Here is a 72,089-nt window from a genome sequence, read left to right as displayed (position 1 = left end):
GAGTGGGCCTGTAGGCTGTGCCATGCGCTATTTGGACAGTTTATGAGTACTGAGCATGTTTGCACATAACTGTGCTGCATTATTTAGGGGCAGTTTGCAGGTCTGTACTGAAATTATTTCGGAAAATTAGAAGTTGTTTGTGTATCTGCAGACTGTGTATTGCGACCCCAAGCACATCAGGGCGATTGTTTTCTGTCAGTGTGATAAATATACTCCATCCCTAAATAAAATATTCCAAAATAAATAGACTGCACTCCTTCCTTACTCTCCCCAGGAGCCCAGCGCAGCATGAGTCATTTTAGTGCCATTTTCCCCCTACAGACCACCATCTGGGATTAGGTCACAGGAGGGATGACAGTATCCTCTGGTGGCAGTAATGTGTACTAGGTCAGTTGGAGTCTAGATCTCATGGTGGAGAAACGCTTGCAAAATAAAAACTTATGTCCATCATAGGCAGAGTCGTTTTCCCACCATTTCGCCCCACCACCTTGGATTATGTCATGCCCTGTGCACGTTAGTACACTTTAGTACACGTTAGCCCGATAACATGGGCTGGTAAGGGGATGTGGCGGTCGTTTGAGGATCGTGGTGGAGACTTTAACTAATTCCTTCCAAGTCCAGGTGGGCGTGGTATTCGCGAAAACTGATTCCAAGTCCACAGTATCGCACTCTGGTGGTGTCAATATGTACTAGGCCTCGTGGTGAACACATTGTATGCCTCCATCTTGGATAACGGTTCTTGCATTATCACCTGATGTCACAGTAGCACCCTCTGGTGTCGGTACTGTGTACTAAGTCAGTTTGAGTCCAGACCTCATGGCGAACACAGTTTGCCGCCATCTTGGATTACGTCACATATGAGAGTGCCCTCTGGTGGTGGCGATGTGTACTAAGCCAGTTGGAGTCCGGAATTCGTGGTGAACACACCTGCATGAAATTCTTAAATAAAGACTTATACCCAAGTCCTTTTCCCATGAATCCGTAGGAGGAGGTGGCAGTTAGGCGACTGAGGTTACTACAAGTGTCTTTTTCTTTTTTTTTCGAACCATTTCCTTAGCTTAACAGCAAAATCCCAAGTGACCTTCGTTTACTGCCAAAATTCAAACTTGGCGCCAGTTCGTAGGAGGAAGTGGTGGTCGAGTGACTTACATTAGTGGAGGTAGCCCACAGAATCCATTAAAAGACGCATCATTCTGTATAGAGTGCGGTCCAAAACAGATATAACACATAACACAAACATAGAATCTGTTTATGGGGGAGGGGGGCGTGGGACTTTCCCCTCCAAAATTGAAACTTCCCCCCAAAATAAGCCATTTTGAATGACGTTACAGCCGCCATCTTAGCCACATCTGGCAACAATGCTCAGAACACAGGTTGTCTCAGTAGTATTGGTCCCTTGTTCCTCGAACACCAAGTCCACAAGGGGAACAATAAAACAAAAGACACATACAGCACAATACTGAAGGGAACAAAAAAAAGACAACAAACACTAAAAGGAACAAAGGAGGATAAGGAAACAACAGAGAGACCTAAGAAACAGTTAGAAAAGAGTAAAACAAGATTACAGCGGCTGGCTGACCACGAGAATAAAAAAAGAGAAGACAGCCACTCTGCAACACATTAAAACTTCCACCCTAAAAGCACTAGGATGGAGGACACAAAGGGACAAAGGACATGCACTGAAACTCAGATCAAACGATAAAACTCACCCTCACAAATAAAACGTAAAATTGAAGGTGGTGTTGGAGCATTGTCGCCCAACACCACAGGTACAGTGCTGGGAAAATTAAAAGTCCACCGCAGATCGGCTAAAAGTGGGCAGTCCAGCAAGAGGTGGGCGACCGTCATTTAGGAGCCACAGCGACACTGAGGTGGGTCCTCACGACAGAGGAGGTAACCGTGTGTGAGCCACGCATGGCCAATGCGGAGTTGCAAAGGACAACTGATTCCGTGCGAGAAGCCTGCAGGGAAGACTTCCATACATTTGCAGTCTTCATAATGATATGAAGTTTATTGTGTGTACTGTTATGCCACTCCATCTCCCAAAGTCGAAAAACCTTGGGGCATATGACAGAACGCAGTCAGTTTCAGAGAGGGCCATCTCCAGAAGCGGTTTCCACGTAGCCTGTTTGGCCAGCCTGTCAGCAAGTTCAGTGCCTGGGATGCCGACGTGTTCTGGTGTCCAGACAAACACCATGGAATGACTGGACCGTTCCAGGGCATATATGGACTCCTGGGTGGTCGCGACCAATGGATGGAGAGGGTAGCATAGGTCGATAGCTTGTAAGCTGTTCAGGGAGTCAGTACAGAGGAGATACAACTCGCCAGAGCAGCAATGTATGTACTCAAGTGTACGAGATAAGGCTACCACATCTGCAGTGAATAATCTGCAGCCATCAGGTAAGGAATACTGTTAAATACGGCCGACGTGAACGTAGGCGAAGCCAACACTACCATCAGCCATCGAGCCATTGGTGTAAACCACTTCATAGCCCTGGAACACTTCACTTCAAGAATCGAGAGGAATTGACAGAAGAGAGCGGCAGGGTTACCAGAGTCCTTAGGGCCACGTGAAAAGTCCAGGCAGAGCTTCGACCTAGGGCTACACCATGGAGGCGTACGTGAATGGACCTCGAGGAGAGGTGCTAAAGGCAAGGACTCCAGTGCAGACAGGGGCCATTGCACACGAACCACAATCATTATCCCTGACCTGGGCCGCCTATCCGGGAGGTGAACCGCTATGGCTGGGTAGAGAAGATGGTAATTATGATGTTCAGGAGAGCTATGAATGTGTGGAACGTAACTGGCGAGCAGTTGTGCACGTCTGATCTTCAATGGAGGGACTCCAGCCTCAACCAGTACGCTGTTCACCAGACTCGTCCTAAAAGCTCCTGTCACTAGTTGAGCTCCTCAATGGTGCAATGGGTCGAGCAAACGCAACGTTGACGGCGCCGCTGAACCATAAATCACACTCCCATAGTCAAGGCTCTGTAGAGGTGCAGCAGCATGGAGCAATCTGCACCACAGTTGATGTTGCCCAAGCAGCGGAGGGCTTTGAGGTGCTGCCAATACTTCTGTTTAAGCTGACGAAAATGAGGAAGCAAAGTCAAATGAGCGTCGAAAACCAGACCTAAGAATCGATATTTCTCCACTACAGTTAGTGGATAGTCATCAAGGTAAAATGCTGGTTCTGGATGAACGCTATGACGCCGACAGAAATGCATGACACACGTCTTCACCACTGAACACTGGAAGCCAAGGGCCAGAGCCCATGACTGCGCCTTATGGATGGCTCCCTGTACGCGCTGCTCAGCAACACCAGTACTGGTGGAGCAGTATGAAATGCAGAGGTCGTCTGAATACAGAGAAGGTGAGATGGACGGCCCTACAGCTGCTGCTAGCCCATTAATGGCCACTAAAAATATAGATACACTCAATACAGAGCCCTGCGGGACACCATTCTCCTGGACATCGGAGGCACTAACTTCAACACGGAAAGTACGGAGCGACAGAAAATTTTGGATAAAAATCGGGTGTGGGCCTCAAAGCCTCCACTCGTATAATGTGGCAAGGATATGATGTCGCCAGGTGGTGTCATACAGTTTTCGTAAATCAAAAAACACGGCAACCAGGTGTTGGCATCTGGAAAATGCTGTTCGGATGGCAGACTCGAGGGACGCAAGACTATCAGTGGTAGAATGACATTGGCGCAAGTCGCCCTGACATGAAGCCAGTAGGCCACGTGACTCCAGGACCCAACCCAACTGCCAACACACCATACGTTCCAGCAGCTTACAATATTGGTGAGGCTGATGGGCCGATAGCTATCCACATCAAGCGGGTTTTTACCGGGTTTCACACCAGATCTGGTTGAAGATGAGGAGATGTCGCTTTTAGTCAGATGAGAGATGTTTAATTATCTGACTGTGGATCTGATCTGGCCCAGGAGCTGTGTCGGGTTAATGTGTAAGCGCATTGACGAGCTCCCACTCTGTGCATGGGGCGTTATAGCATTCACTGTGGCATGTAGTGAAAAAGACGACTTTCGCTTCCAGGTGGCGTTTAAGAATGCAAAAGTCTTGGGGGCAATTCACCGACACAGAGGCTTGAGCACAGTGGCTAGCAAAGTGCTCGGCAATCACGTTTGTGTCAATAGATAACACACCATTTATGTTGACACCGGGAACACCTGTTGGGGTCAGGTACCTGAAAACATGATTGATCTTTGTCCAGACTTGGGAAGGTGACATAGCACACAATGGTCGAGACATATCTCTCCCAACACTGCTGCTTCCGTCGTTTGATAAGTTGACAAATGCGGGCACGGAGCGGTTTAAAGGCTATTAGGAGCTCCAGGGAAGGGTGCCGCTTATGCCGCTGTAGAGCTCGCCGACGCTACTGAATTGCTTCAGAGACTTCCTGCGATCACTAAAGGACTGTCTTTCGCCAGGGGCATGCTAAAGAGAGAGGGATCGCGCTCTCCACTGCAGTAACGGTTGTTGTAGTCACCTGCTCAACCATTACATCGATGTTACCGTGTGGAAGAGATTCAATGGTGACTGCAGAGGTGAAAGTTTCTCAGTCCACTTTGTTTAACACGCATCTGGGAAGGAGTCCTTGGGACTGACGCCAGGGCAGTGGTGGGAAGATGTGGAAGTGGTCCCTGCCACACGGGTCGTCGTGTGCTCTCCAGTGGACAGATGGGACAAGTCCCAGGCTGCAAAGTGATAAATCAATGGCTGAGTAACTGCAATGAGCCACACTGAAGTGTGTGGCAGCCCCAGTGTTTAGAAGGTAGAGGTCGAACTGAGACAGTAAAGTTTCGACATCTCTGCCTCAGCCAGTAAGAATGGTGCCACCCCACAAGGGATTATGAGTGTTAAAATCACTCAGTGCAGCCAGTGCGTTCAGGGGTACTGCACCATCCGGAGGAAGATATACGTTGCAGACAGTTATTTCTTGTGTTGTCCTTACCCTGACAGCCACAGCTTCAAGAGGGGTTTGAACGGGCACAGTTCCACTACAGACTGAGTTTAGAACATAATCGCTAACTCCACCCGACACTCAATTATAGTCACTACGGTTCCTGTAGTATCCCTTATAGCCGCGTAGGGCAGGGGTCCACAGTGCCAGGAACCAGTTTCTCTGGAGGGCAATGCAGAAAGCAGGTGTAACGCTTAAAAGTTGCCATAACTCAGCCAGGCGGTGCATAAAACCGCCGCAATTCCACTGGAGGATAGCATCATCGTGAGACTGGGAAGACATGGAACATTCAACGAGGGACGTTATGCCTCAGGGTCACCTGCTGCCACCGACTTATTGCCTGAGCAGTCTATATCCATTGTGTCTGAGCGTCTGGTGAGATCTAGGTCCTTAGCGGACGCCAGAATCTCCACCTCATCCTCAGACACAGAGCCTGTAGGTAGCGGTGGTTTGGGTGCCACTGGAGTTTCCTTGGTCTCGCGCTGTTCCTTGGGTTTCTCAAGCTGGGCTTCTTTCATTCAGTATCTAGAACTGAGGAGGACCACGAAGCCCTATGACCAGCTACCTATGGCCGCTTCATCCACTGTTGGGTGTCCACTTTCCCACTGGTAGGAACCGGGGGAGTGACCCAAGGGACCCCTTCCTAGCAAAAGGTGTCAAAGAAGATTTATGCTTCTCTGGCTTAGAAGTGGAGACTGATGGCCCCCAATGGTTGGGGGGGGGGGGGGGGAGGGAGGCTGCTCCCGAAGTAGGTGGCATGGGAGCAACAGGGAGGGAAGTGCCCCCACCATCAAGCGGCAGGTGTAGTCTTACAGCTCTGAGAGCTGACTGGAATTGGTGCAACAGATGGGACTATAACAGTAGTTATAGCGGCAGCATAAGAGATCATGTGCACAGGATGGAGCCTTTCAAATTTTCTTTTAGCCTCAATGTAGGTTAGTCGTTCCAGGATCTTGTATTCCGTTATTTTCCTTTCCTTCTCTAGAATCCTACAGTCCAGCGAGCAAGGTAAATGGTGCTCTCCGCAGTTGACACAGATGGGAAGCGGGGCACATGGAGTATTGGGATGGGATGGATGACCACAGTCTTGACATATGCGGCTGGAAGTACAGAGGGAAGACATGTGGCCAAACTTCCAGCACTTATAGCACCACATCAGGGGAGGGATATATGGTTTGACATCACAGCAGTAGACCATCGCCTTGACATTCTCAGGTAATGTGTCAACCTCGAAGGCCAAGATGAAGGCATCGGTGGCAACCTGATTATCCCTTGGACCGCGGTGGACACGCCAGATGAAATAGACATCTCGTTGCTCTAAGTTGGTATGCAACTAGTCATCGGACTGTAAAGGAAGATCCCTGTAGAAGATAATACCCTGGACCATATTTAAGCTCTTATGGGGCGTGATAGTAACAGCTTGTCACAAGCAAGTAATGCCTGTGACTGGGCAGAGGAAGCCATTTTTATCAAGACTGACTGACCGCATTTTGGATGTGCCTTCTACCTCCCCAAACTTGTACTCCAAATGCTCCACAAAAAACTGAGGCATCGTGGACATGAATGATTCCCCGTCAACTCTTGTACATAAGAGGTACTGGGGTGAATAATCTTCATTGCCATCCTTAGCCTGACGTTCCTCCCGTGGTGTGCCCAGGAAGGGGAATGATTTGAGGTTGTACTTTTGTATGTTGAATTGAGTACATGAATGCTTAGAGACCGCTGGTGTTTGACCACCAGCAAGAGATGTACAACACTTCATTGCATGTCATCCGCGCTGATGCCACCCACTCCGACCAGGGGCCCTTGCCACGGGCGCCACCTCGCAGGATGGTCTTTGCCAGGAGTACCGATGCCCCAGGGTGATGGGAATCTACACCTTGGCATACATGGGGAGTTAATGGTGCAGGCATCAGCAGAGCGATCCCTGTGTCATCACAGGGCTACAACCAACTGTGTACATGGCGGCCCCACCACAATGGGATGGCTACCATGCTGGATATGTGGTGCAAAGAAGTCCATGGTCATCGTCGGCGCAGAAAGCGACATTGCATAGTGCATGATGTAAAACACACACAGGAAGGTGTCCTTGCCCAAGAGATGGAGAATGAGCAGGACTGCAATGCAATGATGAGAAAGTGGGCTAAAGATCTCAATGCGCGAAGGACACAATGCACCATGTAAGGCGCCCTTCCCCAATCAGCTAGCTCTTCGGGAAAATTTTGAAGAGTGGAGGTCAAAACCTACAGGGGGCCATAACAGTGGCCAAAATGTGAGAGACTCCTTTTAGTCGCCTCTTACAACAGGCAGGAATACCTCAGGCCTGTTCTTACCCCTGGACCCATAGAGGAGGGGGGGGGGGGGGGGTCACAAAACGGGGTGTACAGAGCTGTAACAAAATTTTTTATCACTTACCAGTGATATAAAACGTCTGACAGACTGCAAAGTAAAATTTGCTAACAAACTGAGAAAGTTCCTCCTTGATAACTGCTTCTATACCGTAGAAGAATTTTTATTACTGTAAAGTGTAAAATACATGTGCGTGTGTGTTTAAAAACCCTTTAGAAATCTTCAGAATGTAAATCTTACATACAAATTAATTTGTGATGTGAATGTAAAATGACTTGATCCACAACATTATGAGCTATAGTGCAAAATGATCCTTGGAACATGGAGTTTTTGTGGCATACAATGCTCAAATAATTTACAGGAATGTAGCCAGACGACATAGTTGACAACTGCCAATATCCTGTTATTTTTAAGCAACACTACATCTAGAAAGCACTGTGCAAGGGAATTTAAAACCTTTGTTTGCAGATAAAGTAAGCACTGACACCATCACACGACCAAAGATGACCAAATTTAGAAGTCAGCAACATTGTTATCAGGTAGTGAAATTAATAACACATGGGGAAGGTAGCATATAACTCTGTCCCTCAGTTTTTGACAAGGTAGAGAGCAGGATTCCACACAGAATTTACAACAAAAACCTCCATCTTAATTTTTAAGCTTACTTTCCAATTTAATTCCAATTGCTTCCTTGATAACAGTATTTCAATAGCTAAAAGTGCTTCCTAGAAGCTCAGTGTTGTAGAGAAACATTGCAATGTACATCATTTTTGTGGAGTGCCGTGAACAAAATGTTTGTTCCAACATTAGCCAAAGTTGTGCATCATATTAATTCTCCTGCCATCAATTGTACCAAGCAGTGTGCTGGCCTAACACTTGTATGTGCAAGGATCCATTCCACTCATCGAAAATTGGATTTTTTTCCTCCATGGAACCGTTTTGTCTTCATTTAATGATTACTACAAAAATTTGAGCTTTTTCTTTGCTGGATGGTGCTTCATGGTTGCAGCCTGACTGGGAAATACATTCTGTAACTGCCCGACATTTGCCCAAGTTTGAATGTCTCCGTGGCTCGAAGCCTAATATTGTACTTGATATTTTGTGATTTAAATCTCATGGAGAGAGTTTTGATAACAATGGTAAATCCATAACATGGAAAGTTTTAAGTTTTGAACCAATGCCCATGCATCTGTCAATGTTGACGTTAGTTCCGTTGAATAGGCCCTTTTTAAACTACCTCCCGATGTTGCAGAGGAGGTTAGGAGAGAGGCAGGTCGTGTATTGTCTGATGCTTGTCCAGTCAATGATAATATAACAACAGCTGAGAGAGCTGCTTTACATTCACTTAGAGCTGATCTAGATATTGCCATTTTACCTATAGGCAAGGGAAATGCTGCTGTTGTTCTGGACAAGCATAATTACATTCAAAAGATGCAGTGTTTACTGTCCAATTCAGCATGTCACATGATTAGTGCTGACCCCATAAAAAAGTGTGGAGAGAAAGACTAACAGCCTCCCGAAGTAAAGTCCCTTGTCACAAGAGACTGTCAAGAGTCTTAATTCTCATTGTGCTGTTGCCAAAGGTTATATGGCCTTCCAAAGGTCCACAAGAAAGGTTTCATCTTAGGCCAATTGCGAGTAACATTGGTACTCCAACGTATCGTGTAGCAGAACATCTTACTACTCTCGAGCCCACTAGGTCAGTGCGACACATTAAAGAACTCAGCAGATTTCTTACATTGATCAGAGGGAATGCATTTGAATGACTCATTTTTGAGTAAGTCTTGATGAGATGTCTCTTCACTCATTTCTGATTCATTATCATTAATTGAGGGTGGAGTTGGTATTACACAAACGAACCTATTTTGACCTGTGACTTCCACTTTTCTATTCAATGACCAGCACTATGAACAGATAGCTGAAGTTGTTAAGTGAAACCTGTTGTCACCTATGACTGCCAAATTGTTGTTAGAAGACATTGAGAAACATGCCTTAGAGTTAGTGGCTTTGGAACCTACATGTTTTTTCCGATATGTAGATGACATTTTTGTTTCTTAGCCTCATGGCAGTGAGAATTTGAATGACTTTTTTATAACATCTGAATTCAGACATTGAAATATTTGCTTCACGATGCAAATGGAAGTGTTGGTCAAGAGGAAGGTTGATGCAATGTTGGGATATGCCATTTGCAGGAAGCCTACTCACAATGACTGGTTCTATACTTGTCACCATCTGGTTCAGCGTGAAGATGTAATTCTTACCTTGGTTCACAGGGCCCAGCCATCTTGCACCGTGACGGTCTGTCAACTAAGTTACCCCATCTTGAGCTCATCTTTCATCAGAATGGTTATAATGAAAGTCAGATCACATGTGCTTTGCGCTCTCAATCACTGTGCTCGGTGAGTGATGATACTACTCAGGCGGACTTTTTGCCTTCATGCAGGGAGCATTTCCAACAAGATTGGTTTCATTTTTCAGAAAAAGATGTGAAATGTGTTTTTCAATCACCGTCTTAAGATTAGGGTCTCTTCAGGTTCTGTAAAGGGTGATCTCTGTATGTGTACAGCGGGTGTCTACCGTATTTCTTGCAGGTGTGATGTTTCATGTAGTGGTCAGACTATCAGGACTGTGGAAGACTGATGTATTGAGCATAATTGTCACATGCTTACAACAGCCAAACAAATCTGCTATTGCAGAACACCGTCTCAGCACTGGTCATCCCATGGAACATAACAACACAGAGATTCTGGCATGCACTTCCAGCTATTGGGACATTGTTCTTAAAGAAGAAGTTGAAATAAATCACTAAGTTATCTCTTAAATACAATGCAGGTTTCTGCTAAATTCTGTGTGGAATCCTGCACAAGGTGTGCTTGCTTATGTGTATGAATGATGTGTGTTTCTCTTATGCTGATGAAGACTGTGGCTGAAAGCTTTATGCAAGTGTCTTAATTGTGCCTGTCTGCAACTTAACATGTCTTCTTTATGGTAAGTAGCAATTTATCTTTATCTACATTGTTGATATACCTACCTGGAGTTTCGATTGTTTGAAACTGTCTTATGTGCTTAAACTGGATCGGTGGTGTTGGGCTGATGAAGAGAGATGAGGGATAATAAACTGGCTACACAAAAAATGTGGTTAATTTTATTGACACATAATTTCAGAACACTTATCAAAATTAGTCACATACAGGACACAGTGCACGAATTGGTCTAGGTGCATGGTTCAGTTTAATTACCACCATTACCGTCGTCGTCGCCACCGCTGCTGCAAGTCATCGTGCACATGACCCCCAAACCCAAGTGTCTCACTACTAACGGTTACCTGCATCTCTTACAGCCTGCTGAAGAGGTAGACTGGAGAACTCCTTGATTTGATCCATCCAGCTGGTCCCTGCTCTTCTCCTCTGCTTGTGCCGTCAATGTTTCCTTTCATGATTATTTTCTCTAGATTTTCTCCATCTCCTCTCACAATATGGGCAAATAACTGGAGAATATTTTGGACGACACAAGACTAAAGGTGCTTGGAGATATGACACTCAATGGACACATTTGTTGTTCTTTCAGCCCATTTTATATGCAGCATCCCGTGCCAGCACCAAAGCTCAAATGCATCACTACGCTGCTTGTCTCAGTCCTTAAGATTCCGTGTTTTGCAAGTGTAAAAGAAGATGGAAATCAAGAGTGTTTCAACAATCATAGCTACTCAACCTACAGTCACATTATCTCATCTCATCTTTGCAGCTTCCTCCGTTGTAAACGGCTGACCCAAGATGAAAGAATGCACAGTTTCCAGTTTCTTTAATTGACCTGAGAGTTCAACTTGTGCTCCTTTATCAATTATGAGTTTGGACTTGCTGACAGTGATGTCTAATCCATATGGCAGACTAATATCCTTTACTTTTGTTACTATCCCTGTAACTTCATCTTTGCTGCTGGCTGAAAGTTAAAGCGTGGTGCCATCAGGAAATTAGAGGCTGTTAATAGATCTACACCCAATTGAAATGCCTTTAGTCCAACCCTAAAGAGCTTTCCTAATGACATGTTCTGACAGGTGTTGTACATTAGGGTGGGAGGCAGGAGTGGGGAGGGGGAAATATGACAACTCTGCCTGGCACCTTTTGATATGCTGAAGAAATCAGATGTGCCAGCACTTTGTTTCACAGCTGTGAGGTGATTATTGTGGAGACCTGCTGCTATCAAGTGTGAAGGGACACCAAATTCTGCAAGCTCTTGCCACAACTTTTCCGAGAAATCACAGTCAAAGGCCAAGTCAACAAAGCAGTCAATTTAATAACAATCTGAATATCTGATGTAAAAAAAAAAAAAAAAAAAAAAAAAAAAAAAAAAAAAAAAAAAAAAAAACTTTTAATCGTCTGATTGAACACTTTACTTATTCAAAGAAGCAGATTGGGCGTGAAATGTTTACACACTAGAAAGAAAAGGGCAAATAAAACCCACAAAGAAAGGAAAGAACCAAGGCTAGAGTTTAACTTCCTGTTGACAGTGAGGTCAAAAGGTCACAAGCTTGAAAATACGAAAGCATGGGGAATGAAATCAGCCATGTCCCTCTTCAAAGGAACAATCTCAGCATTTGCCTGGCATGATTAAGAGAATTCATGGAAAACCTAAATATGAAACCTAAATATGGATGGCCAGATGGGAATTTGAACAGTGGTCCTCCTGAATGTGAGTCTGGTATGCTAAACGACTGTGCCATCACTCTCTGTAAACATCCAAGGAAGTTTACAAATGATCAATAACCAAGTGACGAACAGTGAGAGCACAAATGCCATAAATTTTAGTTTGAAGAAGAAAAATGACACTGATAATTAAATGTAGGCTATGTGTATAAACTGTGTAACAAACACAATTTTTTTTTTGGAATTAATGTTAATTCTCAGCAAAAAGAATATCAACTGCATGTTATGCCCTTTGACCCCTGTCATCAGTGTGTAATGTCTTTTAGTTACATGCTGTTCACACATTGTATTGTATTGTATGGAACTGGGGACCTAGAAACTACTGAGTGGCTTCGTCCCCGCCATAGCCCTCAGTGATTCACAACCCCACAACAGGCTACAGCAGTCTACTCGCCCCAATGCTGCCCCACTCCAGTCCCAGGGTTTCTGTGCGGTTTGGCCCGCAGTGGACCCCCCGGAAGCATCTTGCACCAGATGAGTGTAACCCTAATGTTTGCGTGGTAGAGTAATTATGTTTTACGCGTATGTGGAGAAAGTGTTTGCACAGCAATTGCCGACATAGTGCAACTGAGGCGGAATAAGGGGAACCAGCCCACATTCGCCAAGGCAGATGGAAAACTGCCTTAAAAACCATCCACAGACTGGCTGGCACACCAAACCTCAACACTAATCCACCGATCCAATTCGTGCCGGGAACCGGCACGCCTTCCCACCCGGAAGGCAGTGCATTACACCGCATTGCTAACCAGGCGGGCCTTTTCATACATACTCTTTATTTTTAGCTATGGAATTATTCTATGATGAAAAAAGGTACAAAATACAAACACAGTGATCCAACTACAGGAAAGGCCATAAGAATAATAATAAAAAATATAACCTGGATCACTATAAAAATCTGTTCAAAATATTGGAGATTTTAACTAAACTAACGTATCAATTATGTACATTTAACAGTGACGTTGATAATTACTGCATGAACAGCTCTATCTACGGCCACAGAAACTGAAGAAAGAATGAACACTTACATAAAACTTCGAAAAGTTTTTTCTACCCACTGAATAAAATTTTATGGTAAGAATCCCAAGGAGATTAAAGAGATTACTAATAAACAAACTTATTTAAAAAGGCAATTACAAGTACCTGTTAAGCAGTATATGCTGTATAGTGAAGGATTACTCAGACAATAAGGGTTTAATCAAAAAATGTTTCCTTCCACCATGGAAAACATTACGCAAAAGCACTGCAAAAGATAACACCAACATCGTATCCTAATTCTGACATTCACATTTCACACATTATGGAGGGACGCTGACTTAGTTTTTCAAGCACAAATGGGTAGTTGCAGTATTCAAAATGTAAATGAAATACCTCTGTCATGTTGCTGCTGTTAGCTAATAGTATGTATAGTGTGTGCAGTGATTCATGCTGAGAAACGAATGAATGGTATAGCACTAACTTTTTATAACATGAAATAACTTCTTTGGAAGAAAGTAAAAAGGAAACATTGTTTTACACTATGGATAGACTGAATCAGATATTTAAGAGGATGGAGGTTCTAATCAGCATCCCACCATTCTGATTTAGATTTTCCATGGTTTCCATAAATAGAACCCAGTACGTTGTCCTCGATGGTGAGTGTTCATCGGAGGTGAGGGTATCATCTGGAGTGCCCCAGGGAAGTGTGGTAGATCCGCTGTTGTTTTCTATCTACATAAATGATCTTTTGGACAGGGTGGATAGCAATGTGCGGCTGTTGGCTGATGATGCTGTGGTGTATGGGAAGGTGTTGTCGTTGAGCGACTGTAGGAGGATACAAGATGACTTGGACAGGATTTGTGATTGGTGTAAAGAATGGCAGCTAACTCTAAATATAGATAAATATATATTAATGCAGATGAATAGGAAAAAGAATCCTGTAATGTTTGAATACTCCATCAGTAGTGTAGCGCTTGACACAGTCACGTCGATTACATATTTGGGCGTAACATTGTAGAGCGATGTGAAGTGGGACAAGCATGTAATAGCAGTTGTGGGAAAGGCGGATGGTCGTCTTTGGTTCATTGGTAGAATTTTGGGAAGCTGTGGTTTATATACAAAGGAGACAGCTTATAAAACACTAATACGACCTATTCTTGAGTACTGCTCGAGTATTTGGGATCCCTATCAGGTCGGATTGAGGGAGGACATAGAAGCAATTCAGAGGCGGGCTGCTAGATTTGTTACTGGTAGGTTTGATCATCATGCGAGTGTTACGGAAATGCTTCAGGAACTCGGGTGGGAGTCTCTACAGGAAAGGAAGCATTCTTTTCGTGAATCGCTACTGGGGAAATTTAGAGAACCAGCATTTGAGGCTGACTGCAGTACAATTTTACTGCCGCCAACTTACATTTCGTGGAAAGACCATAAAGATAAGATAAGAGAGATTAGGGCTCGTACAGAGGCATATAGGCAGTCATTTTTCCCTCGTTCTGTTTGGGAGTGGAACAGGGAGTGAAAAGATGCTAGTTGTGGTACGAGGTACCCTCCGCCACGCACTGTATGGTGGATTGCGGAGTATGTATGTAGATGTAGAATTACTTATTTAAATCTGAAATGGTTCCTAATACAAGCCCACAGTACACTAGCTGTCCCATCCTTGTCCAGAAGAGCTGTAGGTATAAAGTCTATATACTTAAATTATGTTCTTATAAAAGTGATAAATGAGGTAACAAAGCAGCTCTTCCTCCTCCTCCTCTTACTACTACTACGAGTACTCCAATACTGCTTTCCCTCTGGGTGCTCATGACAGCGTCATTGAACAATGTTGAATGCACCTGCTTTCATTATGAACGCTAAAACATGCATCAGTTTTGACTCTGTCAGATGAACCCCATATAATTTCATAGGATTTTGTAGATTAAAATCTATTAACAGATCACCTTTGTACAAGCTTAATTTGCTTGCTCTTCGTAAACATTATAACACTTTATTGTGATAAATTTACAATTTAAATACAATGTGAAAAAGACTGCTAAGATGATAGAAATCAGAATGAAGATTTTTTTGTTTCCAGTGTTGTCTGTCTTTTGTTTAGCAAATATCATTTTAATATATTTCACCAGCACCCAAATATCATAGCAAAACGATTACAATAAGAGGGCAAAGTAAACTGTTTAGCCCACTTGCCAGTTGATTTCATTTGCATAAAACATTCACCTTGCAAAGAAACAAAAGTTGTGGAAGAATAACATGCTACAGAAATACATGATTACCAAACACAATATAAGCATTAGTCCTATTATAATATTTGTCCTCTGTGCAATTTCATTTCATAAAGTGGAATAGAATCAATGTGTGATATATGAAACAACAATAATATAGGCTGACACGTTTCTGCATTTTTGCAAGCAATTGTGAATACCTAAATAAATGAAAAACAAAAAGTCGGTAATGACAAAATACAATATATGCCACAAAAAAGGTATGCAATCAAATCCTATTTGAAAATCTTGTGAAAAATGTAACATGTCTTCATAATAATGTAAATAGATAAGCTAAGCATAATTAATAAAAGAGCTGTGGTAACATATCCAACACCGATATCTTCACAGTATTTTGCTTTTCTTTTCCATGGGATCAGTATAATGTTATGCTGAGTGTGAAATACCCCAGTCTTTTTCAAGTTTAACTCTGTTTAAAGCTGAAAATTACACTGAATCACTAATCCTGTATATGATGGTACTAATAGACACAGATTAAACATTATTATCATACACCGTCTAATATTTTTCAGAAATAAAAAGAAAGGATACTGTTCAAATTTGTAATCTAAGATACGATCCTACCTTAGTGCAAATATTTTGTTGTTGTAAAGAAAACTAACAAATAAAACAATATGCACCAATAAAGTATCTTCTGACAGATTCACAAGTAGCAGAAAAAATTCTAAAATATATTATTTTCACAACACTGATTCTAGTCAACTCATAGGTATTAAACAATACTCCACATTTACAGATTTCACAATTTGGAGTAATACTTATCCAGTCAGGGACATGCTTCATTGTGTAATATGTTCAGTGGCAAAGAAATTACATCCTCTGTCAAGCGTGTTATAAGAGCCTGACGTTGATCATTATCAACTTCTTCTCTCCAAATATTGTGCATCACATTTTCTGCCTGCTCCACCACATTCCTACTGTGCACATTTGGAACACGCAATGTAAAAAGAAATAGGGCCTTTCGAACTACAGGGTTTTCTACATCACATAAGAAATGAAAAGCCATGGCCATTCTGCCAGGAAAACTCTGCAAATTGTTAAATATTACTGAACGGTGTTTCTCAATAAGAGGTTTGTAATGTTCTATAATCCAGCCATAGTCCCTAGACATATTTTCATTCTGCAACAATTCATCCGGTTTCAAAATGAGAGGAAATTCTTCATCTGATTCTAAGTATTTCATTGCAAGATTACCAATAGTATTTGCCAGGCAAAAAGGGCCCTCACCAGTGTTATTGTGGAGGAGAACAAAAATTGAAGGTTTGGTGGGATCACTTTCCACTACGTTACGTATACCGGCAGAAAGCTGAAATTCAACATCCTCTGGAATATTTTCATATCGTAACAATGCATTTTTCACTGCTGCAGCCATATTTTCTATGCCTGTATAACTATTTTCTTCAGAAGAACTTTTTTTGAAAGTTCCGGGGACTAGACAGGAACCTATTACTAACAAAAAAGCTACAGTCAAAGGCATTTTTAGGTTTCTACTGTCTTTACCTTGCACTGACTCTTTTAAGGCATTGTTTTGTTCATATTTAAGTTTCCAATCATTCTGATATTCTGGATCATAAACTTTAGGATGAAATGAGTCATTGCTCTCTCTACAAATCCTGTATTCCTCCGTGACTGCAGCACGCTGATTTATGGGTCTTCTATTCAACACAGGACTTCTCGAGGATTCGCGGTATCGATTTCTGCCACCGACTCTACGAAGTTCATAATCAGCATATGGTTCCTCATCTTCAGCTTCATACTCCTGCTAAAAAAAAAAAAAAAAATAAAGGAAAGACAAAAAATTACACAATACACTACAGAAACAGATCAATACCCAGTGCACGAAGAGTTAAGGAAATAGCATATGCATCTCTGTACCTGGTAAAAAACCTGAACTGATCTTGAAACTTATGGAGTGCCAAAAAGTGAAAGCTCACAAATAAACAGCAAAAGTGGTGGCTGGGATTGTGGAGTTTTAAGTAATGAAAGTATAGTCAAACTTAACTGTGCAGTTTTCCAACTATGCATGCTGCATTATTTCTAAGCTGGTAGAAATCTGAAACATTTTAAGGGCACAGTATATTTGCTTCAACATCTGCTAGCTCACCTTTGTGTTCAAACAATGCTGTAACAAAAAAGCAGCCATAGCTCCTTTGTTGAACAAGAGTGAATCATGTGGAATGCAGTGTTACAGAAGCATGTAATTACAGGCACAACTAACATCAAAAGCTTCTCTGCAGCAGTTATGGAAAAAGAAACAAGAGAGGTAAAAGAGCTGGTATTCCTCTTCTCTTGCTACTTCAGCTGCTCTGCATCTTCAAACTGATTGAAAAACTTCATCAAATCCCACCTCAAAAAGAGGAAGGAGAATGTAATTTTTGTCTCACACCCTATAATAACAATAGTGAAGAACAATACTGATAGATATTAATACAAAAATACAACTTTTCTAAACAGTGAAATAACATATAATATGGTAAGTGTTAACAGTTTTGGAAACTGTGATAAATCTATTACTCCAACATTTCCCCTATTTACACAGTTTATAGTATTTAGTCCTTTTAGTTTTTATTATAGTGTACCATCAGAACACTGTCACATGGCCATTGAGCATGTCATTACATTAGGTGACTAAAACACTGGAAGTCAGAATGTTGACATTTTCAAAAAGTAATCACTGGTGTGATTATTTCCAGCACATTACAAATGTGCAGCATATGTCACATGTCAAGATGATAATATTATGAGAAGGAACGTTGTTACTCACCATATAGCGGAAATGCTGAGTTGCAGATAGGCACAGCAAAAAGGCACAATTAAAGCTTTTGGCCACTGGCCTTCATCAGCAATAGACACACATAACACTTGACCACGCGCACACGCACGCGTGCACACGCGCACACACACCACGACTGTGGTTTCTGTTGCCCGAGACTGCAGTCGTGTGCGAGAGTTGCATTTGCGCGAGTGCATGTGAGCGCAGTTGCGTACGTGTGTCTATTGTTGACGAAGGACAATGGCCGAAAGCTTTAATTGTGTGCCTTTTTGTTGTGCCTCTCTGCAACTCCGCATCTCCACTGTTTGGTGAGTAGCAACTTTCCTTCTCATAACGTTGTTACATTCCATCCTGGAGTCTCCATTGTTTGACATCAAGATAATACTCAGACTTGCTCATAAACTCTTCTCTGTCAATCTGTTAGAGAAGTTAAATACAAAAGATAACACTGTAGCCTCATACTCATGAAGGAATTGTTACCGGCAGTGTATTAAGACAGAACACAAGTTCAAAAGCATTGAAATAAGTGGGTTTTGTAGAGATTAGCACACAGACATGTGCACTTGTGAATTAATGCTGAAAAATATTCCACTTTTAATGGTTACTGTGTATAGATCCCTACTGGGACATTTTTAACTGTTTGTAATGCATGTTGAATCCTTACTGTGTTGTCTCTCAGAGAGCAATAAGCAGTTAACATTATATGGTGATTACAATGTAAATTTTTGAAAGGATTCCGATAGGGAAAATTATCTAAAACCCATATTTGGATCTTATTATTTGATCTCTGTATTAACTTTCCAACACAGGCAGATAAAGACAGTAGAACTCAAATGTTTTATTTGATGAAGCTCAAAGCAAGAAAATAACTGTATACCCAGTAATAAATTCTCTCTGGTCATGATGCACAATTAGTTAGGATAAATAAGACAGTACTTTACAGGACATATTCTCCTCGGTGGAAATCAGACTAGTTAATGATTCCATGACAAATGTCCAAACAGTTTACAGGCTGTGTGTAACCTGCGATGAAATTTATAGTAAACCAAATGCTGATATAAAATTTAAAGTACTCCATAATAAATTCATATCACCATTCGAAAACAGCTTTTCTAATCAGGAATTACATTAAACAACCTTATAAAAAAGCCTTGGATTACTAGAGGAATTAAAATATGTAGTGAAAAGAAAAGAAATATAGCTCTCTTGGCAAGAGCGAGTAAAAATTAAAAAATCAGTAATTCTGACAACAGACTTCAGTCTGTATGGAACGTAGTGAAACAAGAGACAGGGTAACAGGCTAGAGTAATGTAAGTTGTACTGAGAAGAAGTTGATGTTCTGATGACCTCATTTGTCACTGCATTACGCTTGGTGAAATTAACTTACTTCACTGACGAAAATATATTTCACATACATGAATTGGCCCGAGAAAATGAGTTTGCTTTAAGGGCGAGTTTCGGCTAGCTCCTATCTTGTGCCATGAATTCAAAAACAGGGCAGCACCTCTTTCTGTTTTGGACAGCATGAATAGATCATTTTGTAAACTGCACACTACTTCTTGAGGACCACTTAACACACTTCCGAGACTAATTTTCATTGTATTATTAAAGATTGTTCTCTCCCTCTCCTCTCCTCTCCCCCCTCCCCCGCTGGTTGTGCCTTCTTCATTTACCATAAGCCGACTAAAAATAATGACTATGCAACTCATTGGAGACTACTTCAACAACGGAAGTAAGTTTTGAACGTTTTCCGCCACATATTCTTGTTTCAGTTCACAGCAACTCGGGAAATGATTTCCCGTATTTAGTTGTTATATGAACAATATAAGTTTACACAAGAATCCATTAACATCCGTAAACCTATTAGAGATAGCGCATTTCTTCCCTTGCAAATGCAAATTCAATTCATTTAGACGATTTGTAAAGTCTGTTTGAAATTCTCCCTTTTCTTCTTTTTTCTTTTTCTTTAAAAAAAGAAGAGTGAATCCTTCAGTTTACTCCAAAATTCCGCAGTACCCCGTATTACTTGATTATTTCTTTATTTGTAATCTTTAAAAGTTCTTTTTTAAGGTGGGGTGGAGTGGGGATGGTTCCAGATGAATAATGCAAACATCAATACTCCACAAGCCACCTGACAGAGCAGAGGGTACATACCCAATGCACCATCAATACAAACTGCACAATATTCTTTAAAACCACCAATTTTGTCAACACAGTTTGTGAAAATACCCACACCTTTTGTTATGAGCAATGGAATTAAAGCGAGTAACACTTTATGCACAGAAAGTCATTTATTATTATGTGAATAAAATTAGCAGCTGACTAAGATCTGTACGATCAGTACTTCGTCCACACAAAGAATAATACCAACAATTTGCAAATTAAACTGTTCAGTTTCTTTTCTTTTCTTTCTTTTTTTCTTTTTTGGTAGATCCCATTAGACTTGTGTACAAAGCAGCTGTTTTAAAGTGTTCTTCGGCATAGTCTAAACCAAATGCTTTTGCCATTGTTAGCGCACTTTTTTTTTTTATGTGAGTAATGCCTGTGTGTTGCTTCATGAAGAGAAATATCAAGAAAGATTGTTTTGATTTACGGTAAGCATTTTGTACATATAGCCATTGGAGTTTTTCGTCAGAATTATTTACAAACGAGTACTTAATCTCCACCTCGTACTGGAATAATGTTTTTCAGTATTCTTTCTTTTCGCGTTGCCTCACTAGATTGCTGGTGAACAAGTGAATCAAAATATTTGGTCAGGACGTACGACATAGTGTGAGTGGAGTTGGAGGGGAAGTGCTCAGTGGAGGGGAATGCCTCACGGGCCACGCTTTGCAAGCATACTCTATGTTTGCCAAGCGTGAGGTAATAAAGATTACTACATGACTACAGCAGAAACTGAGGGATGGTATCCATACCCATTCGCAGGATATCTTTCTAATAGCGTCTTTATGGATAATAAATATTTGTTATCCAAAGTCCCTTATCCACAGTAAGAGATTGCCTGGTAAAAATGTTAAGAAACTTAAAGTTAATAAACATGGATAACTATTCATTGAAAATGATATATAATTACAATTGTACTGGTACACTATAAAGGCGAATGACACTGATGCTTGTAGTGAGCATGTTACGATGAGTTGGAACTTTAAATATTTGTTGTTTGGTTAGCATTTTGCAGTAGTGACAACATCATTCACCTAATGGGAGGAATCAGTAGTGCAACATATCAGTTTGATGAAGTGATGTGTTGCACAAGCATTTTTCGAACTGACAAATGATGATCGCCAATATGAAAAGTTTAGGATGGATGGCCGGGCGGGATATTGCCTATGACATCACGGGGACAGGAGGAAACTTGCTACATAGTTCACCTTCAAATCAATCCATCCATCCCTCCCTACACATTGGCCCTATCATAATTTTACACCTGTTTCTTTTTTCCTCATGCATGGCAACAGCTTCCGCGCAATCAAATATTCCCACGTCACAGAACTACCCTACGGTCATCACACATTAGCAAAAATTTCTTTCTGCCTTTTCACTCCCCAGAACCACTCCCTGTTATCCATAGTTCCCTTTACAACCATCAAACTTATTCAGTCTTCTGGTCCAGACAGTATACCAATTAGGTTCCTTTCAGAGTATCTTGATGCAATATCTCCATACTTAACAATCATATACTAGCACTTGCTCGATGAAAGATCCATACCCAAAAGCTGGAAAGTTGCACAGGTCGCACCAGTATTCAAGAAAGCTAGTACGAGTAATCCACTAAACTGCAGGCCCATATCATTAACGTTGATATGCAGCAGGATTTTGGAGCATATATTGTGTTCAAACATTAAGAATTACCTCAAAGACAATAGTCTATTGACACAGACACACAGTCAACACCGATTTATAAAACATTGTTCTTGTGTAACACAACTAGCTCTTTACACACACACACACACACACACACACACACACACACACACACAAAGTTTTGAGTGCTATTGACAAGGCATTTCAAATTGATTCTGTGTTTCCAAATTTCCAAAAGGCTTTTCACACTGTACCACACAAGCAGCTTCTAGTGAAATGCATGCTTATGGAATATCGCCTCAGTTATGTGAGTGGATCCATGATTTCTTGTCAGAGGGGCCACAGTTCACAGTAACTGATGGAAAGTCATTGAGTAAAACAGAAGTGATTTCTGGTGTTCCCAATGTAGTGTTATAGGCTGTCTGCTGTTCCTTATAAATGATTTTGGAGACAATCTGAGCACCCATCTTGGGTTGATTGCAGAGGATGTGTTGTTTCGTCTACTGAACTCATCAGAAGATAAAAACATATTGCAAAATGATTTAGAAAAGATACCTGAATGGTGCGAAAATTGGCAACTGACCATGAATAGTGAAACAATAAATAATGAAAAGTGTGAGGTCATCCACATGAGTGCTAAAAGGAATCCATTAAACTTCAGTTACACGATAAATCAGTGTAATCTAAAGACAGTAAATTCAACTAAATAATTAAGAATTACAATCACGAACAATTTAAACTGGAAACAGCACACAGAAAATGTTATGGGGAAGGTAAACCAAAGACTGCATTTTACTAGCAGAACACTTAGAAAATGTGACAGATCTACTAAAAAGACTGGCTACACTACACTTGTCCGTCCTCTTTTGGAGTACTGCTGTGCAGTCTGGTATCTTTAGCAGATAGGATTAATTGAGTACATCGAGAAAGTTCAAAGAAGAGCATCACTTTTGTATTATCACAAAATATGGGAGAGAACGTCACAGACATGATACAGGATTTGGGATACACACCATTAAAACAAAGGCATTTTTCATTGTGACGGAATCTTCTCACGAAATTTCTATCGCCAACTTTCTCCTACGAATGCAAAAATATTTTGTTGATGCTGGCCTACATAGGGAGAAATGATCATCATGATAAAATAAGGGATATCAGATATAGTTGTTCCTTTCTCCATGCACTGATCAAGAGTGGAATAATAGAGAATTATTGTGAAGGTGGTTCGATGAACCCCCTGCCAGGCACTTAAGAATGATTTACAGAGTATCCATGAAGACATAGGTTTCCTGAGCCTACCTCACATTTTCTTATTCAGAAAAGTATCCCCATACCTAGCTAAAACCCAGTCCCACATCCTGTTCTCTAAATGCTGCCCCTGAGCTGGGGAACGGGTCTTCCTGCACCCCCCCCCCCCCCCGCCCTCCCCCTGCCCACCATTCCATTCCATGACCATACAACGAAAATACTCTTTCCCAGATACCACCCCTCCTTTTACAATGATTACTGTACTTCAAAATTCCAGCAATGCCTCTTCCTCTCAAATCCGGTACTACAGAAACAAATCTTCATGACACAGGGATGCTAAAACAATCTCTGCTCCCTCCCCAAGATACTTTTACTGTACACTTCTAACTCCCCACACCACATCTCCCAAAGAGAGATATTTGCCCTCCAACACCTGGAAGAGCACTTCAGGTACCACCTCCATAAATGATAAAACTTACTGACATCCTACTCCTGCCTTGAAGCACCAGTACCTGTCAACACCTATCCTAACCCCACCGAACCCACTTGTCAATCCCTCATAGAACACAGACTCTGTCTTATGGACATTTTCATTTACAACATGCCCCAGAACTATCTTTCAATGTTCTACCTAGCTCAGAACCTATACAATCCCAAAACAAGGCCAGAAATTTATTCACCAAAACCCGTGTCCTACAGAAGTTTCAGTGCTATCCAACGGCCTCACTTTCACTCCCATAACCATGGACCTTGCCGATGGTGGGGAGGCTTGCGTGCCTCAGCGATACAGATGGCCGTACCGTAGGTGCAACCACAACAGAGGGGTATCTGTTGAGAGGCCAGACAAACATGTGGTTCCTGAAGAGGGGCAGCAGCCTTTACAGTAGTTGCAAGGGCAACAGTCTGGATGATTGACTGATCTGGCCTTGTAACATTAACCAAAACGGCCTTGCTGTGCTGGTACTGCGAACGGCTGAAAGCAAGGGGAAACTACAGCCGTAATTTTTCCCGAGGACATGTAGCTTTACTGTATGATTAAATGATGATGGCGTCCTCTTGGGTAAAATATTCCGGAGGTAAAATAGTCCCCCATTCGGATCTCTGGGCGGGAACTACTCAAGAGGACGTCGTTATCAGGAGAAATAACTAGTTTGGACAAGAAGAGAATAGAAGCTTTCGAAATGTGGTGCTACAGAAGAATGCTGAAGATAAGGTGGGTAGATCACGTAACTAATGAGGAGGTATTGAATAGGATTGGGGAGAAGAGAAGTTTGTGGCACAACTTGACTAGAAGAAGGGATCGGTTGGTAGGACATGTTCTGAGGCATCAAGGGATCACCAATTTAGTATTGGAGGGCAGCGTGGAGGGTAAAAATCATAGAGGGAGACCGAGACATGAATACACTAAACAGATTCAGAAGGATGTAGGTTGCAGTAGGTACTGGGAGATGAAGAAGCTTGCACAGGATAGAGTAGCATGGAGAGCTGCATCAAACCAGTCTCCGGACTGAAGACCACAACAACAACAACAACTCAAGTTCATCCTTGTCAATGACATGCTTCTCCTGATCACTACAGTGGAAACTTTTGTTTGCTACCAAGCTCTCTAACCAAAGCAATCTTAATCCCAACATTTAACCTTGTCTTCCCCAGTTCATACGCTCAACCAACTGTTTTGTTTTAGGATGCAACCCCCCCCCCCCCCCCCCCCCCCCCCTCATACCACCTATCTACTCTTTCGCCATCTTCCACAAATTCCTATCTCCACTTGGACTTGTCTTCCTTCCCCAGGTCCATTCCCAAGAACAGAAACCTCTCAGCAGAAGAAATAACAGCCATTCACTGCCTCATGACAGGCCCTGATTTAGTCATCCTCCCTGTAGATAAATGCTGCACCACTCTTGTAACGTGCCACAGTAACTACTTGACAGAAGGCTTCTGCCCACTGTTTGACTCCTTCACATACAAGGTCTGTCACAGCAATCCTATCCCAGAGGCCAACGTAACCCCCTGCTCAAATCCTTAGGCCCATCTCAGAAGCTCTCATTGGAATCCATCTCTCTCCTCACACCAATGATCCCTCATGCACCCAAATTCTGCATGCTTCCAAAAATCCTTAAACCTAACAATCTTGTACACCACTTTCTAGCTGGTTCTGCACTTCACTGAAAGAATCTCCCCTCTCATCGAGCGACACCTCCAACGACACCTCCAACCGATTGCCTGTAGCCTAGCCTCTCACATGAAAGATAGAAACCGCTTCCTTCACTGACTGTCAAACATTCCCACGCCACCTGAGCCCATTGATGCCACTTTCCTATACACAGAGGGTTGTGACTGAAACATAAAAGAATCCTGTTTTTAGTCTAAGTACATTGAAGAGCCAAAGAAACTGGTACACCTGCCTAATATTGTGTAGGGCGGACGCAAGCACATAGAAGTGCAGCAACATGACGTCGCATGGACTTGACTAATGTCTGAAGTAGTGCTGGAGGGAATTGACACCATGAATCCTGCATGGCTGTCCATAACTCTGTAAGACCATGAGGGAGTAAAGATCTCTTCTCAACAGCATGTTGCAATACATTTCAGATATGGTCAATAATGTTCATGTTTGGGGAGTTTGGTGGCCAGTGGAGGAGGTGTTTACACTAAGAGGAATGTTTCTGGAGCCACTCTGTAGCAATTCTGGATATGTGGGGTGAAGCATTGTCCTACCGAAATTGCACAAGTCCCTCGGAACGCACAATGGACATGAATGAATGCAGGTGATCAGACATGATGCTTACATGTGTGTCAGCTGTCAGTGTAGTATCTAGACATATCAAGGGTCCCATATCACTCTAACTACACCTGCCCCGCACCATTACAGAGCCTCCACCAGCTTGAGCAGTACCCTGGTGACATGCAGGGTCCAATGATTCATGATGATGTTTTCATACCCATACGCATCCATCCGCTCGAAACAATTTGAAACGAAATTCGTCTGACCAGGCAACATGTTTCCAGTCAGCAACACTCCAAAGTCAGTGCTGAAGGGCCCAGGTGAGGCATAAAGCTTTGTGTTGTGCAGCCATCAAGGGTACACAGGTGGGTCTTTGGCCCCGAAAGCCCACTGAATGGTTTGCACACTGACATTTGTTGATGGCCCAACATTGAAATCTGCAGCAATTTGCAGAACGGTTGCACTTCTGTCACAGTGAAGAACCCTCTTCAGTTCTTGTTGGTCCCATTCAAGCAGGATCTTTTTCCAGCAGCAGCGATGTTGGAGATTTTATGTTTTACCGGATTCCTGATATTCACGGTACACTCGTGAAATGGTCTTACGGGAAAATCCCACTTCATCGCTCCCTCAGAGATGCTGTGCCTCATCACTCATGCACTGACTATAACATCATGTTCAAACTCACTTAAATCTTGATAACCTGCCATTCTAGCAGCAGTAATTGATCTAACAACTGTGCCAGACACTTTTTGTCTTATATAGGTGTTGCTGACCACAGCACCGTACTCTGCCTGTTTACGTATCTCTGTATTTGAATATGCATGCCTATATCAGTTTCTTTGGCGCTTGAGTGTATACTCCATTGCAATGATTTAGTTAGTTACTTTTTCTTCAAGTTACTTCAAATAAATTTATGCTGATATAGATAACAATATACATTTATCCCATGAATGTATGCAATATGCTGTCTGTGTGGATATCATTGTTACACTCAAAGTAACAACTTCTCTTTGATCTGTACATTATTTTTCAAATATATATTGTTCCTTTGCAATTATCATTGTTGCCTTTTCTACAAGGCCCCTTCAACATCTGTGTGGTATTGGAAACTCCATACTGCATTTGTTGTGGGTAAAGGAATCTGCTGGCAAACTGCAACTGCTCCACGCTAAATAAGGAATACCTCAAACAAATAACAATACAACACAAACAAATTATATATGAATGCTACAATTACTCACTTATATACGACAAAGAGGGTACAGAAAACTTTGTTCCTCTGATTCTGGAGGGAAAAGTCCAGAATTTAATTATGTAAAAACTCTGTACCCTCGAACATGCCACCCCATTAAATTAGGGTTGGGAAAAACTGACCGGTTAAATCCAGTATTGATATTTTAGTTCTGAATATCTGGTATTTTTGGGTATTTCTCTGACCTCACTTATAAGGGGTCTTTTTTTTCATTTTTGCTAATAAACGGGCAAAAATACCAGCCTATCAATTTGCCATAGCACAGTTGCTGAAATTTTTTGGTTTTAAATAAAACTTTTTTTTGAAAATGAGTTATGTTTATTTGTAAAATTTCCATTGCTTTGAAAAGTTTGATTATTAAAGAAATTGGGAAAAGCAATCAGCACTATTTTAATAACTGCTACAGTTAGAAACCAGCAACAAATAAATGACATAAGAACTGGTATAGCATTGCAGAGCTGATGTACCTGCTGACATGTGGCAAGGCCTATTAAATGGTATACATGTATGTGCAGTGTGGTCTATGGCGTAGTTCTTCCACTTTCATTCTCGGACTTCACTTGTATTGCAGGATGGTCCATCCTTAGTTTGGAAGTATTTCATAAAGCACAGAAGCAGTGAAGTACAATACTTCCTTTGCTTTAAAAGATTAAAAAGTGGAGTATGCACAAACTTGCATCATCATATAAGGAGAAAACATCCACTATGGAGAAAACGTCCACAATGTTCCTTGGAAGAGAACATATATTTTACTGCTATATCTGTAATTCTTTTGAAATGCTATGAACTTGAGATAACAACTGATCCTTTAATTTTGTGGTTGCTTCATGGTGGAAAACTGATACCCTCTAAGAGTGATGATGCAGAGAAGTCATCAACTTTAAGACATCTCAGTTTTGCTGTCATTGTGCCCATCTCCTTCATTTCTGCAATCTTTGCTGGAGACAATTAGACCAGCATCAACCACCTATTCATTGTGATCTCCTACCCCTTCCCTCAGCCTTTGTTTGAAGTCCACATTTGTTACTGGAAGCAACAGCAACAAAAAAACTGAAAATCAGTTATTTCAGAAACCGGTTATTTTGAGCAGTTTTAACACTCAGGTTAAAATGGATATAAAAAGATCCGGTGTAACAGAAAACTGTCTGTTTCAGCAATAATCATCATCCCTATTGTAAATGAATAAGTGTGCTACCGTTTCTTAATTAATCTAATTCAAATACTATAATATGAAAATTATTTTCTATATTCATACATATGTACATAATTTATATTTTTATTTCTTCTTCACTAATTAATTATCCTTCTAGTTAATGATTTGCTTCTTATACACACACTGGATGTCCCTCCTGAGAGTCGTCAGGCACATTTTCTCTGATGTTCTGACAGATATTTGCAATTTTGTTTATGCAATGTGTAGCCAGAGACACCTCAAACAAATACTGCTTATTGTGTCTTTTGTGTGATGCCCAGCACTGACAGAAAGCATCATTTCTGTCACAAACAAAATTTTTAAGGTAGCCGTGTGTCACCCATTCATGGCCAATGTGGAGCCGACAAAGAACCACAGAGTCCCTGCGAGAGGCCCGCGGGGAGGTCTCCCACACGTTTGTAGTCTCCCTAATGGCACGCAGTTTGCCGTGCGTACTGAGGTTATGCCATTCCGTCTCCCGAAGCCGCAAAATCTTGACACGTAGTACTGAACGCAGATCAGTTGCAGAGAAGCCGGTCTCCATAAGCAATTTCCGCATAGCCTGTTCGGCCAGCCTGTCGGCAAGTTTGTTGCCTGGGATTCCGATGTGTCCTGAGGTCCAGACAAACACCACTGAATTACTGGACGGTTCCAGGGCATAGATGGACTCCTGGATGGTTGCTACCAAAGGATGACAAGTGTAGCACTGGTCGATAGCTTGTAGGCTGCTCAAGGAGTCAGTACACAGAAGAAACGACTCCCAGGGCATTAACGCATGTGCTCAAGAGCACGAGATATAGCCACCAGCTTGGCAGTGAAAACACTGCAGTCATCGGGCAAGGGATGCTGTTCAATATGTCCTCCACGGACATATGCGAAGCCGACGCGATCATCAGCCATCGAGCCATCGGTGTAAACCACTTCACGGCCTTGGTACATGTCAAGAACCAAGAGGAAGTGGCAGCAGAGAGTAGCAGGGTTATCCGAGTCCTTAGGGCCATGTGAAAAGTCCAAGTGAAGCCGCGGCCTAGGTGTACACCATGGAGGTGTACGTGAATGGACCTCAAGTATAGATGGTAAAGGCAAGGACTCCAGTCTGGAAAGAAGGGATCGGACACAAACTGCAATTGGAAGCCCTGACCTGGGCCACTGATGCAGTAAATGAACTGCTGTGGGTGGGAAAAGGAAACGGTAATTCAGATGCTCAGAACTATGAATGTGTGCAACGTGACTGGTCAGCAGTTGTGCACACTTTACCTGCAATGGAGGGACTCCAGCCTCCACCAGGATGCTGGTCACCAGACTTGTCCTAAAAGCTCCTGTCGCTACGCAAATGCCACAGTGGTGCACTGGGTCGAGTAAATGCAACGTAGAGGGTGCCGCCGAACCATAAACCAGACTCCCATAGTCAAGGCGGGATTGAACAAGTGGTCTGTAGAGCTGCAGCAGAGTAGAGCAATCTGCACCCCAGTTGGTGGTGCTCAGGCAGTGGAGGGCATTGAGGTGCTGCCAGCACTTCTGCTTAAGCTGACAAAGGTGAGGAAGCCAAGTCAATCGGGTGTCAAAACCCAGTGCTAAGAATCGATATGTCTCCACTACAGTGAGTGGATCATCATTAAGGTAAAGTTCTGGTTCCGGATGAACACTACGATTCTGACAAAAGTATATAACACACAACTTTGCAGCCAAAAACTAGAAACCATGGGCTAGAGCCCACGACTGCACTTTGTGGATGGCTCCCTGTAGGCACCGCTCAGCAACACCAGTACTGGTGGAGCAGTACAATATGCAGAAGTCCTCTGCATACAGAGAAGGTGAGATGTACGGTCCTACAGTTGCTGCTAGACCATTAATGGCCACTAAAAATAAAGATACACTCAATACAGAGCCCTGCGGGACCCCATTCTCCTGGATATGGGGGAACTATGGAAGGCAACAACTTTGACATGGAAAGTACGAAGAGTCAGGGAATTTTGGATAAAAATTGGGAGCGGGCCTCTGAGACCCCACTCTTATAATGCGGCAAAGATATGTTGTTGCCAGGTCAGATCATATGCTTTTCATATATTAAAAAAGATAGCAACCAGGTGTTGGCACCTGGAAAAAGCTGTTCAGATGGCAGACTTAAGGGACACAATATTATCAGTGGTAGAGCAACCCTGGCGGAAGCTGCCCTGACGTGGAGCCAGTATGCTACGTGACGCAGGAGGTGGCTACACTGGTAGCAGGGGCTGTCTGGCAGGTACTGTGCAGTTTTTTTAGGTTGGAGGGTTTTGGGAAAACACAAGAAGGGTTTCAGTCACAAAGGGTGCAGGATGAACACAGGAAGAATGTAGATACAGCAACCATTGATATAACAGTTGTAAATTATCGTAGCTGTGTTGGGAAAGTACCAGAGCTCCAAGAGCTAATAGAAAGCAGTGATGCTCAAATTGTTAAAGGCATTGAAAACTGTCTGAAGCCGGAAATAAGCTCAGCCGAAATTTTTGCGAAGAACCTAACGGTGTTCTGAAAGGATAGGCTAAACACGGTTGGCGGTGGCGTGTTTGTTGCTGTTAGAAGTAGTTTAACTTGTCGTGAAATTGAAATAGATACTTCCTGTGAGTTAGCATGGGCACAGGTCATTGTTGGCAACTGGAATAAAATAATAATAGGATCCTTTTACCAACCTCCCAATTCAGATGATACAGTTGCTTAAAGGTTCAAAGAAAACTAGAGTTTGATTTCAAACACGTACCTGACTCATATGACAATAGTTGGTGGTGACTTTAATTTACCCTTCATATGTTGGCGAAAATACATGTTTAATTCTGGAGGTATATATAAAATATCATCCGAAATCATGCTAAACGCATTTTCTGAAAATTATTTTGAGCAGTAAGTTCATGAGCCCACGCAAGTAGTAAACGGTTGTGAAAACACGCTTGACCTCTTTGCAGCAAATAATCCCGAGTTAATAATGAGCATCAAAATGGATACAGGGTTACCATAGCGAAACTGAATACTGTAATCTCCAAATCTTCCAAAAATAAACAAAAAGTAAACCTATTCACAAAAGCAGATAAAAATTCACTTGACACCTTCCTGAGAGAGAATCTCTACTCATTCCAGATTAATAAGTGTAGACCAGATTTGGCTTGAATTCAAAGAAAAAGTATCTGCAGCAATTGAGATATTTATACCAAATAAATTAACAAACAATAGAGCTGATCCTCCTTGGTACACAAAACAGGTTAGAACAGTGCTGCAGAAACAAAGATGCCAAATTTAAACAGGCGCAAAATCCCCAAGATTTGCGATCTTTTACAGAAGCTTGAGTTTTAGCGCAGACTTCAATGTGAGATGCATATAACAGTTTCCACAATGAAATTTTGTCTCGAAACCTGGCAGAAAATCCAAAGAAAATCTGCTCGTATGTGAAGTATGTTAGCGGCAAGAAACAATCAATGCCTTCTTTACGCGATAGCAATGGAGATACTATTGAAGACAGTACTGCCAAAGCAGAGTTACTACACACAGCCTTCTGAAATGCCTTCACAAAAGAAGACGAAGTAAATATTCCAGAATTCGAATCAAGGACAGCTGCCAACATAAGTAATGTAGACGTTAATATACTCGGAGTAGTGAAGCAACTTAAATTACTTAATAAAAGCAAGTCTTCTGGTCCACACTGTATACCAATTAGGTTCCTTTTGGAGTACAGTGATGCATTACCTCCATACTTAACAATCATATACAACCGTTTGCTCGACAAAAGAACCATACCCAAAGACTGGAAAGTAGCACAGGTCACACCAATATTCAAGAAAGGTAGTAGGAGTAGTCCACTAAATTACATTAATGTTGATATGCAGCACGATTTTGGAACATATATTGTGTTCAAACATTATGAATTATCTTGAAGAAAACTGTCTATTGACATACAGTCAACATGGGTTTAGAAAACATCGTTCCTGTGAAACACAACTAGCTGTTTATTCACATGAAGTGTTGAGTGCTACTGACAAGGGATTTCAGACCAATTCCGTATTTTTGGATTTTGGAAGGCTTTTGACACTCTACCACACAAGCAGCTTGTAGGGAAATTGAGTGCTTATGGAACATAGTCTCAGTTATGTGACTGGGTTTGTGATTTCCTGTCGGAGAGGTCACGGTTTGTAGTAATTGACGGAAAGGCATCGAGTAAAACAGAAATGATTTCTGGCATTTCCCAAGGTAGTGTTATAGGCACTTTCCTCTTCCTTATCTATATAAACGATTTGGGAGACAATCTGAGCAGCCATCTTAGGTTGTTTGCAGATGATGCTGTCGTTTATCGACTAATAAAGTCATCAGAAGATCAAAACAAATTGTAACATGATTTCTAAAGATATCTGAATGGTGCGAAAATTGGCAGTTAACCCTAAATGACGAAAAGTGTGAAACCATCCCCACGAGTGCTAAAAGGAATTCGTTAAACTTCAGTTACATGATAAATCAGTCTAATCTAAAAGCCATAAATTCAACTAAATGCCTAGGAATTACAATTACGAACAACTTAAATTGGAAGGAACACACAGAAAACATTGTGGGGAAGGCTAACCAAAGGCTGCGTTTTATTGGCAAGACACTTAGAAAATGTAACAGATCTACTAAGGAGACTGCCTACACTAAGCTTGTCCATCTGCTTTTAGAATACTGCTGCGCGGTGTGGGGCCCTTACCAGATAGAATTGATGGAGTACATCGAAAAAGTTCAAAGAAGGGCAGCACATTTTGTATTATCGGGAAATTTGGGAGAGAGTGTCACAGAAATGATAAAGGATTTGGGCTGGACATCATTAAAAGAAAGGTGTTTTTCGTTGTGACGGAATCTTCTCACGAATTTCCAATCACCAACTTTCTCCTCCCAATGTGAAAATATTTTGTTGACACTGACCTACATAGGGAGAAATGATCACCACGATAAAATAAGGGAAATCAGAGCTCGTATGGAAATATATATGTGTTCCTTCTTTCTGTGCGCTATACGAGATTGGAATAATAGAGAATTGTGAAGGTGGTTCGATGAACCCTCTGCCAGGCACTTAAATGTGATTTGCAGAGTATCCATGTATATTGGTTGGTTGATTGGGGTTGAAGGGACCAAACAGCAAGGTCATCATCAGTCCCTTGTTTCAAATGTGGTCCATTCAGACAGTTTGACATCTCAGAAAAGTCAGAACGATAAAACGGAAAAGGCTAAAAAATGTAAAAGTGCAGTTGTGTCGTCAATGGTAAAAACAAAATGTGGGAAGTCAGCAAGAGAGCAACCCCAAGGCTATTCTAGAGGCAGGAAATATCCCACCTCTGAAGCAGTAGAGGCAAGACCACCTGCTATTTAAAAGCGTTCAACCGCTAGAATGTAGAAGTGCGTATGGGAAAAGGAGACTAACCAATTCTAAAAAGTGATAAAAACAGAGTAAAAGGAAAACAAAAGAGGATCTTGGCCACGGAGGGGAGTAGGGAATCTCCCGACACAGCTTACAATGGGAGACACCCCAACCTTCACCGTGTTGCCCCAACACCAGAGTGAGATTAAAGACCTTAAAACTGAGAATAAAAACCACTTTCACATAGGAAACTGAGAACCAGTTCGACCATCCGGGAATCGTCAGCCAACATTAAAGGTAAAGTGCAGGGAAGTCTGTACTTAGTACGCAGAGCCAAAAGAAGGGGGGCATTCCACCAAAATGTGGGCTACTGACTGGAAGGCTCCACAACCACAAAGTGGGGGTGGCTCATTGCGCAAAAGAAAACCATGGGTCAGCCTGGTATGGCCAATGCGGGGACGACACAGTGTGGTCGAGTCCTTTCGGGAGAGGCGGAAGGAAGAACGCCATGGGACTGGTGTCACCTTAATTTCACGAAGTTTATTAAACAGGGAGGTAGCCTCCCAAGAGATGGCCTATGATTGTGCGAAGTGGGATTTGATGTGAAGCTGTAAATCCACTGCAGGAGGGGTTACACAGAAAGGGGGGGTAAGAGACTGCTCCCTCACCCAAACGATCAGCAAGCTCATTACCTGGGATACCCACATGGCCAGGGACCTAAAGGAAGCCAATGGAACAAGCAGCATGGTGAAGATCAGCGAGATGGTTATGGATGGCCGAGACCAAGGGATGGCGAGTAAAACACCAGTCAAAGGTCAGAAGGCCCCTCATTGAGTCCATACAAAACAAAACGCAGTTGACTTGCGACTGTTGAATAAAGGTATGAGCCTGGGAAATTGCCATTAATTCCGCAGTAAACACCCCACATGTAGGAGGCAAGAGATGATTTTCCGTGCCAACAGAGGACGCGAAGTTATATCCCATATGATCAGTAGATTTAGAGCCATCAGTATAAAAAACAACAACATCCCGAAACTCCCATAAAATCTGACGAAAAAAACAAATGGAACACCATCGGGGGAATGGAATCTTTCGGACCTCGGCAGAGATCCATCAGAATTCGGGGCCGAGGGGAAAAAAAAGAGGGGGGGGGGGGGGGGGGGGGAGTGGGTGTTGGGGAGGGAGCATCGGTGACAGGACAAAGAAGGAAGCTGAAAATCACAGCGAAGAGACGCAAGGCGGAGCCCAACCGGTAAAGCCACCTGAGGGCGGGAAACAGGTGGGTGACGTCCATGGTATGGGAACAGGATAGAATAGGAAGGATGAGTGGGGGAGGAATGGACAGCGATTGCATAGGACACCAGAAGCTGGGACTGCCAAACAGAAAGGGGGGGGGGGGGGGGGGGATCCCAGCTTCAAACAGGAGACTATCAACAGGGCTAGAGGGTAAGGCACCGGTGGCCAAACTAATACCACAATGGTGGACCGGATCCAGCAGGTGCAGTGTGGAAGGAGCAGCCGAACCATAAACTTGACAACCATAGTCCAAGCAAGGCAGCACTAAAGCCCGATAAAGGCGGAGAAGGATGGAGTGGTCTGCACCCCAAGAGGTGCGGGCAAGGAAGCTGGTTGGTTTGGAGGGAGTAAAGGGACCAGACTGCTATGGTCATCGGTCCCTTGTTCCAAATACAAAGAACACCCACAGAGAATAACAAAGAGGAACAGAAGAGATCACAGACGATACAGGACAAGAGAAACTGAGACAAGGACAAGACAAAACGAACTAAAACCACACAGAGTGTGACGGTGGTTGGCCGACCATATAAATAAATAAGGAAAAGCCAACCACTGAGAAACACATTAAAAAAAATCAGTGTAAAATCATGGGCCAAAGGCCAGAATCAACACAAAACGATAAAATAAAACAGAAACACTCGGAGTAAATGATAAAATCCCCCTGCCCGAATAAAACGTAAAACTAAGTCAGCCATAGTGGAGTCGTCTGTTAAAAGGGCAGGGAGCGTAGCAGGCAGCGCAAATGTCTGCCTGACCACAGCTAAAAGGGGGCAGGCCAGCAAAATGTGGGCCACTGTCAAAGCTGCCCCACAGCGACATAGAGGAGGGTCCTCCCGGCGCAGTAAATAACCGTGTGTCAGCCGGGAGTGGCCAATGCGGAGCCGGCAAAGAACTACTGAGTCCCTGCGAGGGGCCCGCAGGGACAACCGCCACACAGCCGTCGTCTCCTTGACAGCACGGAGTTTATTGCGCATTGGCAGTTCGCGCCATTCATCGTCCCATAGCGCCAAGATTTTGCGGCGGAAGACTGCCCGCAAATCAGGCTCTGGGAGGCCAACGTCCAGAGATGGCTTACTGGTGGCCTCTTTCGCCAGGCGGTCAACATGTTCGTTACCCGGGATACCGACATGACCGGGGGTCCACACAAAGACCACAGAGCGGCCGCAACAGGCGAGAGTATGCAGAGACTCGTGGATAGCCATCACCAAACGAGAACGACGGAAACACTGGTCGAGAGCTCGTAAACCGCTCAGGGAATCGCTACAGATAACGAAGGACTCACCTGAGCAGGAGCGGATATACTCTAGGGCACGAAAGATGGCGACCAGTTCAGCAGTGTAAACGCTGCAGCCATCCGGCAAGGAACGTTGTTCGGAAAGGTCCCCTAGAGTGAGCGCATATCCGACACGACCAGCAACCATCGAACCGTCAGTGTAAACAACACCAGAGCCCTGATACGTGGCCAGGATGGAATAAAAGCGGCGGCGGAAGGCCTCTGGAGGGACTGAGTCCTTAGGGCCCTGTGCCAAGTCGAGCCGAAGGCTAGGGCGACGAACACACCATGGGGGTGTATGCAAAGTAGCCCAGAAAGGAGGTGGAACAGTGAAACCCTGGAGCCCAGAGAGAAGCTCTTTGACGCGGACCGCTATTGTACAACCAGACCGGGGCCGACGTTCTGGCATACGGACGACCGACCGCGGGAACAGGAGGCGATAGTTTGGATGCCCGGGCGAGCTTAGAACATGGGCAGCATAAGTGGCCAGCAAACGTTGGCGTCAGAACCGCAGTGGAGGTACACCTGCCTCCACTAGTACGCTGTCCACAGGGCTGGTGCGGAAAGCACCAGTGGCAAGGCGTATCCCGCTGTGGAGAATCGGGTCCAGCACCCGTAACGCAGATGGGGATGCTGAGCCATAAGCCAGGCTCCCATAATCCAGACGGGACTGGATTAACGCCTGGTAGAGCCGCAACAGTGTAGAGCGGTCGGCGCCCCAGCGGGTATTGCTCAAGCATCTCAGAGCGTTTAGATGCCGCCAACACGTCTGTTTCAGCTGCCGGATATGAGGCAGCCAAGTCAACCGGGCATCGAAAACCACCCCCAAAAACCTGTGGGTCTCCACCACAGCAAGGAGTTCGTCGGCAAGATAAAGCCGCGGCTCAGGATGGACTGTTCGGCGCCGGCAGAAATGCATAACGCAGGTCTTGGCTGCCGAAAACTGAAATCCATGCGCTACAGCCCAAGACTGTGCCTTACGGATAGCGCCCTGTAGCTGACGTTCAACAGCTGCAATGCCAGTAGAGCTGTAATAAAGGCAGAAGTCGTCAGCATACAGGGAAGCGGAGACAGAATTTCCCACGGCTGCAGCAAGCCCGTTAATGGCTATTAAAAACAGACACACACTTAAAACAGAGCCCTGTGGCACACCGTTCTCCTGGACGTCGGAGGAACTATACGAGGCCGCGACTTGCACGCGGAAGGTACGACACGACAGAAAATTGCGGATAAAAATCGGCAGAGGACCCTGAAGACCCCATCCATGGAGCGTAGAAAGAATGTGATGACGCCACGTCGTATCGTACGCCTTCCGCATGTCGAAAAAGACAGCGACCAGGTGCTGACGGCGGGAAAAGGCAGTACGGATGGCCGACTCCAGGCTCACCAGATTGTCGGCGGCGGAGCGGCCTTTACGGAACCCACCCTGAGATGGAGCCAGAAGGCCCCGAGACTCCAGTACCCAATGCAAGCGCCGGCTCACCATCCGTTCAAGCAACTTGCAAAGAACGTTGGTGAGGCTAATGGGACGGTAGCTGTCCACCTCCAGAGGGTTCTTTCCAGGTTTCAAAACGGGGATGACAATGCCTGCCCGCCATTGCGACGGAAACTCCCCCTCGACCCAAAGACGGTTGTAAAGATCGAGAAGGCGCCGCTGGCAGTCCACTGAAAGGTGTTTCAGCATCTGACAGTGGATGCCATCTGGCCCAGGAGCGGTATCAGGGCAAGCAGCGAGGGCACTGCGAAATTCCCACTCACTAAATGGAGCATTGTAAGATTCTGGGTGGTTGGTGCGAAACGAAAGGCTCCGACGTTCCATCCGCTCTTTAATGGAGCGGAAGGCCTGGGGGTAATTCGCAGAAGCGGAACTCATAGCAAAATGCTCTGCTAAGCGATTGGCAATGACGTCGGAGGCAGTACAAACTGCTCCATTCAGTGAGAGCGCAGGGACGCTGGCAGGTGGCCGATAGCCGTAGACGCGTCGAATCTTGCCCCAGACCTGCGAGGGAGTGACATGGAGGCCAATGGTGGACACATACCGCTCCCAGCACTCCTTCTTGCCTTGGCGGATAAGGAGGCGGGCCCGCGCACGCAGCCGTTTGAAGGCGATAAGGTGGTCGAGGGAGGGGTGTCGCTTGTGACGCTGGAGCGCCCGCCGGCGATCTTTACTCGCTTCAGCGATCTCAGGCGACCACCAAGGCACAGCCTTCCGCCGAGGGGACCCACAGGAATGGGGAATGGCAGATTCGGCGGCAGTAACGATGCCGGTGGTGACCGATTGAACCACCGCATCAATGTCATCGGTAGAGAGAGGCTCAAAAGCGGCAGTGGAGGAGAACAAGTCCCAGTCAGCCTTATTCATAGCCCATCTGCTAGGGCGCCCAGAAGAGTGGCGCTGTGGTAGTGACAAAAAGATCGGAAAATGGTCACTACCACACAGGTCGTCATGCACACTCCATTGGACAGACGGTAAGAGGCTATGGCTACAGATTGAAAGGTCAATGGCGGAGTAGGTGCCATGCGCCACACTGAAGTGTGTGAAGGCACCATCATTTAACAGCGAGAGATCGAGCTGCGACAATAAATGCTCAACGATGGCGCCTCGACCTGTTGCCACTGACCCACCCCACAGAGGGTTATGAGCGTTGAAGTCGCCCAATAGCAAGAAAGGTGGCGGCAATTGGGCGACCAGTGCAGCCAGGACATGCTGCGAGACATCACCATCCGGTGGAATGTAAAGACTGCAGACGGTAACAGCCTGTGGTGTCCACACGCGTACAGCGACAGCCTCTAAAGGCGTCTGGAGAGGGACAGACTCGCTGTGCAGAGTGTGAAGGACATATATGCAGACGCCACCAGACACCCTTTCATAAGCTGCTCAGTTCTTGTAATAACCCCGATAGCCACGGAGGGCGGGGGTTCGCATCGCTGGAAACCAAGTTTCCTGGAGAGCAATGCAGAAGAAAGGGCGAAGGCTGAGAAGTTGGTGGAGCTCAGCTAAATGGTGGAAAAAACCGCCGCAGTTCCACTGGAGGATGGTATTGTCCATGGCTGAGAAAGGCGTGAAAGGACTGGGAAGGCAATTTACGCCGCTTGTTCACTCACTGCCACCGATTCAGTACCCGGACGAGAGGCATCCATGGCGTCTGAGGGACCAGCGAGATCAAGGTCCTCAGCGGACGCTAGAATCTCGACTTCATCCTCAGACGCAGAGCGCGAAAGGTGCGGTGGGGTTGGTGCCACCGCAAGTTCTTTAGCCTTAGAGGTCTTTCTCTTGGACTTCTCTCGCTGAACCTTGGGTTTCACCGGCTGGGAAGGCTTCACCGATTCAGTCTCCGGGACAGAGGAGGATCGTGAAGCCCTACGCCCGGCTGCTGGTGAGGACTTATGCCACTGGTGGCCGTCATCCTTCCCGCTGGGGGAACCCTGGGAAGGGAGGGTCCCAAGGGAACTCTTACGGGCGAGAGTAGCCGAAGAAGTTAGGCGCTTCTCCGGCTGAGAAGCGGGGACGGACGTCCCCGACGGGTGGGAGGAGGTTGCTCCTGAGGTAGGTGGTGCAGGAGCAACCAGTTGGGGAGAGCCCCCCACGGGCAAGGGGGCAGAAGGAGTCGTACTGCTTATCGAGCTGGCTGGAAGTCTCGAAACTGATGGAGCTAGCACAGTTGTTGTAGCAGCTGCATACGAAGATGTCATTCTCACAGGATGGAGTCTGTCATATTTCCGTTTGGCCTCAGTATAGGTCAGCCGGTCCAGGGTCTTATATTCCATGATTTTGCGCTCTTTCTGAAAGACTTTGCAGTCAGGCGAGCAAGGTGAATGGTGCTCCCCGCAGTTGACGCAGATGGGAGGCGGGGCACATGGAGTATCGGGATGAGACGGGCGTCCGCAATCTCGACATGTGAGGCTGGAAGTGCAGCGGGAAGACAGATGGCCGAACTTCCAGCACTTGAAGCACCGCATCGGGGGAGGGATATAGGGCTTGACGTCACATCGGTAGACCATCACCTTGACCTTTTCCGGTAACGTATCACCCTCGAAGGCCAAGATGAAGGCACCGGTAGCAACCTGATTGTCCTTCGGACCCCGATGAACGCGCCGGATGAAATGAACACCTCTACGTTCTAAGTTGGCGCGCAGCTCGTCATCAGACTGCAAAAGGAGATCCCTATGGAAAATAACACCCTGGACCATATTAAACTCTTATGTGGTGTAATAGAAACGTTAACATCCCCCAACTTGTCACAAGCAAGTAACCTGCGGGACTGGGCGGAGGATGCCGTTTGTATCAGTACTGACCCAGAGCGCATTTTAGACAAGCCCTCCACCTCCCCAAACTTGTCCTCTAAATGCTCGACGAAGAACTGAGGCTTTGTGGAGAGAAAAGACTCCCCATCAGCTCGCGTGCAAACTAAGAATCGGGGCGAATAACTGTTAACTCCATCCTGCGACTTACGCTCTTCCCACGGCGTGGCCAGGGAAGGGAACGTTTTCGGATCGTACTTCTGAGCATTAAATTGAGCCCGAGAACGCTTAGAGACTGCTGGCGGCTGGCCGCCAGCGAGAGATGATGTACCACGCTTCATTGCGGGTCATCCGCCCTGATGCCACCTACGCCGACCAAGGGCCCTCCCCACGGGCGCCACCCAGCCACAGCAATAGCCACCTGGCAGGATGGCCATTGCCGGGAGTCCTGATGCCCCAGGGAGATGGGCATCTACTCCTTGGCATACGTGGGGAGTGAACGGCGCAGGCATCAGTAGAGCGATCCCTGTGTTGTCAGGGGGCTACAACCAAGAGGGTACATGGCGGCCCCACCACAACGGACTGGCTACCGTGCTGGATGTTAGGTGACATGTGGTCCATGGGCGTCGTCAGTGCAGAAAATGGCCCTGCACAGTGCTTGGCAGAAAGTGCACGCAGGGGCGCATCGATGCCCAAGAGATGGAGAGCGGGCAAGACTGCAATGCAACGACGAATAAGATGGCGAAAGTTCTCAACACAACACGGACACAATGCACCAAGTAAGGCGCCCTTCCCCAATCGGCTCGCTCTTCGGAAAAATTTTGAGATATGGAGGTCAAACCCGACAGGGGACCATCACATAAGGCCGAAACGTTTGAGACTCCTTTTAGTCGCCTCTTACGACAGGCAGGAATACCGCGGGCCTATTCTTACCCCCGAACCCGCAGGGGGGCGGGCAAGGAAGCAAAGGACATCGAGTTTACGGAAACATCCTACCTTCAGAAGTCTGGTATGAGGCAGCCAAGTGAACTTGTTGTCGAAAAGAAGACCCAGGAAACGAAACTGTGGGACCACAGGTAATCGTTGTGCATCGAGATAGAGCTCCGGATCGGGGTGGATCGTAGTACGGCGACCAAAGTAGCAACCCATGGTTTTAAAGGAGAGAATTGAAACCCGTGTAATAGGGTCCATGCAGAGGCACACTGTATAGCTCCCTGAAGCTGCCACTCTGCAGAGGCCATAGAAGAGGAACTAACCCAAATGCAGAAAACATCCAAATACGGAGCAGGAGCGACCAAAGGACCCACAGAGGCCACAAGTCCATTGATAGCAATGAGGAAAATAAGTACACTCAATACCGAACCCTGTGGGATGCCACTCTCCTGGGTCCATGGAGAACTAAAAACAGTACCAACCTGAACCCTGAATGACCGATTGAACAGGAACTGGCGGATAAAAATCGGGAGTGGGCCCCGAAGACCCCACTGATGAAGTGTAAGTAAGATGTGATGGCGCCAAGCCGTCATAGGCCCTGCAAAGATAAAAAATACTGCAACCAAATGGCAGCACTGGGAAAAAGCCTGCCAAACTGCGGATTCGAAGCTAAGTAAATGATCGATTGGAGATCGTCCCTCTTGGAAGCCACACTGGTAAGGGGACAATAGATCCCGAGATTTGAGGACCCAATTAAGCCGATGGGCTACCATCTGTTCAAGTAACTTGCAAACAACATTTGTCAGACTAATTGGGCAACAACTTTCAACAAACAGGGGGTTCTTACCAGGCTTAAAGACAGGAACGACGATGCTATCCCTCCACTGAGAAGGGAAGTCACCCTGGAGCCAAACACGGTTAAACTCTTGGAGAAGATGTTGCCATTGTGGAGCACTGAGATGTTGAAGCAGTTGGTTATGAATGGAGTCTGGGCCAGGGGCCGTATCATGAGAAAGAAGAAAGTGTGGAAAGAAATTCCCATTCAGTAAAAGGTTCGTTGTAAGATTCTGACTGACAAGGGGTAAAACGTAAGGCGTAAGCTTTGCCCTGCTGTTTCTGGTGAAGGAAAGCAGCCGGATAGGAGGCTGATGCTGTTGCAAAATGGGTCACAAGATGTTCTGCAAGAATCAACGGGTCCGTGCAAAGGACATCCGGGAGGTGAAGGCCTGGGAGGGTGGACTGCCGATGGCAACCTTGGAGAGAGCGAAGTGTAGCCCATACCTGTGACATAGGGACAGTAGAACCGAGGGAAGAAACAAAGCGTTCCCAACACATCCGTTTGCTCTGTTTGATTAAGTAATGGGCTTTAGCGCGAAGGCGTTTAAAGGTAATAAGGTTGGCAACAGATGGGTGCCTCTTAAGGTGTTGCAAAGCTCGACGGCAATCACAGATGGCAATGGAAATGGCTGTACTCCACCACGAGACTTGCCGGCGGCGAAATGGTCCAGATGAACGTGGTACAGCAAGGCTAGCAGCGCGAACAATTGCGTCAGACACTTCACGTAGGACGTCATCAATACAACCGGACAAAGAGGGAGAAAACACAACCTGTGCAGTATATAGAGGCCAATAGGCGCATTGGAAAGACCAACGAGGTAACCTGTCCATCGGGGAGTGGGAAGGGAGCCAGAGAATCAACGGGAAATGGTCACTATCATAAAGGTCGTCGTGTGGTAACCAGTGTAATGAAGGGACAAGGGAGGGAAAAGAAAGAGAAAGATCAAGGCAGAAAAGGTACCATGACCAGCACTAAAAAGAGTAGGGGAGCCATCATTAAGAAGGCACAAGTAGTGGTCTGCAAGAAGCTGGTGTATGAGAAGACCTCGTCTAGATGGAAATGCACTGCCCCACAAGGGATGATGAGCATTAAAATCCCCGAGAAGAAGCAACGGAGGAGGAAGTTGATGAAGAAGGGCAGTTAAGGCAGCAGGTGTCAGAGTCCTGTCAGGAGGAAGATAAAGATTGCAAACCGTGACCTCAGAGTCCAAGTGGACCCTAACAGCAACCACTTCCAATGTAGTTTGAAGAGGAATCTACACGCTAGCAACGTCTGTACAGACCAACGTACAAATGCCACCAGAGGCCAGCAGGGAGGCAACCTGATTTCGACAGAAAACACGGAACACACAGAGGGTCGGTGAATGATCATCAGTAAAATGAGATTCCTGTATAACCACACAAGCTGCAGAGTAAGACGAAATAAGGGATTTCAACTCCAGAAGATGATGGTAATATCCATTGCAATTCCATTGGACAACCACAGAACAATGATTCAAATGGGGGTTGAACAGGCTAAAGCCAGTCATGCTGCCGTGTCACCACCCGTCACCGACAAGGAGGGGGCGACATCCATCGATAACAGGTCAGAATCAGGTTGCGAAGCCGGGGATGAGACCTATGGTGACACCAGTGGCTCCTTGTCCCAGGACTTATGTTTCTTCTTCTTTTCTGTTTAAGATTGAGGATGGCTGTGTGGCATAAAGGAGCCAGCTGCAGCAAGATAGGGAACAGAAAAAGATTGGGCGACCTGGGGGCCCTTAGACCGTGATTCTCGCGGTCATTGCGTGGCAGCAGACCTTTGGCCTGGAAGGTGCATCCCGGGAGGGGCGCCCTTGACCGACGGATGCCGAAGAAGTGGGACACTTCTCCAGCTGGGGAGGGGGAGTGGCGGCCGGAGGAACGGGTGTGGGAGCCGCAGGGGAGGGAAGGAGGAGAGGGGTTTGGGACTGGGGTAAGGAAGGGGGAGGAAGGGGTGAAGATGAAACTAAAGCATAACTAGACGTCATGGACACAGGGTGAAGATGTGCATACTTCTTACGAGCCTCAGTGTAGGTTAAATGATCAAGGGACTTCTACTCCTGTATCTTCTTTTCCTTCTTATATACTGGGCCATCTGATGAATGTGGAGAATCATTGCCACAATAATTAACACACACAGGAGGGGGAACACAGGAACTCCCCTCATGGAGTGGACTTCCAGTCACCACAGAGTGGGGCCTGTGAACAGCGAGAAGACGTGTCCAAAACGCAAGCCCTTACAACGCCTCATAGAGGTGGGATGTACGGCTTCACGTCTCATCGATAAACCATAATCTTTACTTTCTCAGGGAGGGTAACCCCTTCAAAGGCCAGGATAAAGGCACCAGTATCAATGCGATTGTCCTTCGGACCCTTCTGAACACACCGAACAAAGTGAACACCCCGCCGTCTGAGATTGTCCCGAAGTTCCTCATCAGTTTAAAGGATGGGGTCCCTGTGAAAAATCACACCTAGATTGTCCCGAAGTTCCTCATCAGTTTAAAGGATGAGGTCCCTGTGAAAAATCACACCTAGAACCATATTTAGAGACTGGTGGGGGGTAAAGGACACAGGAATTGTGCAAAGATGGTTACAGGCACGAAGGGCTGCAGACTGGGTAGCTGAAGCAGTTTTTATCAACAATGAACCCGACCGCATCTTGCTCAGAGAGTCCACTTCGCCAAACTTGTCTTCAATGTGTTCCCAAAAAATAAAGGTTTGGTATTGGTGAAAGTATCCCCATCAGACCTGGTGCAAACCAGATAGTGGGGGAAAGGTTTCGCCCCTAGCTGACAGGCCTGATCCTCCTCCCAGGGGTAGCCATGGAAGGGAAGGCCGAAGGGGCACAAGAAGCAGCACTAAAAGAATCATTTCCACACGGAGAGACGCCCGCAGAAGAACAGCCAGAGTTCTGGACCTGTATGCATTTCATTTGCATAGCATCCGCCCTGATACCACCCACTGCGATCAGGGGCTCTCCCCACGCGCGTCACCCAGCCACAGTAAGGGCCGTCTGGCACGGCGGCCATTGCCAGGAGTTCCGATGCTCCAGGATGACAAGCAACCACTCCTAGGCTCACATGAGGTGGTCACAGCTCAGGTATCAGAAGTATGATCCCTGCGAGTTCAGGGGGCTAAACCAAAAGGGTACATAGCGATCCCACCACATGGGATGGTTACCATGCTGTCTATGCACCTTAGCATCAGACAACGACGTGAAAGAAAAGGTGGAATGAACTAGGAGGGCACATGTCGGAGACACTAGGTAAGGTGCTCTTTCCCAAATGGCTCAAACTACGGAATAGAAATTTAGTAAAGGAGGTCAAAACCCCAGAGGGGGGCCAGAGAATGCCAAAAGGATGAGGTGATTACACAACAAAACCAAACTGCAAAACCAACATAACGAGGAGGATAGCCGGGACAACATAAACAAGGACACCAAGAAAGGGAGAGGAGAGGGTGAAGGGGAAGGAGCAAGGAGAGGGAAGGAGGGGAAGGCCAAGGAAATGCAGCCCTGGAAAGGAAGGAAGGTTGCAATAGCCCGTGCTCACCATGCACCTACTCATGAAAGAACCGTGAGCCCCCTGGGGGGTATCCATGTAGATGCAGATGTAGATGTAGACTCCAGGATCCAACCCAACCGCCAACACACCATACATGCCAGCAGCTTACAAGGAACATTGGTGAGGCCGATGGGCTGATAGCTATCCACATAAAACGGATTTTTACCGGGTTTGAGCACCAGAATGATGGTATGCTCCTGCCATTGCGATGGCTGAAGATTACGAGGAGATGTCACTTGTAGTCAGATGAGAGATGTTTAATCATCTGACCATGGATTCGATCTGGTCCAGGAGCAGTGTCAGGGCAATGTGCAAGGGCACTGAGGAGCTCCCACTCTGTAAATGAGGTGTTATAGGATTCACTGTGGTATGTAGTGAAAGAGACGACTTCCCCTTACAGCCACCATTTGAGAGTGAGAAAGGCTGGGGGGTAATTCTCCGATGCAGAGGCTCGAGCTTAGTGCTCGGCAATCGCGAGTGTGTCGGTAGATAACACACCATTTATGTTAACACCGGAAACACCTGTTGGGGTCTGGTACCCAAAAACACATTTGATCCTTGCCCAGACTGGAGAAGGTAACGTATGGCACCCAATGGTCGAGACTTATCTCTCCCAACACTCCTGCTTCCTATGTTTAATAAGCTGGCAAATATGGACAATGAGCCGTTTAAAGACTACGAGATGCTGCTGTATATCATGGCGACACTCCTTAATTGCTTCAGCAACTTCCGACGACCACCAAGGGTCTGTCTTTCGCCGGGGGCACTCTAAAGAGCGAGGGATCATGTTTTCTGCCACAGAAACAATTGTTGTAATCACCTGCTCAACCATCACATCGATGTTCCTGTACGGGAGAGATTCAATGGTGACAGCAGAGGTGAAAGTTTCACAGTCCACCTTGTTTAAAGCCCATCTGGGCAGGCATCCATGGGCCTGATACCAGGGCAGTGACAGGAAGATAGGGAAGTGGTCACTACTACACAGGTCATCATGTGATCTCTAGTGGATAGATGGGAGAAGTCGTGGGTTGCAAATTGATAAATCAATGGCCGAGTTACTACCATGAGCCACACTGAAATGGGTGGTGACCACAGTATTTAAGAGACAGAGGTCGAACTGAGACAGTAAAGTTTCAACATCTCTGCCTCGGCCAATAAGCATGGTGCCGTCCCACAAGGGGTTATGGGCATTAAAATCTCCCAAAAGTAGGAAAGGTTTACAGAGTTGATCAATCAGTGCAAGCTAATACATTCAGGGGTACTGCACCATCTGGATAAAGATATACATTGCAGACAATTATTTCCTGTGTCATCCTTATTCTGGCAGCCACAGATTCAAGAGGCGTTTGAAGGGGCACAGTTCCACTACAGACTGAGTTTAAGACATAAACGCTAACTCCACCTGACACTCAATTATAGTTGCTACAGTTTCTGTAATATCTCTTATAGTCACGGAGGGCAGGGGTCCGCATTGCCGGGAACCAGGTTTCCTGGAGGGCAATGCAGAAAGCAGGTGTAAAGCTTAACAGTAGAAGTAGCTCAGCCAGGTGGTGGAAAAAACTGCCGCATTTCCACTAGAGGATGATGTCATCTTGAGACTGGGAAGGCATGGAACATTCAATGAGGCAGTTTATGCCTCACGGTCACCTGCTGCTACTGACTTATTGCCTGAGCAGTCTATATCCATTGTGTCTGAGGGTCCGGCAAGATATAGGGACTCAGCGGATGCCAGAATCTCTACCTCATCTGCAAATGCAGAGCTTGTAGGTAGCGGTGGTGTGGATGCCACTGCAATTCCCTAGGTCTTGGGGATCTTTTTGTATTGCTCTCTCTGCTCCTCGGCTTTTCCCTTGCTGGGAGGACTTCACTGATTCAGTCTCCGGGACCAAGGATGAGCGTGAAGCCGTACGACCAGCTGCTTGGGCTCTTCAGCCACTGGCAGGTGCCATCTTTCCTACTAGCAGAAACCTGGGAAGGAAGTGACCAAAGATACCCCTTCCTAGAGAGAGGAGCCGAAGAAGACTTATGCTTCTCCAGCGCAGAAGTAGGGACTGATATCCCCGATGGTTGGGGAGATTTTGCTCCTGAAGTAGGTGGTGCAGGAGCAACAGGGAGGAAGTGCCCCCCGCCATCAAGGGGGCAGATGTAGTCTTCCGGCTCTGAGAGGTGACTGGGGTTGGCAGAGCTGATGGGGCTAGAACTGCTGTAGCAGCGGCACTAGACGATGTAAGTGTTCAAATTTTCTCTTAGCCTCAGTGTAGGTCAGTTGGTCCAGGGTTTTGTACTCCATGATTTTCCCTTCTTTTGGCATGATCCTGCAGTCAGACGAGCAAGGCAAATGGTGCTCTCCACAGTTGACACAGATGGGAGGTGGGGCACATGGAGTATTGGGGTGTGATGGGCGTCCGCAATCTCGACATGTGACGCTGGAAGTACAGCAGGAAGACATATGGTCAAACTTCCAGCATTTAAAGCATCACATTTGGGGAAGGATATAGGGCTTTACAGTGATGTAAAGTGGTAGACCATCACCTTGACCTTCTTGGGTAATGTATTAACCTCAAAGGCCAAGATGAAGGCAACAGTGGCAACCTTATTATCAGACCCCGGTGAACATGCCAAACGAAATGTACACCTCGCTGCTCTAAATTGGCGTGTGCTCATCGTCAGACTGCAAAAGAAGGTCCCTGTGAAATATGGGCCCCTGGACCATATTTAAACTCTTATGGGGTGCGATGGTTACAGCTTGTCACAAGCGAGTAACGCCCGTGACTGGGCAGAGGATGCTGTTTTGATCAAGACTGACCCAGATCTCATTTTGGACAAGCCCTCCCCACCTCCCCAAACTTGTCTCTAAATGCTCTATAAAAATCTGAGGCTTCATCATCATGAAAGATTCCCCATCATCTCTCGAACACACAAGGCACCGGGGCGAATAAGAGCTGCTGCCGTCCTTAGCCTGACGTTCCTCTCACGGTGTGGCGAGGAAGGGGACCATGAAAGCCTCAGTCATGGAGGGTAACTACAATGTGATGGCGCCAAGCCACGTCATACACCTTATGAAGGTCAAAGGAGACCGCAACAAGATGCTGGCAGTGAGTAAAAGCCTGTCAGATGGCTGATTCCAATAGGAGTAAATGGCCATTTGGAGATTGCCCAGCCTGGAAGGCACACTGATACGGGGACGAAAGGCAGTGAGAATTGAGTACCCAACATAATCTTAAGCTGACCATCTTTCAAGCAGTTTACAAAGTACATTCATCAGGCTAATTGGGTGGTAGCTGTTGAAAGACATTGGGTTTTTCCCAGGCTTAAGGATGGGAGTAACTATACTGTTTTGCCACTGTGACAGAAAAGCACCCATGAGCCAAATGAGGTTGAAGACCCTGTGGAGCCGTTGCCTCTGGGGATTGTCCAAGTGTTGGATCATCTGGTTGTAGATGGATCCCAGACCTGGGGCAGTGTGTCATGAAGAGACAAGAGCCTGCACCAGTTCCTATTCAATGAAGGGTGTATTATAGGGCTCAACATGGTGTGGGATGAAACAGAGGGGGGTCTGTACAACTTTGCATTCCTGCTGGAGAAAGGCAGCAGGGTAGGAAGAGGACGATGATGCCATCGCAAAGTGTGTCACGAGGTGTTCTGCGAGGACCAATGGATCAGTGCACAGAGCACCTTGGAGATTCAGACAGTGGACAGTTGACTGTCGCTAGTGGCCCAGAATGCTACGGAGCTTTGACCAAACTTGTTATGAAGAGACATACGTCCCCAGGGAGGAAACACAGTGCTCCCAGCATTCCTTTTTAGTCTCCTTAATAAGGTAATAAGCCTTAGCACAGAGACACTTAAAAGTGAGGAGGTTGGTCTGTGAAAGGTGTCGCTTAAATCACTGCAGCGATCGTTGGCAGTCCTAAATAGTGACTGCGACATCCTTGGTCCACCACGGTACCAGTCAACGACAAGGGGCACCTGTGGATAGATGGATAGCAGTACCAGCAGCATGAAGAATAGTGGCAGAGATGCCTTGCATGACTACATCAATGGAATTTGAGAGGGAGGTGTCAAAGTGCACAGCAGATGTATATAAAGGCCATTTGGCCCTGCCAAATGCCCAATGCTTGGCAACAGCAGGGGAATGATAGAATTTCTGGAAAGTGGTCACTGTCACAAAGGTCATCATGGGATGACCAACGTAGGGCAGCCACAAGGGCAGGGGAGGAGATTGTGAGATCAATAGCAGAGAAGGTGCCATGAATGGCACTGAAGTGCATAGGGAAACCATAATTGAGGAGACACAAATCAAGGTCCATAATTGAGGAGACACAAATCGAGGTCCATGATAAGTTGGTCAATTAGGATACCCCTACCCACTGAAGTGACACTCCCCCATGGTGGATGCTGGGCACTGAAGTCCCCAAGGAGAAGAAAGAGGGGGGGGGGGGGGGGGGGGGAGTGGCTGGATTAACATAGACAGTGCAACGTAAGGAAGTGACCTGCCTACCTGGAGGGAGGTAGACATTGCAAATGGTGATTATCGGAGTCATTTGCACTTGAACCACTATCACTTCCTAGTTGGTACATAGGGGGATCCAGTCACTAATGACATCGGAGCGAACGAAAGTACAGGCACCACCAGATGCTACCCCAGGGCCAGTACGGTTCTGACAGAATGCCCAATAACCATGAAAAGTTGGAGAGTGGTCATCATGGAAATGCATTTCTTGAAGAACAAGACAGAATGCAGAATAGGAGGAGATGAGACATTGCATTTCCGGTAGGTGACAACAGTATCCATTGCAATTCCACTGGATGATTGTGTGGTGAAAGCCCAAGATAGACAAGAAGAAGCTGAGGAGGAGGTCAGGTCACTCGGTCAGCAGTCGTCACCAACAAGGATGGGGTGATATCCATAAATAAGATGTCAGACTCAGGTTGTGATAGGGAGATGGCACCTTCAGGGGCACCTTGTCTTGGGATTTATGTTTCTTCTCCTTCTCCTTCTTTTTCTCCTCCTCCTCCTCCTCCTCTTTCTCTTTCTGAGGTGGAGCAAGTCAGGGCAAAGGGGGAGTACAGGCTTCTGCAAGATCTGTAACTGAAAGAGAACGGGCAAAATTGTGGCGCACAGATGGTGCACCTTGTGGCCGAGTGGCAGTACGAGTCTTCAGGCCTGAGAGACACCGGGGAGAGGGGTCCCGGGAGGGGGCACTTCTTTGGCCGGGGAGGGGAAACGGCTCCCTGATGGCAGGTTGTAGGAACTGTTGGGGAGGCGGAGGGGAGAGAGGGACGGGACTGGGGTAAGGACGAGGGGGAGGGGGAAATGAAGTAACAGTGGCAAAAGTTGAAGATAGTGGCACTGGATGGAGTCTCTCATACTTTTGGTGAGCCTCAGCATAGGACAGGTCATCCAGGGACTTGTATTCATGGATCTTCATTTCTCTCTTGCAAGCTGGGCAAGCTGGTGAGTGAGGGGACTGGTGGTCAGCACAATTGACACACACAGGTGGCGGAACACCGGGGCTTCCCTCATGGAGTGGGTTGCCACAGTCACCACACAAAGGATCCACCATACAGCGAAAAAACATATGTCCAAAATGCAAGCACCAAAAGTACCGCATAGGTGGAGGAAAGTACGGCTTCACATTACATCCGTAGCACATAACCTTAACTTTCTCTGGAAGAGTACCCCCTCAAAAGCCTGAATGAAGGCGCCAGTATCGGTGCAGTTGTCTTTGCAATGCTTCTGCACACATCTAACAAAATGATGCCACACTGCTCCAGGTTAGCCTAGAGTTCCTCATCAGCTTGCAGGATCAGGCCCCTATGAAAAACTACTCCCTGGACCATGCCCAGAGATTCATAAGGAGTGGTAGACATGGGGACATTCCCAAGATGATCACAGGCATGAAGAGTTGGGTGGCAGAAGAAGCTTTAATCAACAGGGAGCCCGACCGCATCTTACTAACTGTAAGAGACTCCACTTCACCAAACTTTTCCTCTATATTTTCCACAAAAAACAATGGCTTTGTGGTGGTGAATGTGTCCCCACCTGTCCTTGTACAAATGAGGTAACAGGGAAATGGTTTCATCCCAAGATGGCGAACCTGGCCCTCCTCCCATTGTGTAGCTATGGAAGGGAAGGTTGCCGGGACATATGAAGCAGCATTCAAGGACCAGTCATGATTCGAAGAGATGGCCATATTTTTGCAGTTCGATTCACTTCATGCACCAAGCATCTGCCCTGATACCACCCACTCTGACCAGGGGCTCTCCCCATGTGCACCACCCGGGCACAGCAAGAGCCGACTGGCATGGCAGCTGTTACCAAGAGTTTTGATGCTCCAAGAAGATAAGCAACTACTCCTTGGCATACATAGAGAGAGAACAGCTCAAGGATCAGTAGTGTGATCCCTGTGTTGTCATGGGGCTTAGCCATATGGGTACGTAACAGCCCCATCACAAGGACTGGCTACACGTGCTGGTGACCTAGCAGGGTTGAAGGGGGCTACAGTGGGTAAGGGAGAGGGGAAGGAGGGGGGAGAGGAATCCACACCACGGATGCTATGGAGAAAATTCTTTCCCATATGGCTCACACTAAAAACAGGAAATTTTGAAGTGGAGGTCAAACCTCAAGTGGGGACCTAAACACCAAAAAGGATGAAAGAACAGCAAAAGGAACAAAATTGCAACCAATACAAGAAACCAGGCGTATAGCCAGGTCAACATAAATCAGAACACAGAGAGGGGGGAAGGAGGCGGCAACAGGAAGGAGCCAGGATAGGGAGCGAGGGTGAAGGAAATGCAGCCAGGGAATGAAGAATGGGCCGCAACAGCTCAGGGCCCCATGTGTGCCACTCATGAACTCACAAAAGAACTGTGAGCCCTCTGGGGGGACACTAAACAGAATTGCAGACTGAAAGCGAAGTAAATTAATCTATGGTTAGACCAAACACCAGCCATATACCAGGAGGTACAAATACCACAATGAAGACCAATTCAATGGATATGATAAAACAATTATCATTTAAATTGTCATATGAAATGTCAATTATGTGTATGAAATGACCGCTAAACATAATTAAATGTCAGATCAGTTGTCATCTAAATTGTCATCATAATTATCAACTATATGTAATGAAAGTTGTTCTCAAATAACAAGCTTAATGAAAATTGTATCAAAGATAACTTCATAGCAAATGCTATGATGACTGACATAACAAATTCATCATTACAATGCGGCACATTAACTAACGAAATTAGAGCCTTAAAAACTGCCTATCAAGCCACGTGATGTAACAAAACAGTTGTCTGGCGAACAGTCACAGTGTCTGTCCATGAGGGAAACTCATATAAATGAAAGACTGAAGTCACAATTACTGTGTGTTGTTTAGTACGCAGTTACAGATGCATTATCTCAGGGAGGCACTTTGAGAGATGCAATCAACAGGGAGTTAAACCAAATTAAAATGGTGCAAGACAAAGACTTACCACAGTGGTGGGATAGTGTCCTCACAAATCAGTGACATCCAACAGGAAATAACATTGGATAAACAGAAAGTAATTGACTCACCACCCTCCGTTGTTAGAGTAATAGATGAAAATACTAGTCCTACTGTGTATGAGGAAAGGTATGGTAATGATCTAAGTCATGTAGGCACGTCATCTAACCCTGTATTGTATGACATTTAGGCAGAGCCTCAATTGTCACCTGTTCTGCTTGACAAAAGCTTACTAGAACATAGACAATTCCAAATGTTCACTCCAGATATAAAACATATTCACCCCATTGTCTTCATTATGTGCTTTAAAGGTGTATTACTGAGATAGTCAACTGATCAACATAGAATTCAGTTCATCACAGGTTTCATTCAGGGGGCTCCTGGTACTGCACAGAATTGTCAAAATTATGCACAAAGTATTCTTAGCTAAGACTGGTCTAGGGGTGTCCAGAAAAGACTCTTAAAGGAGGTCTTTATCCAGAACCTTTTAACAGTAGACAATGTAGCCTCCACAATTACTTTGTAAAGTACCTAAATAAAACAAGCTACTGGGAGGAGCCCATATGTGACTGAGAAGTTCTAAGGATATAGAAGGCTTTCCGGTTCCCCAATAACACTACACATGACTCTAAAATAAATAAAAAAATAGCAGGTAATAGAGCCATCTTTGGCTAAGAAGAAGTTTTAATACCAATTAGCATTAAAATTCCAATTATTCATGTTTTTCAATGTGCTCCTGCTGTGGTGACTGAAAAATTAATTTTTGGATGATTAGTGTTCAATCATTTTCTTACACATTCATTTTATGAGGGATACATTACACAAGGAATCTACAGTACAAACATTTCTAATTGATTTTTTATTGCAGTTCTTTTCAAGCTGTGTGATGAAAACAGTTACAGATTATCTTTCTAAACCAGTACAGTTTTTAAGGCTGGCAGCCTTGTTCTACGCTACTGCCAGTGAAGTGCCTTAATTATTTGGAATAGATTTTGCTGCAATTGATCTGGGGTTTGCAATCAAGCCAGATCCTAACTCCTTAAAACCTTCAGACTGCAATATGACTTCAAATTTTACCTCATACTGAGTGCAGACAAAACTGTGAAGCACACTGCAACATTTTATGTTGTCTGTAAGCTTAAGTGAGACATTTAATTGTCAATGAAAAATCTGCCACTTGTTGGATAACTTTTCAAATGTACACTCAATAAGACATCTCGGTCTAGTCAGATGGTAATTAAATGTGCAGATTACTGAAGATAAAGTTCTTTCAGCAAAAGACCACATCACATTCTTGGACAATCTGAATCTGCAAATTCCACCGATATGTCTTTATGCTCCCTGACAGCGGAACATCATTTTTAAAAGTTAACACTCACTCTCCTCAATAGATTCCTGTGAGATGTTGGGAATACTCCTGGCATTGGTAGTAGAGCTGCTGGGATTAATGTTTAGTTGACAGCATAATAATGAAATGTGGAAACAGAAACAATATGCTAAAAATTTTGATAACAAAGTAGTTTACTTGTGACTCTACAGAAGGATGGGGACTGTCTTCCACTCCATCAACCTCGTCCTGGTCTCCGTCAGAGCTGTTGTCAGACTGCTCAGACCAGTGTAATGGACTGGCACGCACTCCCTGCAAAGGCCTGGCATGCACCTCCTGCAAAGGCCTGGCATGCACCTCCTGCAAAGGCCTGGCATGCACCTCCTGCAAAGGCCTGGCATGCACCTCCTGCATAGGCCTGGCATGCACCTCCTGCATAGGCCTGGCATGCACCTCCTGCATAGGCCTGGCACGTACTTCCTGCAAAGGCCACAACAGTAACTGGAGTTAGCCATAAATATGGTGTGCTGCATACAAAAAAGTGCTTTCCTTCACATCAGATTCGATAAAAGTAACTCAAATTTAATGCCTATCAAACATAAAATGTCAAACACTGGAAACTCCAGGTAGGAATATCAACAATGAAGGAAAAGGCAGATTGCTTCTTACCATAAAGAAGACACATTAAGTTTCACACAGGCACAATTAAAAGACATTTACACAAACCTTTTGGCCAGTGCTATCATCAGTGACACATACATCAGAAACATTAGCAAAGTCTTAACCATATTGTGGGATACCACACTTACTGTCATTGGATTTTTAAATTTGCACAACCTGTCAGTTAAGTTCTTTTAACAACAGTAGAGTAGAAAAACTGCTACATGAGTGCCGGTACCAATCTAGAGTATCTATGTTATTGGCCCAAATATTGGTACCCAACTATAAAGTTCTTTGTGCCTACATTTTACAATAGCTGAGTCCAATAGCTTGCAATCCCCATTCCTCCTCTCTCATTACAACCACTGTTACTGAGGGTGTAAGACAGAATATTAATAATAAAAAAACTGTTACATTAAAATAGTAAATAATTGCTACGTGTATCACCTGGGGGCGGGGGTGGGTGGGAGAGGAGAGAGAAAGAGAAAGGGGGAAAGGGGCGGAGAGGGAGATAATTCAGCAATTTATAAAAACAAAAAGCTGTAGAATCTCTGATTTACAGATTGTTTTAAAAAAAAATCTGCTTAATCACAAGGGAGACAGACATTCAGTAGAAAGGGTAAGGCTCACAGTGATGCTGGGAAGAAAAACCACATTCATTTTGTCTCTATTGGTGAACTATGATTTTTTACCTCTTTAACACTGTAACTAAACATCCAGCACAGTTATGATCTTAAACATTCGCATACAAAGAGAACGCACAGAGATACTGATTGAGTCAAAGGGTACATTTGGGAGAGGCAGCTATTACACACTGTTCCTCTACACTCCACTTCTCACTGCCAGTAATGATAGTTTTCTTATCTTATGAATCAATGGCAGTAGCACTGCTATAGCTACCGGCTGCAAATCAACAACTTACTCAGTACATGGGAAAGATGCACCTTTCAAAAACTATTTCAGTTGTAATATGCAGCAACACTTTAACTACTGTAGGACACACCATATTTATGTTTGTCAAAATTTACTTATCAAAAAAATTTCTTTCGCTGTTGATAAAATGCCCACACATCCAAACTTCAGGGTCCTCCACACTGCAGATTTCAGTGAGTAAAAAATTTAGAGGTATATGTTTCCCACCATAGCAATTTTCATAGATGCTGTATATAATAAGCAAAAATATATTCACCGGAGATTTATTTACTGCGCAATACCACATTTCTGAATTTACCTTGCAGTTTTAGTGCATTAAATATGGAGTGATCATAAACCCTCATCTTATCATGCCATTCCTTTTAAAGTCCTGTAAAGTTTCTTTGTAGAGAAGATTGCCTGGAATGTATGGAGTGTTGGCATTTGGGTTGGCTCTTGAGTCACGTTGCCTACTGGCTCCATGTGAGGGCGGCTTCTGCCAGGGTTGCTCTACCACTGATGATCTTGTGTCCCTCGAGTCTGCCATCTGAACAGCCTTTTCCAGGCGCCATCACCTGGTTGTCATCTTTTTTTGATATACAAAAAAAGCGTATGATCTGACCTAGCAACAACATATCTTTGCCACATTATACGAGTGAGGTCTCAGAGGCCCGCTTCCAATTTTTATCCAAAATTTCCTGATGCTTCGTACTTTCCGTGTCCAAGATGGTGCCTCCCATAGTTCCCCCCATATCCAGGAGAATGGGGTCTCTCAGGGATCTGTATTGAGTGTATCTCCATTTTTAGTGGCCATTAATGGTGTAGCAGCAACTGCACGGCCGTACGTCTCACCTTCTCTGTATGCAGACGACTTCTGCATTTCGTACTGCTCCACCAGTACTGGTGTTGCTGAGCAGTGCCTACAGGGAGCCATCCACAATGCACAGTTATGGGCTCTAGCCCACAGTTTCCAGTTTTCGGCCGCAAATTCGTGTGTTATGCACTTCTGTCCATGTCACGTTGTTCATCTGGAACCGAAGTTTTACCTTAATGATGATCCATTCACTGTAGTGGAGACATATTGATTCTTAGGACTGATTTTTGACACCCGATTGACTTGGCTTCCTCACCTTTGTCAGCTTAAGCAGAAGTGCTGGCAGCACCTTAATACTGTCCACTGCCTGAGTACCACCAACTGGGGTGCAGATCACTCTATGCTGCTGCAGCTCTACAGAGCCCTTGTTCAATCCTGCTTTGACTAGGGGTGTCTGGTTTATGGTTCGGCAGTGCCCTCAGCATTGCGTTTACTCGACCCAGTGCACCTCTGTGGCCTTTGTCTAGCGACAGGAGCTTTTAGGACGAGTCTGGTGACCAGTATCCTGGTGTCGGCTGGAGTTCCTCCATTGCAGGTTAGGCGTACACAACTGTGGGCCAGTTACGTTGCACACATTTGTAGGTCTCCTGAGAATTTGAATTACGGTCTCCTTTCTCCACTCGCGGCAGTTCATCTCCCACATCAGTGGCCAACGTCAGGACTAACAATTGTGGTTCACGTGCGATACTTTCTGTCTGAACTGGAATCCTTCCCTTTACCACCTCCGTGGTATACACTTAGGACGCAGCTTCGTCTGGACCTTTCCCATGACCCTAAGGACACGGTTACTCCTGCTGCTCTCCACTGTAACTTCCTCTCGATTCTTGACGTTTTCCAGGGCTCTGAAGTGGTTTAAACCAATGGCTCAATGGCTGATGGCCATGTTGGCTTGGCCTACATCCACAGAGGCCATTTTGAACAGCATTCCTTTGCCCGATGGCTGCAGTATATTCACTGCAGAGCTGATGGCCATCTCTCGTGCACTTCAGCATATCCGTTCATGCCCTGGGGAATTGTTTCTTTTGCGTACTGACTCCTTGAGCAGCCTACAAGCTATCAACCAGTGCTACCCTCACCATCCTCATGTAGCGTCCATCCAGGAGTCCATCGATGCCCTGGACCGGTCCCATTGTTCAGTGGTGTTTATGTGGCACCCCAGGACACGTCGGCATCCCCGGCAATGAACAAGCTGACACGCTGACCAAACAGGCTACGCTGAAACCTCTTCTGGAGATGGGCATCTCTGAACCTGACCTGCATTCTGATGCATGCCGTAGGGTTTTTCAGCTTTGGGAGACGGAATGGCATAACAGTACACACAACAAACTGTGTGTCATTAAGGAGACTACAAATGTGTGGAAGACTTCCATGCAGGCCTCTCGCAGTGAATCAGTTGTCCTCTGCTGGCTCCACATTGGCCACACTTGGGCAACCCACAGCTAGCTCCTGCACCGTGCAGACTCGCTGAGTGTCAGTGCAGTGCACGGTTGACAGTGGCCAATATTCTGGTGCACTGTCCCACTTTGACTGCCCAGTGATGAAATCTTGGGTTACCGGACTCATTGCCACTACTTTTATCTGACAACGCCTCATTGGCTGATTTGGTCAGAACTGCAGCTCAAACACAGTTACAGTGCTATCATTAATTATTAAAGATCATCCATTGTTCAAAGTTATTGTCTACAGCAGCTGTCGAAATGTGTATCACTCTTTAATTGAAAGCACACAGAAATGGTGCAAGGTTCCCATTTGTCCTTCTCAATGATTGGGTACAAACAAAGAAAAGGAAGCCTGTCAAATACCTTGAAATGAAGGGAAGATTTTTATACTTTTTCAGAACTTCTCACATGCCCATTACAAGTGAACAAATATGATGAGCATACCAAAAGATTTTTTGGAAAAATGTGAAATGGGCAATCTTCTCTACAAAGAAACTTTACAGGACTTTAAAAGGAATGGCATGATAAGATGAGGGTTTATGATCACTCCATATTTAATGCACTAAAACTGCAAGGTAAATTCAGAAATGTGGTATTGCGCAGTAAATAAATCTCCGGTGAATATATTTTTGCTTATTATATACAGCATCTATGAAAATTGCTATGGTGGGAAACATATACCTCTAAATTTTTTACTCACTGAAATCTGCAGTGTGGAGGACCCTGAAGTTTGGATGTGTGGGCATTTTATCAACAGCGAAAGAAATTTTTTTGATAAGTAAATTTTGACAAACATAAATATGGTGTGTCCTACAGTAGTTAAAGTGTTGCTGCATATTACAACTGAAATAGTTTTTGAAAGGTGCATCTTTCCCATGTACTGAGTAAGTTGTTGATTTGCAGCCGGTAGCTATAGCAGTGCTACTGCCATTGATTCATAAGATAAGAAAACTATCATTACTGGCAGTGAGAAGTGGAGTGTAGAGGAACAGTGTGTAATAGCTGCCTCTCCCAAATGTACCCTTTGACTCAATCAGTATCTCTGTGCGTTCTCTTTGTATGCGAATGTTTAAGATCATAACTGTGCTGGATGTTTAGTTACAGTATTAACACTTTGGGTCCTGAGCCATTGCGTGCGGGTGTCTACCATAAAGACTGGCTGATTTTAACATATTTTAAACTACTAGAACTCATGTAAGGTTTCAGTTATAGCAATAAAATTACTCGTATTGAAAAACCTAGACTTTCTTGTTTAAAACCATATATAATACCTTTCTTTTGAATGAATACATACTTTTGACAAACGTTATTATTATAACATCGTTTCTGAAAAAAGGAAACATTGGTCAAAGGTATAGTCACAGTATTTTCTAGAAGGAAATTTTTTTTACTCTTCACAAAAATTGTAATTATGATGGATACAGTATGTCTTATCTACAGTAACCTCCTGTAACTATTTTAGGATGCAGTTTTGCTCTTTGTGTGGTAAATTTTGGAGCACGGCGTTTTGCACAATGCTATTTTACATTCACTACACTGGTAGCTTGTGTCTTTTCGCCACACTTTTCCAGTCAGTTTTTTTCCTCTCAGAGAACACACTACACACTGTTTTTGTTTCTGTTTCTTACCTACTTCTGTCTCAATCTTTTCCAGGAAATGATTTCCAGCTGACAGTCCAGATGGACCAGGTCGGGGTTCAAGATCTTTGCTTTGTGCAAGATCTGCACAGATAACTGTCATGAAGTGAGATGTTGTGTGGCGTTTTCCAGTAACCTTATTGTATAATATGCAGGAATTTACAATCGCCATTAGTATAACATGGAATGCCAACTTTCTCCACCAGTTCACAGTCTGATGTTCAAATGCGCTGTATGACAATCGCTGATCTAATAAGTCAACACCAAACTTGTTTTTATTGTAGTCCACTACACAGGCTGGCTTTGACTTCTCTCTTCCTCTCTGATCAGTGAAAGTGACCATCTCAGCAGTGTGCCTTGTACTTATCATATGCACATTTCTTTTGTCCTTCCAACAAAGTGCTAACATATTTCCTTTACACCTGAAAATAAGTTCACCTCACTGAAGGTTCGGATCTTTTATGGCACGAGGCAATCCCTGCCGAGATTTTCTTGTTGTTCCCACAAGAGCAGTTTTTGCAGCTTCCAGTTCTGAAGCAAGCATTGGAACTGTGTAGAATCTGTCCGTAAACAAAGTTTAGCCTTTTCCTGACAGATTTGCAAGCAATGTCTTTATCAGAGTCACTGTGTCAGACCTTTCACCCGCGTAAACAGAGAAATTCCAGATGTAACCTGTGTCAGATTCGGATAACATGTACAGTTTCATACTGTATTTATTTGGTTTTTGTGGCATGTACTGTTTGAAATACACACGACCTCAAAATTTACACATGCCTTCATCCGTAATTTTTTTGAGATGGTGTATACACACGCTGGAAATTTACACACACATTATCTAGGAGGGGTCTCACCTTGTGCGGCGGGTCAAGGCCAGTTTCTCCTTTACTCTTAGCTAAGGAATTATCACCAATGTGGAAAGTTTCTCAAAATAGAAAGAAATCTGTCACGGCTCAAGATGTTTGGACAGAAATTACATGACACAACAGGGTTCTTGGACCAGTGCTCTCGTATACGTGGCGTCACACTTACACACACATTTGGACTACAATTGCCAGAAATGTCCTTATTTCCATAAGTGTAACTCCTTTCCACTTTGATAATGAGCAGGTGGGTGAAAGGGAATTTGTGCTTCGTAATTTCCTGATGCATTGTTGAGCATACAGATTAGTTTGTTCCTTTATATGTTTCATCATACTCTCTGTCAGGAAATATGAAAAAAATTCTAGAGGTGCACTGTTCTGGTCTAAACTGACAACATTGCATAATCTGGATTGTACTGAGAATAGATCGATATCTGGTGCACAATCAGTAGTCGTCCAACTTTCCTCAGAATCGGTGTGGCGTGCAGGTCTCTGCTTCCCCTTCGCTGTAAGTCTCGCTCATTTTTCAGGCACAATATCGACGGGATAACTTGCTGCTGAAGTGCTTGGACACCTGTTATCCTCTTCTGAATCTATTAGAAGAGTATTATTTGCAAAAAAAATCATAATTACGTACTGAGAGATTTTTCAGTGAAAATCTGAACAAAAATTATACATGTTTTGTTGTCAGAATTCTTTACCTGAACTGCCAGAAACTTCTTCTTGAACATAGTCCACATCATCAGAGTCATCTACAATATCTTCCTCTGACAAATCAACGTCACTTTCTTCTAATTCACGATATAACTCACGAGCAATTTCTTTGTCCGCCAAGCCACGCTTCGCCATGTCGACGCTACTGAGACCGCGCAGGGGGGGGAATCGCCGCTAACAAAACAAGACAAATAAAAAGGAAAGCACACTCTTCCACAGCATGCCCGCACCATCTAGTGACCAATACTCAAACTACAGTCCATGTAGCGCCTCCCAGACAAGCGGGAGCCATAAGAACGCACAAAGGAAGGAAGGGGAAGAACGAGAACATGCGCCCGTAAAATTACGGGCACCGGACTTTCGGGCAGGCCGCACCCGCCCATATTTTTACGGGCGTCGGCGCCTAAGTGTTAAAGAGGTACAAAATCAGAGTCCACCAATAGAGACAAAATGAGTGTGTTTTTCTTCCCAGCATCACTGTGAGCCTTACCCTTTCTACTGCATGCCTGTCTCCCTTGTGATTAACTAATTTTTTAAAACAATCTGTAAATCAGAGATTCTACAGCTTTTTGTTTTTATAAATTTCTGAATTATATCTCCGTTCTTATGGGTAATGTATGATGGCATGGTCACCATACTGGGTAAGCTTGAAATACGTGTCTCTGCCATCTTGGTGATTTCACAGGTCAAAGTATAGTACCACACATTTTGGTTATTCTGATGAAGGCACCCTTTTAGACAGACAACACGACATATGAAATACATTTACAAGACACCCTACCGCTTCACATTCAGATGAAACATATGCCATATGAACTAGTTGGTAGGCTTAACTCATGAATCTGTTAAATTTTCACCTTATTATGCCATCATCTACCTACTTCCAAAAATAAATAAAGCTGACAATGCACGTTATCCCGTCGCTACTGGCTTTTAATGCTGAAATGAACATATTTCTATGTGGAAAACCCTTTGTTTGAAAATTTCCATCATTTACCCAGGACATTAACCACTTACTTGAACTCTTATTCATACATACTCCTACTGTTGACACATCACAGCATACTAACACTCCACGAGTATAATAAATGACACGAGCAGTGTGAGGGCATGCATTATTCTGTTCCAGGATGATCTTTTCAGGACATCTATTGCTCAACGCACAATGGTGTGTGGATATACCACACAGCATTTGTGGTTTGTCCATGTTCTAGAAAATCGATCAGAATCTGTTGCTGTGTTCAGTGCAGGCAGTTCACGGGTGTCTGCTAAGAGGCTTATCATGGATACCTGTGTTTCCACCTCTGAAATGTTGACCCATGTTAACACCGCTGGCACCCATGTAGATATCTCACTAGGCATGTTGAAGTCTGAAGTGAATTTTAGCAGCACATTTTCCACCTTTAACAAAGAATTCAATGACATTATGCGGTCTTAACGAAATATTGATGCCTGCCATTTCTGAAGTACTGCTAGTGGTCTTTTTATGGACACTGACATCAGAATATGGGGACATGTGGTGTAGAATTTTTAGATTACAATCCTGCAGTCGTATTTTTTATGTTGATGGAATTGGAATTTTAACAATGGGTTCTTGTGAGTTTCAGTTGGTCCTTGTAATTAACAAAGCAATACCATCCTGATGGACTGATAATATAATTAATGTGACGCACACAAGCCTCATGAAACATCCTATGGGTGACATCACTAATCACACAAAAACATTAGGAGAGAAAAAGTAATGGAACTTCCACAGGAATAGAGAGCTTTCACTTGGGATTGTTTGCATTATGAATGTCTTCAATCAAATAGTTGTTAGCACCAGATCACAGTGTGAAAATAGGGATTTTAATCATGGATGAAAATTGAACTGTTGAGTGAGCAATGCATTACCAATTTGGTGGTTTTGCCAACCCACAACAAAATTGTCATCTACCTAATATGGGCGGTCAGTTATTCGACAGCTCAGTCTGTCACCATAACTTCCACAAAATGCGTCTGTATAGTGACGTAACTGGTCAAAGCAGAACAGCTGTATCATGGTCTACAATACACTTATGATCTCAACTAGACCTACACTGATGTAGTAAAGAAAACAAATCAAATTTTCGTTCTTCCTCAATGGACAGCCGTAAGTCTAGAGAACTACACGATCCAAATCAGTGACATTGATTTGCAGTAGGATTTTGGAACCTATACTGTGTTCAAAGATTGTGAATTACCTTGAAGAAAAGATCCATTGTCTGACAGCCAGCATAGGTTCATAAAATATCATTCTTCTGCAACACAACTAGCTCTTTATTCTCGCGAGGTAATGAGTGCTGTCAACAGATGATCTCAAATTGCTCACGTATTTGTAGATTTCCAGAAGACTTTTGATAACATTCCTCACAAGCAGCTTCTAATCAAATTGCATGCCTATGGAGTATTGTCTCAGTTATATGACTGGATTCACGATTTCCTGTCAAAAGGTCACAGTTCATTGTAACTGATGGAAAGTCATTGAGTAAAACAGAAGTAATATCTGGTGTTCCCCAAGGAAGTGTTACAGAAGCTCTGCTGTTCCTAACCTATATAAATAATTTTGAGACAGTCTGAGGAGCCCTCTTACATTGTTTTCAGATGATGGTGTCATTTATGGAGTGGTCAATCCATAAGAAGATCAAAGCCCATTGCAAAATGATTTAGACAAAATATCTGTATGATGCGAAACATGGCAATTGACACTCAATAATGAAAAGTGTGAAGTCATCCACCTGAGTATGAAGAGGAATCCATTAAATTTCAGTTGTGCAATAAATTGCACAAATCCAAAGTCTGTAAATTCAACTAAATACTTAGCGATAACAGTTATGGACAACTTGGACCGGAACGATCTCACGGGTAATGTTGTGGGGAAGGCAACCCAAATGATTGCATTTTATTGGTACAACACTTTAGAAGATGCCACAAGTCCACTAAAGGTATCCCCACACTACACTTGTCATCCTCTGCTACAGTACTGCCGTGTGGGGATTACAGAAGCGTCCGATTCCACCCATCAGCTTTGACCCATGACATCACCAATATGGTGGAAATGACCCTTCTCAACGTCTCCAACATGACGCCTTTAAAGTCATTACATAAATGACAACAAACACGAAAATACATACAAAACCAACCAACACATCTCTCTCCAAAAACATAGTCACACTAACGGGACCAGTGCGGGAAATTGGGGATTTTTGGGTGGGGGACAAACTAAATATAAACACATACAGACGCACACCATGATCCCAAACCACACAAAACGATGACATAAAAACACCACAAAAAATTCCGCTACACTTACAATATCGACAGGAATCGATCACTTCCCTTCACCTACATAGCTCAACCGCAATTGTCAATACCACAAATTATGAGACCAACTACTTCAAAAATTATAATCACACCACAACTGTTGATACAAAAAACCAGCACCTAAACCAACGAAAATTGGAATCTGACACTTCCCTTGACCTATATAGGTCAACAGCAGCTCATGACACCAAAACACACACCGCTACGTCACATTGGAATCAGATACTTTCCTTGATCTATATAGGTCAACAGCAACTCACGATACCAAAACACATAACTATGACACATTGGAATCTAATGCTTCCCTTGAGCTATATAGGTCAACAACAGCTCAATACCAAAACACACATAGATACAATGACAAACTGGAATCAGTCACTTCCCATGAAATATACAGCTCCGATACAACTGACGATATCAAAAAAATTGAAATCGAGTACTTCCCCTAAGATACATACATCAACCACAAGTGCTGATACCAAAACATCAACCACCAATACATGCAGTAAATAACACCGATCCAACAACACATAAAAACCCCACCCAACATCGTAACACGAACAACAGACCCTAAAAAAACTACTACTTACCATAAAAAAGTTCCAGTGCTACACACTAATCCCCAACTCGCATATTCTGCTTGCATACGCTGCATTTCACTATCACCGTCACAAGCCCAAAAAGTTGCAGAAACTTAATGATGGACAACATGTCATCTCCCATTTCAGCCCACAGACGCACTATTATACTAAGAAGTCATATCCATAACTAACAAAATAAGCCACAAATTGAATTAAACGATTTACCACGTGACAAACAGCAAACCAATAACATCAAACGACACCGTAATAACATAAACACAACGGGAACCTAATTCTTAACTCACTGACACTTTCCATTCTTCTATAGCAGTCATGACCGATAAATGCACACTTCAGGCACCGACACCCAAATGAACCCAGTACATGACATAACATGCAGACCATGTACACACCACCATAGGACACCACCGACTGCAACAAGACGACATCTGCAATAACACAACTCACTCAAACTAAAGTCTACACCATCATGACGCCACATACCACAACATCCTTACGCCTCAGACCAAAGCAGACGGGTGGAATTGGACGCCTCCATTGACCCGCTGTGTGCTATGGTATCCTTACTATGTAGGATTCAGGGAGGACATCAAAAAGGTTCAAATAAGTGCAGCTCATTTCTTATTAAGACCAAAAGGGGAAAGAGCGTCACGGACATGACATGTGAGTTGGATTGGTTATCACTAAAACAAAGGTGTTTTTTGCTGCAACAAGACCTTTTCATGTAATTTCAATCTCCAAATTTCTCCTCTGAATGGGAAAATATTTTGTTCATGTTCACTTACAGAGGTGCAGGTAATCATTGTCATAAAATATAAGACATCCGTCATTGCATGGAAAGAGTTAAGTGTTCATTTTTCTCATGTGTTGTTTGAGAGTGGAACAGTAGAGAAATAGTGTGAAAATGGTTTAATGAACCCTCTGGGGTACAAAAGTGTGAACTGCAGACTAAATGTAGATCATGCTGCCACACAGACATCTAGATTGGCCAACCTCTGCTCCCTTCACCACCCCCCTCCCCTCCCCCACAAACACCCTAAAAAAATAAAACAAGCAAAATCTTCCACAACCTGTACAAATAACTGTAGGTACTTGATCATAGACAATATTTCTTGCCATTTCAACAAGAAATGTCCTACTCATATTAATCTCCAACCATAACAAGCAAACGGCACTAATAATTCCAAACACAACAGAGAATCCATCAGCTCCAGTACACAAAATCAAAGTAACTAACTAGCAATTTGGACCAAACGCTTCCAATAACATCTGACACACACAACTCACAATGTCAAATGACTCGCTAACATAAAAAACAACTTATAAACATATACATCCAACACAAAGAGTACCACCCAAAACTGCCACCTAGAAATATGACCTGACTCAAATTGCGATGAACGTGTACGATTATCTGTGATGTTTCTTCAAACTGATTTCGAGGAATACACGTATGCAATGAATCCTCGATGTCTCACTAGGAAATGACAGTCGATGGACAGTTCTGTACAGAAACAAGCCTTGACTTGGCAGGTCCCAAATCAGATTGATAGCAACATTTATTTGGGGTCCACAAAGGGCAGGGGTCGCTTACATAAACAAATACCGTTACCAAAGAATGTTATTGTCTACTATTGCACAAGCTGCAGCATATCCTAAACCCAGTAATGTAACACAATATACAGTGGTTTAGAGCATTGGTCAATTGGGGTAGAGAGTGGTGCCACAACTCCTATACAACACTGGTCCAGCATATGGTCAATCATGGATGCTCTGCATCACAATCACCTCTGAAATGACAACAAGCTCAATATGTTCAAAAAAGTATTGTAGTGACTAACCTCAAAGGCTTTACGAATGTCTTCTCATGCAACAGACACAAATATGGCTGCAGCAGAGTGGATGAAACTAATCTTAAATTGAGTTGCATTCCCATGGCATAAATGGGTCAATGTTTTTAACTAAGAAATTTAATTCCCCTAAACCACACTGAGTTACACACAATTATGGGTTACTTTCTAACTTGCAACCGTATTTGTACAGCACTCTGAAAGGTTCATGCAGTATAGTTACCATATCTGAGTTCCATCAATTATGTAAATTATATCACACATCATTTTGTAATAATACATGAACATACCACCCCATAACAGTTAGATATGTGGTAATCCACTGAGACATTCAAACCTATCACCACAGTTGACTGGAATAAAAGTGTATACTGCAAGAAGTTTATGAAGAGAATGAATTACTACTCAATCAATATAATACGTGAGGAACTGGACAGACAGCAGATTTTTTTTTTAAAAAACAGGCCTACTTATCTACAGAAGAACCGACCCAATGCATTTCATCCACATAAATTTACATTACGAACGTACTTATCTCCATTACAATTCCAAAGTGGGTTTCCTATTATCATATTCATGTTACAGACTTATCGGCTACCTAGTAACGTTATAATAGTGTCCGTGAATAAATCCAAACCAGCAAATCAGCTGTCAAATGAAATAAACTGTTATTATAAGAATATATCAGAGAATGAAAACTCTTGCAGTTTCGTCACGCATCAACTGAAATAATCACTGGCATTTATTAGACAACCCAGTTTCAAAATAAAATGCATTTTCTTTTGCAACGATACAACCTAATCGAGGCATTTTTCTGAAGACAGAAGTTAATTAAATCATATCGTAGTCATCCAGCACATACATTTGGCTGCATCGCGCAGCGTCGTAGAAGGCCAAATAAATAAATAATAACAACACACATGTCAACTTACGCGCTCAAGCTGTTCCGTACGAAAGCGATTCCGTGACATTTTACTTCTACTACTTTATGTTTACTTTCACAGGTAACACCAATCTTTCACTATTTCAAGTTTCAACATGTCACAGCACTCCACATTACGACACCAGCGAGTGACAGCCGTGAGCCGGGGAAGCACACGAACAGCTGTGTACGCATTGTGCATGTATGGCTGCGTTCCTGATTGGCTGCTGTCCATAGCTGAGACTTATGTTTTGATTGTGGCGTCGTCTGTTAGTGACTCGACATTACTTTTTCTCGCTGCTCTGGTCTAGCTTATAGTCTGTAGTATCAAATTTTGTGCTGTTTTACCCTTCTTAATCTTCATTTCATTACGTAATTTGTTATTGTGAATCATTGTGCAGGCTGCACGAGGATTTTATATTTTCCCTCAGTGTACTACCCAAAGAGATACAGAATACGGATATTCCAAAAGATAGACCTAATCTACAGGGAAAGGCCTTACAATACGGAAACAAATATAAAGACCACAATATTAAAAATAAGGTTGCAAATAGTTCAGAATAGTTATATAACTAAAAACTGGTTCAACAGCAAAACAAGTCAGGCAGAAGAAATACTTTTTTTTTTACGTTGTTTGCCAACTAAAAAGAAAACAAGGTATAAGGATGTACATGAAAAAACAAATTTTTCGGCAGCTATTTCATTAATTATTTATTTTTGCGGCATGTGTTTCGGATTGCCTAACATAACTGACAAAAATATCACCGAAACAAGTGCAAAAAGTTTTTTCCATATTACAATGTTTCAAAAAGTACCCACAGTGAATTTCATTACTATACACAAAACTATGCTCTAAAGTTTCATCTCCTGTAATCGGACACGATGATCTCCCAGCCCGGAAGTTATAACTACGCAAAGCACCGACCTGGAAAGTCTACATTGCGTAATTAATAAGCACATTTAAATCGATAGAAATTAGTTTCATGTCACTAGTCTTGTACTTGCAGATCTCAATGCTGTGTGGGCTTCACCTCCTATGAAATAGATCAAGAAAGTTCTTTATGAACTGTACTTTCACTATTAATAAACTCTACTAATATTCCGAGATTTTGAGAAGGGAGGTCCACACGTGACGATCTGCCTCAGCAAATGTCTGTGCACATCACATCTGCGGAGAAAGATCATACTGTGCAGACAGGAGATTCGCGCAGACCTGAAAGTTAGAGTTCGAGGTTTGAGAAAATTGCTCAAATCTGTGAGCTCAAATCACATCGATCCGCACAAAGGACAACACGCCAACAGGAAATCGCTGACAGTCTGGTGCACGAAACGTGTCTCAATCAGCTGTTTTATTCAGTCTAGTGTTTCTTGTCTTTGCGTACACTGTAAACTCTAAAATAGTTTACCTACTTCGAGTTCCATAGATCCATATGTAAACAGTTCACAGGACACAGAATGAGTCGGTTTTTACAAATTATTGTTTAGTGCAAAATTACATTGAATTTATGAAATGAAAGATGTAAATAATACGAGGAGTAGAAACTTGTGAGTTATTTAACATATGAGCTACCACACATTTCTCCCTAGGAATATACAGATATACATAAACTGGAGTTTAAGTTATGCTGTACATAGACTAGGAATGATATTATCCATGGTGGCTAATAAATTCATCCATACTATAACAAGAACCATTTAAAAGTAACAGCCTTAGTTTTTCTGTAAATTTGAGTATGTTTCCAACCAGATTTAATGTGTGATGGAAAGGCATTACACAATTTTTTTAGATCATACTGGGTAGTAAGCTTCCTCTGGGTGTTGTAATTACGGGATCAGCTATTGATATTGAGTCAGTTGCTGTTTTAGTAGCAAAGCACACCAGGGAAGAAATATATTGTGCAGTTGCTGTATAGATATGAATATCTCCAAACATATTTCTGCTTGAGTTCCTGGGATGGCTCCTCAAATAATTCTTACAGTTCATCTCCTTGTACAGAGCACTGTTTCGTTTGCTAATGTTTAATTTCCGCAAAATTTTATACCATAAGCCAAAAGCAGATGAAAATAGCTAATTATGTTGTTTTTATTGTGCCTGTCTCCGTATTGTCAGATATAATTCTTAGGACAAATGGTGTTGTGCTTAATCTTTTGCACATGTCTTGAATATGGTATTGTCACTTCAGTTTGCTGTCTATATGCAGATCCAAATACCTGGAGGACTTCAACACATCATGCTTATACATTTTTAGATTTATTTCGTCTGCAACATTAGTGTTGGAGGAAAATTAATGTAATATTTCTTTCTAAATTGACTACAAGGTCATTAATTTCAAACCACCTTACCTCATCTACAACTGTGTTATTTACTAATTCACTTAGTATATTTCTGGAAGGATTATTAATTGATACAGTAGCTTCGTCAGCAAACATGGTAACCTTTCCATGTTCTATACATAGCGGCAAAACATTTATAAATATCAGAAAAAGCGGTGTGCCTTATATTGAACCATGAGGCACTCCAAAGGCAGTGGTGCCCCAGTTTGAAGATTCACTGTCATTGTGCATTCCTTCCATGATTATTCTCTGCTTTCTATCTCACAGATAATATTCAAGCCACTTGCCTACTATTCCACTCATTGCTAAGGTTTTGGCTTTATTCTAGAGAACGTGGTGACCAACACTGCCAAAAACTTTGGATAGCTCACAAAGTACTCCAACTGTCATCAAATCGTCATTTTTGGATCCCAAAACACTGTCAGTAAATGCATTTGGTGCATCCTCTGTTGATACCCTTTCTGAAAATCAAACTAACTATCGCTGCACATGTATTTACTAAGATGCTCAATCACATAGTGATCATCGTCAGTGCTGTAGTATACTGGTGTCAAGTTATTATCAGTAACCAAAGCTATGAAACGATCACAGTAACTTGTGGTCGTTTCATAGCTTTGGTTACTGATAGTAACTTGAAACTAGTGCCTATGAGTTTAATAAATTGTGATCGTTTCATAGCTTTGGTTACTGATAATAACTTGACACCAGTGCCTATGACTGGACTCGCATTCGGGAGGACGACGGTTCAATCCCGCGTCCGGCCATCCTGATTTAGGTTTTCCGTGATTTCCCTAAATCACTCCAGGCAAATGCCGGGATGGTTCCTCTGAAAGGGCACGGCCGACTTCCTTCCCCATCCTTCCCTAATCCGATGAGACCGATGACCACGCTGTCTGGTCTCCTTCCCCAAACCAACCAACCAACCAGTGCCTATGAGTTGTACACTACAGCACTGAAGATGATCACTATGTGATTGAAAATCGATTTTGCTGTCAATAAACCATCAATATTACGGCCAGTGCTGACCTTCCTTCTAATTTCACGTATATGGCCGTTGTGCACACAGCACTCTATGGAGTCGCCAATCAGTTTCAGGATCATCCCGTTTATTGCATCTGTTGGTTAAAATAAACATTTCTTTGGCAGGTGAACTAGTCCCCATCTCATTTTTCACATTTTCCACATGGTCTTCGTTTTGTTATTAGAGTTATTAATTTCCTCTTTTTAAAACATACTTTTGCATTTTGTATCAACTTCCTTAATATCTAGACTACATACTATGTTGCCTCATCATTTGAGCATTGTGAGACATTCGA

At 44.0% G+C, this 72,089-nt stretch overlaps 1 protein-coding gene across 13 annotated transcripts; it reads right to left on the bottom strand.

Moving 5' to 3' along the window:
- Positions 1–14,986: 14,986 nt before the first annotated feature.
- LOC124618173 lies at positions 14,987–69,541 on the bottom strand. Of its 13 annotated transcripts, none has more exons than XM_047145334.1 (4): positions 69,445–69,541; positions 55,033–55,107; positions 54,826–54,984; positions 14,987–17,057 (listed from the first exon to the last, which is right to left on the bottom strand). In XM_047145334.1, the coding sequence occupies exons 2-4, from the start codon at positions 55,087–55,089 to the stop codon at positions 16,062–16,064; spliced, it is 1,212 nt and encodes a 403-aa protein (XP_047001290.1). In that variant the 5' UTR covers positions 55,090–55,107; positions 69,445–69,541; the 3' UTR covers positions 14,987–16,061. The 13 variants fall into 13 exon arrangements, with proteins under 13 accessions (XP_047001290.1, XP_047001292.1, XP_047001282.1 ...); XM_047145336.1 differs by having other exon boundaries at positions 54,826–54,960; XM_047145326.1 differs by lacking the exon at positions 69,445–69,541 and adding an exon at positions 68,450–68,879.
- Positions 69,542–72,089: the final 2,548 nt, after the last annotated feature.

The sequence above is a fragment of the Schistocerca americana genome, chromosome 1 (genome assembly GCF_021461395.2).
Source record: "Schistocerca americana isolate TAMUIC-IGC-003095 chromosome 1, iqSchAmer2.1, whole genome shotgun sequence".
In the NCBI taxonomy this organism is placed as follows: domain Eukaryota; kingdom Metazoa; phylum Arthropoda; class Insecta; order Orthoptera; family Acrididae; genus Schistocerca; species Schistocerca americana.
Note: the sequence above shows the minus strand (reverse complement) of the source record. Positions and strands in the feature narration are given on the sequence as shown.

Coding starts and splice junctions, on each gene's coding strand:
- LOC124618173 (XM_047145324.1), bottom strand. CDS start 68,488: ATGTCACGGAATCGCTTTCGTACGGAACAGCTTGAGCGC. Junction 55,108..68,449: donor GTACGGAACAGCTTGAGCGC/GTAAGTTGACAT, acceptor TGGCCTTTGCAG/GAAGTACGTGCCAGGCCTAT. Junction 17,058..54,825: donor ATCCTTCTGTAGAGTCACAA/GTAAACTACTTT, acceptor TTTTTTTTTTAG/CAGGAGTATGAAGCTGAAGA.